The sequence below is a fragment of the Haliotis cracherodii genome, unplaced genomic scaffold, assembly GCF_022045235.1.
Source record: "Haliotis cracherodii isolate W230 unplaced genomic scaffold, xgHalCrac1.p SCAF_4, whole genome shotgun sequence".
NCBI lineage: Eukaryota > Metazoa > Mollusca > Gastropoda > Lepetellida > Haliotidae > Haliotis > Haliotis cracherodii.
The window spans coordinates 25,183,892-25,251,657 of record NW_027266297.1 but is presented as its reverse complement, the minus strand read 5'-3'; the positions used below and the strand labels follow the sequence as shown (position 1 = coordinate 25,251,657).

The 67,766-nt window shown below is 40.7% G+C and overlaps 2 protein-coding genes across 2 annotated transcripts; one reads left to right on the top strand and one right to left on the bottom strand.

The window, feature by feature from the left end:
* Positions 1-7,476: 7,476 nt before the first annotated feature.
* LOC139480108 (uncharacterized) lies at positions 7,477-19,760 on the bottom strand. The gene is made up of 8 exons (XM_071263133.1): positions 19,075-19,760; positions 14,438-15,542; positions 13,006-13,289; positions 12,141-12,338; positions 11,907-11,995; positions 10,864-11,389; positions 9,175-9,261; positions 7,477-8,772 (listed from the first exon to the last, which is right to left on the bottom strand). Exons 1-8 carry the CDS (start codon positions 19,226-19,228, stop codon positions 8,642-8,644), a joined length of 2,574 nt encoding a protein of 857 aa, XP_071119234.1. The 5' UTR covers positions 19,229-19,760; the 3' UTR covers positions 7,477-8,641.
* Positions 19,761-20,080: 320 nt separating this feature from the next.
* Positions 20,081-28,984, top strand: LOC139480057 (uncharacterized). Its single transcript, XM_071263037.1, has 6 exons — positions 20,081-20,491; positions 23,308-24,993; positions 25,203-25,291; positions 25,597-25,756; positions 26,391-26,596; positions 27,503-28,984. Exons 1-6 carry the CDS (start codon positions 20,323-20,325, stop codon positions 28,181-28,183), a joined length of 2,991 nt encoding a protein of 996 aa, XP_071119138.1. The 5' UTR covers positions 20,081-20,322; the 3' UTR covers positions 28,184-28,984.
* Positions 28,985-67,766: the final 38,782 nt, after the last annotated feature.

Genomic DNA, 67,766 nt, shown 5'->3' with positions numbered 1-67,766 from the left:
TCAGAAACCTAATTGAACCAATGATTGAACCTTATTTCTCCTGAATTTAAACAATCCTGCTAAATATTACTGCAGAAAAAAAATCTGCCAGAAATTTCTGCAGTAATGCATTTTCTGAGCCAATTTTTGAGCTTGTAAACATGTGTACACACCGGGACACACATTATTTGGATTCTTCTCCTCGAGATCTTTCCAATGATATAAAACATGTTTTTGTAGCTCGCTTCCTTCTGTGTGGTCAAGTTCGGACTCCTGGCCATTCCTAAATCCAGGTTCGCCCCAATTATGTTTCTAGGTTTGTCAGCACCATACTCATACTCGTGGAGACCTGCATCACTTCGGGCTTTCCTCCCACATTAAGCTGACACGCCGCGATATAACTGGAATACTGTTAAAAGCGGCATTAAACCAACTCACTCACTCTTAAATCACGGCTAACTGCACTATATATTGTACTCAACTTAGTAGGGATATTTTTCTTTCTCAATGATTCACAAAACTGCCTCTCATAATATGTCAAGTGTATAAATAAATTAAATGGCATGTCTGATTATTCCTATCAAAAGTTGACAAGGACATATGAGATCACAGCGGTGAATATTAAATGACAATAAATAAAACAGTCAACCTTCATAGGATCTATGCTGCGCGTGCATTCCATGTGAAGTGTGATATTTTGTTCTTCTTACACTAAATAAGAATTCGTCTACTGACGGGATATAAAGCATCGTTATCGTCGTGGGTGTCCTTGGTCATGCAGTCTCGCGTCCTCTGTCCAGGATAAATTCTGTATTGAGTCAGTAATGAATTATCTGTTGTTATCTACCTCACTCACTCGCCCGATGTGATGCAGACCTAAATTACAAAACTGACGGCAATCTCCATATGGTTGTTCAGACTTTACATCATCACTTTACAACTGATTTACAACTGATTTACAACTGATTTACAACTGATTTGCCTGGCGCAGACCCAGCGAAAATAGCGCTGACAGTCGACAACATTCTCTCAATCACACATGTGAACCCATAAGGCGGAACCAATCAAAGCACATTTACATTTCACTGTCTTGCACCAGGTTTAGTGCTAAGTTCTGGTTGTGCGGTCCGGCCTGGGTTCAAAGACTCAACAAAGCTATGCATGCACTCAACAGGTAGGGTGTTATGAACGTATTGTCCGCCGTCACTAGTTCTATATAGGTTTGAATGAACTTCCCTCTGAGGTCACACGTCCTTTGATGTCCGTGTAGTGTCCACGGCGATTTTACAGGAGTGGTCGACAATACGATACTGACCACTGTGTGGCCGACCTACAAGCACTGGGCACTTCGTTTTCTGCTTAGAGCTATATATGTTATGCTGTGTAGAAAGATACGTTCTTTCGTTTTTCTAACATATGCCCGTAGGACATGCAAGTGAAGTTAGGTTTCCCGGTTTGAAAACGAGCATCTAACAATAATACCTTACATAGATCTTCTGGTAATTGGAGCATGTATTTCAAGACATTTTCGAAAAATGAAAATATAATTTATGTAAGGATCTTAAATAATAGTTTTGACATTTATCAGAAATGTTCAAATGGTTAGTGAGCAGCTAGATTTATTTATTTTCAAGACTTGCATCTCTTGACCTCATAACAACACTAAAGTATAGCTGAACAATTGTCTAAAAAGATAATTAGAAGGTTTTGGGGAGAGTTTTTTTATACTTATATGTCCGATTACATTCATGACAATATTTCAAAATTTCCCGTGCATTTTACACTTACAAAGGTGGAAAAGCCATTACCACCCCTTATCCTTTCGATAAGAACTGGAACATTAACGCTTAAGAAGTGTCCAACTGAGATATGATAAGGTAAGTACATTATGGTTGAAGATGTCAAGATGACGCTTACTGCCCTCGAGCGAGTGAATGTTGTTTTACGCGACAGTCAGAATTATTTCTCTTACACCACGAAAATCTGGATATTTTCAATTACGGTTCTACTGGAAGGGCTGAGATCCGGGACACGCACACGCACACGCACAAGCACGCGCACACACACACGTATGTGGCTGAATGCAACGTTAAACTGATTTCACCATGCCTTCCCCTCTTCACTGCACTGGCGAAACGGTCTCAAAACTGTATATACTATTGAGGTTGCATTGTCAGTTAGACACATCAGGAGTTGCTTCCCTTTGACCAGTAGCCGTGAAACGTAAACTGGCTATTCTGGAGCAGCCCGGTCATTCGACTCTGATGTCAGATTATGTTTAGCTGGAAACCTCTGGGGCGAACAGAGGCTATGATCTTTCATGATTCAAGTAGTTTCTGGCTACCTACATAGTCCATTTGTACAGATTATTGCCGCAGCCACAACGATTGGAATAAAATGTATACTAATAACCATTGTTTTCCTAAAAAACAACACACAGTTTATATGTGTATTCTGTTGACTGGCATAAAAGAAGGTCAAAGGCAATAAAAAAAATGAACCGAAAACAGTTCACCGATTGGAGTGGTCATGATGTCTAGTTTGACCAAGTGGGTAGAACTCTTGACCCAAGCAGTGATCACTCACCGGATACCTATTGTGTAATTCCTATTCTTTGAATGATATTGTTATATACTTGTTACAACTGCTGCTCAATAAACCGTGTTTATGTTTATATTCAAGTTGGTATTTTTGCTATCCAAAGTGTGCAGTGAGGCCATCTTATTGTTCATAGTCATTTTCGAGACATGAATTCAATGTTTCATTAATGCGAACAAAGACCACTCTCATTTTTCGCATTTAATTCACGCTCGCGTTAATTTCAAGATTTACAGTACATGTTAACATCAATAAACCCATATGTAGTCTAGGTAACAAACTAACTGCATGCGTTCCTGTTTATTATAGTTCGATTATTTACTATCATATTGATCAAGTCTATGTATTTCCTTGAAGGTTAAAACTGCACTGGCGTTGGGCTTGAGGTGAGTCTCAATGACCTTGTGTACATTCATATATTTTCTAAATTTACATTTAAACCAGTTTAGTTTTCAAATGAAAATGCTGCTGAACAATTGTGCTTCTCTGCATACACGCAGTTGCCGATTATATAACTGTTTACAATTCATTATTACAGGGGCGACCCGTGAAGATCCGGGGTAGAATAGGTCTTCAGCAACCCATGCTTGACGTAAAAGGCGACTATGCTTGTCTTAAGAGGGGACTAACGGGACTCGCTGACTTGGTTGATACATGTCATCGGTCCCAACTGCGTGGATCGATGCTCATGATGTCAATCACTGGATTGTGTGGCCCAGACTCGATTACTTACAGACCGCCGTCATATAGCTGTAATATTGCTGAGTGCGGCTTTAAACAACAAACAAACAAATTACAGGGGCACATTAGGATGCTGCGCTGTCTGTAGAACTCACTCCCAGTCCCGTCAACCGGCGAACGTGACTCGCGGTGTTATTTGGGTGCCAGTGATACGGTCAGCACTATGGACGAGCTTGCTATAAATGCTGGCATGCCACGTTCTCTGTAAAGATGTAAAACTTGACATGTTTTCATGTGAAGTCCATTGTACAGATATATACCAACACAATCATGTGACGCCCACTGTACAGATCTATTCGGACAGACACAGTCATGTGACGCCCACTGTACAGATATATACCGACAAACAGTCATGTGACGCCCACTGTACAGATCTATTCGGACAGACAGTCATGTGACGCCCACTGAACAGACCTATACCGACAAACAGTCATCTGACGCCCACTGTACAGATTTATTCGGACACACACGGTCATGTAACACCCACTGTACAGATACATACCGACACAGTCATGTGACGCCCACTGTACCGATATATACCGGCACACATAGTCATGTGACGCCCACTGTACAGATCTATTCGGAAACACACGGTCATGTAACACCCACTGTACAGATACATACCGACACAGTCATGTGACGCCCACTGTACAGATCTATACCGACACAGTCATGTGACGCCCACTGTACAGATCTATACCGACAGTCATGTGACGCCCACTGTACAGATCTATTCGGATACATACAGTCATGTGACGCCCACTGTACAGATCTATACCGACAGAGTCATGTGACGCCCACTGTACAGATCTATACCAACACACACAGTCATGTGACGCCCACTGTACAGATCTATACCGACACAGTCATGTGACGCCCACTGTACAGATATAGACTAACAAACGCTGCAATGTGACGCCCACTGTACAGATATAGACTAACAAACGCTGCAATGTGACGCCCACTGTACAGATATAGACTGACAAACGCTACAATGTGACGCCCACTGTACAGATATAGACTGACAAACGCTGCAATGTGACGCCCACTGTACAGATATAGACTAACAAACGTTGCAATGCGACGCCCACTGTACAGATATAGACCGACACACACAGTCATGTGACGCCCACTGTACAGATATAGACTAACAAACGCTGCAATGTGACGCCCACTGTACAGATATAGACTAACAAACGCTGCAATGTGACGCCCACTGTACAGATATAGACTAACAAACGCTACAATGTGGCGCCCACTGTACAGATATAGACTGACAAACGCTGCAATGCGACGCCCACCGTACAGATATAGACTAACAAACGTTGCAATGCGACGCCCACTGTACAGATATAGACTGACAAACGCTGCAATGCGACGCCCACTGTACAGATATAGACTAACAAACGCTGCAATGTGACGCCTACTGTACAGATATATACTGACAAACGCTGCAATGCGACGCCCACTGTACAGAAATAGACTGACAAACGCTGCAATGCGACGCCTACTGTACAGATATAGACTAACAAACGCTGCAATGCGACGCCCACTGTACAGATATATACTGACAAACGCTGCAATGTGACGCCCACTGTACAGATATAAACTGACAAACGCTGCAATGCGACGCCTACTGTACAGATATAGACTGACAAACGCTGCAATGCGACGCCTAAGATGCAGTTTGTGGTTTATGTATGTTAGAATACGAAAGGTTTCTAAAACTACATGTGGACAATTAATAATATTCGAGGTGTCTTATACGAGATCAAAGACAGCTTCCGTCATTTCTTGTTATGTAAACAAACAATAGCCTCACTTCTTCACTTCACGACCTGCAACTGACGGTTTCTTAGGTGTGTTTATTTCCGCTAAAGGTCACGAGTGTTTTGCCGTTGTCCGGACACTGACCGCTGTGACCTACACATAGTGAGCGGTCAGCTGACTGAAGTCTGACCACCAGGGTCATAAAGGAAGTATATTGTTCAAAAGGCGACAGGGAGTAGCTCGAAAACTATAATCTCGGCGGACAAGGAACGATTTGACGATCAAGTTCGTAAGCAATTGACCGACTGAGCACATTTACATCTTGTCATCGAGTCAAATAAAGTATTATCTCGGCAGGTTATTTAACATATATGCAGTGAAATATAGTCGAAGTAAGACAGGTCTTCTTCGTATTACAAAGTAGCTTGCGTTATATACATTATAGATACTGTACCTTAAGAATCTAGCTGTTCATTAATCTACGTACCTATCAACATTTACAACACTCACTCACTCACTCAAATAATAGTTATACTTAAGTCATGGTCGTCAGATGGAACACTAGAGGCATTTCTCAAATTAGTGGCAGTGACAGAGCAAATGTTCTTTTCCTATTTCCAATAAGAAATGTAACCTTTAAAGCAGATCTGGACTTGGTAGTCAACTGCAACGTTAGCAACAATATACGCTATTAGAGAATCACCACACCGGCCATAACCCCATTAGTCCGGAAACCTGGTAAGACCGGAAATCCCACTAGCTCGGAAACCTCGCTAGTCCAGAGATCCCGGTAGTCTGGAAACCCCTTAAGTTCCAAAACCCCGCTCGTCCCGAAACCCTGTTAGTATGGAAACCCAATTAATCATGTGATTGCGGAAACCCTATTAGTTCTGAATAGTTATCCTGGAAACCTCGTTTGTCCGGAAATCCTGTTTGTCCGGAAACCCCTGTCAGTCCGGAAACCCCGTAGACCAGAAATCCCGTTAGTCCAGAAGTCCCAGGATTCCAGAAAGCCCATACGTTCTAAAACCCTATTAGCCTGGAACCCCTTATTCCGGAAACCCTGTTAGCCTGGAAGAGCCCTTTTCCCGGAAACCCTGTAAGCCTGGTAACCACGTTAGTCCGGAAACCTCATTAGTCCTAAATCCGGTTAGTTAGGAAACCTCGTTAGTTTGGAAACCCTTTTGGTCCGATAACCTTGGTAGTCCGGGAATGCCATGATTCTGGAAACCCTGATAGTTCGGAAACCCCATCAGTCCGGAAACCCCCTTATTCCGGAATCCCGTTAGTCTGGAAACCCCATTAGCTTGGTAACCCAATGTCTGGATACCCCATTAGTTTGGAAACCTTGTTGGTCTTGAAACCCAAATAGTCTGGAAACACCGTTAGTGTGGTAACCCTGTTATCCTGGAAACCCTCTTACTCAATAGACTGGAAAACCCATCAGTCCAGAAACCGTTTAGTCCGGAAACCATATTAGCCCAGGAACCCCGTTAGACCGGAAACCCGGTTAGTCCGGAAAACCCGTAAGTCAGACAATTCCGTCAGTCCGGAAACCCCTTTTGTCTGGAAACCCCTTCACTCCGGAATCCACGCTTTTTGGATGTTTGATCTATTAAACTAAGGGAATAAAGTAATATACATATCATCCCATACCCACGCATGGTTACTCTAAATACTCATCCTGACGATATTACTCGGACCAGTACCATGTTGATAAGGGTCTGCAAGCCATTCAGCCTGTTTCGTGGTACACATGTGGAGGACATTTCCCAATTTGACGCATCAGTGACCAAACTGGTGTTCGGTAATCCCCTATTTTGACTTGTGCCAGGTGTTGCCGTGTTTTGTACAGGTGAACAATCGACTAGCCTTTGTGTGTGTTTGTGATGTTTCTCCGGTAGGGCAGGATACGTTTACTTTTTCACGAACTCCTGGTATCATCATTATTTGATAGACCCGTGAAGATCCGAGTTAGAATAGACGCCCACGCTTGCAACCCATGCTTGCCAAAAAAGGCGAGTTTGCTTGTCGTAAGAGGCGACCAACGGGATCGGGTGGTCAGACTCGCTGACTTGGTTGATGCATGTCATCGAATACAATTGCGTGGATCGATGCTCCTGATGTCAATCAATGGATTGTCAGGTCCAGAGTCGATTATTTACAGACGCCGCCATATAGCTGGAATATTGCTGAGTGAGGCGTTAAACAACAAACAACAACAACCATTGGATGGTGATTCAGAACCACACGGTCATGATATGGTCGGAATTGTACAATGGACTTAATTTTAGCAGATAGTTCTTGAAAATGAAAATGGTTTTTTCGCTTTCTTTGTTCAATGACATGAAGATATAGAATTCAAAACATTAATAAATCAGACACGAATTTATTTTCAAAATATAATATGTACAAAGGTAAAAAACAATATACATGTAAACAATAGCAATCAGTTCTAAAAGTATGAAAGTTTGTGAGGGTATAAAGACGAATGTGCAGAATTCTGATGACTGACTCTTCTTCGTAACGTGTTCCACAACATCCTTCATTAACATAAAGCTAAACATACCTGCAGCACGTGCACTCGTACCTATGACGTCATCTACATAACAAACGGCCCTGAACTAGCGTATGAACACAGCTATATAATACATTGGCAGTAGGTATAATATTACATCCGGAATAATCAGTATTTTCATTGATAATGCTGGATAAGAGAAAGTTATATTTTGATATACTTTTGATGAATTTCGTGTATTTTCAAATTCCAGATTTCTTTGCTGAATTCCTCATTATACGTGTGATGAAATACCTATTTCAGCAAGTCAGCCATGAAGGATTGACCCTGAAAGTGAATGAGTGTGGTTTTACGCCGCTTTGAACACTATTTCAGTTATATCACGGCGTGTGAGCTTGAAGTGGGCGAAAGCCCATATTTATGTATGTCTTAGATCCTTATATTTCTCGTGAAACCCTAAAGGACAGGTACGGTGCTGACAAACCAAGAAACATGGTCATAGCGAATCTGGGATTCGAACCCACGATCGTAGGTTTCTGGCACGCTTAAGGCACGCAACTCTGCACAGGTAATTGCAGCTTCTTAGACTAGTGGGCCACCACTGCCCGATACCCTCAAGAATAGCCACGGGGGTAAACATAACTGTTATAATCGGTGTAGGTTTGTACTTTCATAGAACTGACATTCATCAATGATTGAATAAATAAATAATTGAGTGTGGTTGATACAACAGCTTTGCATTATTTGAATACAATATCAGAGGTAAAGTTGAACGACGATGATTTATCACAATGAATATGCATGACTATCACTAACCCTTAACTACTGAATGTTTCATGAGGGTATATTTCCTGTAATGTTGGTGTTGTCCTTGCACCGTGTTCAGGGAACATCAGGATGCATATCCAGGATGCCATTCGCAAATATCGCCAACGACAGTGAGCGTTGATAGAATTCTCATCAACACAAACATCAAACTGTCATCTAGGTGGTTTAAGTTGGTCTATATCACATCCACAAGGGTTAACGCTCTGGTCATTTCTTTAGGTCAGCGGACCCCAAAGTGACCACTGTGTTCTTCTCTGCCATAGCGGCTTTGGCGTCTTCGAAATGTTGGTCCACAATTTCTTTCGGTGTGCACCCGATACGGAAGTAACTGATATCCCCTGCAAACACAACACACAAATGATGTAAGGTGATGGGAAGTTTCGTATTTTATGGTGTAAACTTTTGTTGCACAGGTTGAACGCTAGCTTGAGATATTTTATTCAAACATTCAAGGAAACACTGAGCCGATACTTCCTTTGATAGAGATTTACTAGAGGATTAACTCCATGGCCACTAACAGCAACGGACGGATGTGCTCGGGTAATCTCATAACAGTGACATCCCGTTAGTCTGGAAGCCCCGCTATTCGGGTGATTATTTTAGGACGTGTATTGCATACAGTGACGTTGCTCCGTTACAATGACTCCTTATTCAGGACATTTTAAATCGGATGTTTTCTCTCGAAACGACACTGTCCGGATTAACGGGGTTTCACTGTATACAAATAAATGTGGTTTTACCTTGATCTATTTTCATACAATTGACCACTGTGGACGCCACAAGTTCCCGAGATTCACCATCACATATAACAGCATCTAGTTTCTGGCCTGCAATACAACAAAAAGACATATTCAATCTCTGAAGCACATACATGCAAATTGAGGCTGAAAAACACTAGTTGACATCAGTATCAAATAAATCACCATCGAATAAAAAAATATTTTTTCCCCTTCATTTTAGTCACCATCAAACATGAGTATACTTTCTTTTGTTCCTCAGTTGATTACACGTGTCTACTTGGGATCTAGGGTGTTTAATGGAAAAAATAGTTTAAAATAAATGCACCGCGATTGTCTTGGACAGACAGCGGTTATCACCAATACTCCGCGAATATAACACATTACCTACTGTCGGGTGTATTGAATTCTCTTCACTGAACGATATCAGCCTCCGATAATAACAACTCTAACAAACTTGCCTTGAATTTCGTTGGAGAAGGATCGAACATACAACGTTTGGTTTAACGGCCAAACGCACTCACCCTAACCTTGCCACTGAGTTAATAGAAATACAGTTATCTCGGGTATAGCCAAGTCTGATATATCGACTCACCGCCTGTACCGAACTCAATCCTAACCCCCAACAACCATAACAAATTGTTCATGTGTAATTGTTTGTCTCATTATACAACTGATATAAGATTTGATATTTTATCTGTCAAGGATTTCTTCATTGAAGTAGAATTCAACAATAAAAAAACATTGTAAGTACATTAAGTACTGAATTAAATCTAAACACACGTCATACATAGATAGAGTAGTGCGACGCTAAGGCAAACAACAGTGTGACCTAATTCGTACGTGAGGTTTATTTAAAAATGTTACGGCCATCTAACTCCTTCCGGGGATCAGAATTAACGTCGTAATAAGAATTAAGGTTGAGGTTGGAGTAATGCAAAGTTAAATGGTTTTAAAGCATCCTTTTACCGAGTATGTTCATTCATTAAAAAATGTTTAAGCTCATTATAATGACCATTAGAGTTGCGGTTGGTGGAATACGTGCAGGGTGCGATTGTACACACTGCTTACGTGCTTTTAACGTTTAAAGATATGTAGACCCTAATTCGGTGCAATTACTACAACATAACTTGACGACCTGTTTGTAAACGCCATCACGTGTGAGAATTGTGGAACAAGTATATGTGCGTTAACTTCATATTGCCATAAAAAGCATGTCATAATTCAATGCAAAATCATAAATTATGAAACAATGTATCTCTTTCGTGAATATTCGATGCTAAAATGGGTTTTCATACTGTGAATAATTACCAACATCATTTACACATGTAAGGCAGCTCTATGATGTATACTAGTAAAACAGATACCAAAATATATCAATAATCTACGTTTATAACGAACACGTTTATAACGAACTGACCGTTATAACGAACTTTTCTTTTAGTCCAAGGCATTTGTTACATATATTCTGTATATATGCTTATAACGAACTACGGTTATTACGAACTAAAATAAGTGGTCCCCCTGAGTTCGTTATAACCGTTGTTTACTGTATTAGAAATTATATTTTCCATATCTGTAAATGGAACTAGTATTCGTCAAAATGCATAAAGTAAGTTCAAGATGGGAGTCAAGGTAGATTTGATTGACAATTCTGACTGAATTTATAAAAATATATTAACAATGACCTACCCAAAGACCCAATAAGCATACTGTGATGAGTGCTGTCGGCGCCACCGCTGGGGTTACCGGAAGTGAGAGCTATAGGTCCAGACCAGGATACCAGGTAAGCGAGGACACAGCTGTCAGGTACCCGGATGCAGATGCTGTCCTTGGTACCAACAAGATCATAGGCATCCCCGACCCCAAGATTGTACATCCATTGTCCTTTGGGTACAACACAACTGATACCACCTGGGTAGCATCTTTCCATGAAGTTCCACAGTAGCGGGCTGAAGTCGGGGGTGGCTGCTTTCAACTGATCCAGGTTGGCGAGACAGAGGCAGATGGGCTTCTCTGGGGGGCGTTCCTTGACGGTGTAGATGCGCTGGATGGACTCGGGGTGTTTGCAGGAGGCTGCGATGGCGTAGACGGTGTCTGTGGGGGTGCCGATGACGCCGGCGTTGTCCAAGACCTTGGCTACCTTCCGGAGGGCGGACGACCGACGTGAGGGGAAGAGGGGACACGGGGGATTCTCGTAGGGGTCAACGTACTTCTCCTGTAGTGCAAAAATGAGTCATGATATCATATTTGTTTTGTTTTTTGTTTGTTTGTTTGTTTTTTAACGCCGCATTCCATATTCCAGCTATATGACGGCGGTCTGTAAATAATCGAGTCTGGATCAGACAATCAAGTTATTGACATAATGAGCATCAATCCACGCAATTGGAATACGAAGACCAAGGAGACCAGGTAAGCGAGCCTGACCACCCGATCCCGTTAGTCGCTTCTTACGACAAGCATAATCGCCTTTTACTGCAAGCATGGGTTCTACCCCGGATCTTCACGGGTCTCATGATATTATAACGAACGTCATGTTACATTGCAGACTTTCATCATGAAACCTTCTATTTATGTTGGTTTGCACCATGTTATGATCATTCTTATTATCGTATTAAAATCGTATTACTATGTCATAATATCAGCTCTCCGCGTCTCGAACAACGGATTATTCGACCTTAGTAGATAATTTCCTTATGATTATGGAAATGGTTGCTTGGCTTCTATTTACTTACCTCAAAAACTGGATGACCGACAGGGATGACCACGTCCATCAAAACGCCGTTTACCAACTCAGCAATTGCTCCATAGAGACACACGGCACCTACAACGACAAGCGGAAGTTATCTTATCCACGGGGTTGGAACATAAATTGAGTATGCAATCCTCGTATATTCGGCATAAACGAAGTTGACTTCCGGGGTGGTTGGAATATAATGGAGTATGCTATTGATGATTATTCGACTTACAAGCAAGTACGGCTGTGACGAGGATCATCCAGGTGGGGTTGGTGTTGAAGCAGCGGACGACGAGTGCGATAGCGCACAGCTCCATGAACATGGAAAAGGGGATCCACACCCGGGTGAACACCGGCGTCACAAACATCCCGATTGTATGCAGGACCAGAATCCCCACAGCAGCAGAACGCAGGGGGAGTGCCTGGGTGTCTGAAACAAAAAACAAAACAAAAATTAACTCATTATTCCAATTTCACTTCAATTTGTTGTTTTATAAATAGCCTTGAAAAAGATGATTGAACTAGTATGACATGCATGTCATAGTTTCCGATCTATGAACGAAGTTTCCGTTCTATGTTGCTCCAGTGCGTAGATATTCGCCAAAAAGGAATACATAATTATGTTTAACACCTGGTAGCAGTGTTCGAAAAAGCGCCTGCCCGTGGGCCCGTGGCAAGTAGATTTCGTGTCCGGCCCGTAGTTTCAGCGCTGTATGGGTCCTTATGGCCTGCAGTAAACTTACGAGTTTATATATTTCTCACAAAAAGCTATCTTTTTTAATGAGGGCCTGAAGAGTTTAGTCAGGGCCTGCAGCTTCTAAAGTATGTGAGTTCTGATGGCAGCGAGGGGCGGTCGGGTAGCCTTGTGGTTAAAGCATTCGCTCGTCACGCCGAAGACCCGGGTTCGATTCCCGACATGGGTACAATGTGTGAAGCCCATTTCTGGTGTCCCCCGCCGTGATATTGCTGGAATATTGCTAAAAGCGGCGTAAAACCATACTCACTCACTCTAATGGCAGCGTGGCAGTTTGTTTTATTTCAAACACTGCCTGAGAGCATAACAAAATATTATTTTCAGGAAAGTTGACAGAACTCACTATCAATGAGCAGAGCGCTCCACACAGCCCAGAAGCCTGCCAGAACTAGGATGTAGTAGGCCTTGGCTAGACTCCCCGCGGTGAAGGAGAGTCGGGCTGCGTACAGGTTGAGCAGGATCCCAGACACCACCATCCAGGGCAGGGCCAGGGTCCCCCCTCTCTGGCCCTCAAGGGGGGCCAGGCACGCCAAGGCGACGCTGTTGGCGATGAGCGCGACAGTGTCGACTATCTTCATGTCGACCTTGTCTTCCTCTCTGTACCAGCTGTTGTCGCCCTTGCCGCCACTGAAATAAAGATAGAGAATCGCCATCTTAATGTTGAGATTCTCTGAGGTTCAGAAAGGGGCGTTTCAAAAATTCTTAATGACTTTCTAGTCATTTCATATAATAATCATTGAGGCGGCCTCTTGTGTAGTTAATCGTAGTGAATATGTGAATTAATATATTTTAATATAATATACAATGTAGATGTAGTTTTCTATCTATACATAAAGTCGGAAATTTGATAGCATGAAAATAAACAAATAAATAAATTTATAAAATAAAAGTGAATAAATAAATAATTCAATAAATAAATACATTTAAAAATTAACTAACTAAAAAAATGTTAACATTTATGAATATACTACATTTATTGTTATTAAAGATATTTAGATACTTGAAGACATTTATTTGTAAATGCGCAAAATCATAGATAAGGAAACTACAATTGCAATTCAATCAGCAATAGTTTTTTGACCAAAGTGTGTCTCTTTACACAACACCTCCATGTACCAGGCTGACCCAAGGCGACAAAACAAAGATAGGTCAGTGATTTCAGAAGGGCGGCAATCGTCTTTGATCTTTGCCTGTTGTCTATTTCCGCTAAAGGTGAAACTTACACATTCCACATCACCACATGCCGGCGTCACGCATGCTGATTGTGCAAGATGGTTATTTTCATTACGTATTTTCTGTCAGGCCATGTCCGGTAAAAATTTGAACTATTGAACTCCTGTCACGGGCGGGTTAGATTTTCTTTCATAACGTGGCGTTTGTCATTGTTGTGTAACACGTTTGTCTTGGGTGTGTAAGTGCTTGTATTTGGTTTTTTAATCGGAAACTATTTTGTTTTTTATTATTTTTTACACTAAATCTTAACATTTTGTCAGTGAAATAACGTCTAACCCGAAAGTGAATAAAAATGAAAATGAATTTTGTACATTGCATTCAATGATCGGGAACAATAAACAATTATTTGATCAAAGATTCTCGAAAAGCCTACTGACTACATTCTTCATTGTGTCAACGCAGATCAGTAATATTCAAACCTTTCTAGGTTATCACTCTGGAATGGCCTGAAGAATTTGGAAACGTGATCCCTATACAATGTTGATATCTACTGTATTACATGATCAACAACTCAGAAACTGATGATTCATTTTGATACATACCCCATTCCCTTGAATATTCCGATTAAAGCCTTCTTCAGCTTGTCCGCATGGACAACCTCTTCCCCAATCCACATGACGGACTTCTCCGCGATGGAGTTCTCCAGATGTGCCATGGACACATACAGGGACACGATGGCGAAGATCGCCCCCGAAACCCCGAAGGAGAAGTTGTGGGCCTGATGAGGGATGTGGTCGACGGAGAGAACCACCACGCAGAGAAACAGGAAGTTGTACAAGAAGACGACCTTATTTCGGGCAGCGGACAAGAGGAGGAGGAACAGGGCGATCGCGATGAGACCCCACTGACCGAAAAAGTTCACCCTGAAGTCGTCGATGCCGGGGAAGTTGAGGGAAATGAGAAGCTGGACCGCTCCCCTAGACAACCAGAACAGGAAGTATATGGCGAACTCGACGGCGTGGAAGAAGTCGTGTCTGAGGAACGCGTAGTAGCTGGCGAGGAGGTGGCAGTAGAAGCAGTAGACGAACATAGGCATGGCGGCCCGGAAGTCGGAGAAGTATCCCAGATGATGGAAAACCAACGTCGCCGCAGGCACCACGTTGCCCATGTAGCCGAGGCCGTAGGGTTCACCGTACTTGGTGTTCTTCCTAGCTTCATTGGTAGTGTTGGGGTTTTCCTTGACTCGGATAAGAAGTGGGTCGAAGATGGCGTTGCCAAGGCCGGGCAGGATGTATCTCTGACTCACCCCTTTCAGTGCCATGACAACCGAGGCGTAGACACTGGTGATGACGATGAAGAGTTCGAACGCTGCGGCGACTCTTCTTCCCCAGTCGAAGAAGGCCCCAACACCTTCGAAAATGAGTGTCAACATGATAGCAAAGAGGACAGGGGGCATGATGTAGTTGACGGTGATGGCGCAGAGAGACAGAATGACTGCCACGGTCATGAAGCCTATCATACCGGGGAGGATCCCCACCCTCAGGATCTCGGCCCCCATGACTGGGGCTAGGATGTGGTTGATGCCCATCACTGTCCACAAGGCGGCGAACACGGCGAAAGCTGTTCCGGTCAAATGGTCGTTACGCCGGAAGCAGAGAAGAGATGCTACCAGCTGCAGAAACCCTCCCATCACAATCAGGTGCGCCCCTGTGGAAGAAAATATATACTGTAGCCATGGCAATTAAATAAATAACGTGAAGAAGAATCTACATACTAGTATCTTTGAAAAATTACCTTTCATTTACCGAGCTACTGATATCTGCTATGGCGTATCATGAAGGTACATTTTTCATCAGTTTATGTTTATTAGCAATTTAGAAACTGAAGTTTTTAACTGAAAAAATCATCCTCCATTTCCCTCTTTTCCCGATATACCCGTTTTCTGTTTCCATTTTCATATTGTACAATGCAGTATGTAAATATTGTAAAGCATCATTTTGCGATCTTATAATAGGCAGGGAAGGATTTGATAGAGGTCTGTGGTTATCGCTCAACTTGCCTACGTTTGGTACGCTTTTTCCATGAATATAATTCTTCAAGTCAACTGCAGCATTATTAAAAATCTACACTTTTGATATTTTTATAAATATTATTCTAGCCATTCAACTTCATTTCTTTATTACAAGTCAATGCAACGAGCCCAGCTATACCAGCCCAACAAAGCAACACCCAAAGCTGCCCACAAACTGTGAGGATGTGAGAGGGTCGTCTCCACCATCAACAAACCAAGGCTGTACTTCCTGGCCTCCGCTGCTCGTATACCGTTATACGGGAACCTAAACGTGACTCGCGATTAACCCCGTTAACCAATTACCCGGGAAATCCTGTCATCATCTTAATAGCAGTTGATGCCCTGCGGCCGTGAGACCAGAGTGTTGATGAAGATTAGGAAGTTAGTTTTTCCTGTCTTTAACTTGTTGACATACCATATTTCAATATTCGTTTGATGTGGGTTTTATATGTTTTCATAAACCATATTGGTGTAACAAAAAACATAATACTCTTATAATTGGGTTAAATTTTGAAAAAACTGCAGAATATCTGCAAATTCTTCCGGAAATGTAATATAACTGGAATGTTGAATTTGTTTTTTTGTCACGAAAAACATGTAGTTTAGCTCTGTTTGAGTATAAACATTATCTGTCACGTGCGTAGAGATCATAAAGTGCACTTTTTGTCTGCATTTTTTTCTAAACCCTTTGTTCTAGGGTCTTTGTGTACTTTTCTCGCTTCCAGAAATCAATTTAGAATTTTAACTGTTTCTTGACTCAAAACGTAACTCAAACACATTCATGAATAGAAATGTTGATATATTTAATCATGGTTGTGATCTTTTCGCGTTGTAATAGAACATGTCTTTTTTGCTTTAATGCCCCACCCCGTGCCAGTGCAAACAAGGGACGTAACTCCTATCGGCCTCGCAGTCCACCCGTTTCAGAAACCCCGAACAACACTTGTACTCGGCCATAAACTTGATTTAGCTATTATAATTTGGACAGAATATTGTAATACACTTAATTCATAATATTTGAATAAGTGGATATCTACACGTATGACAAAGAAAACTATTCAAATGCCAATAATTGGACACCCTTTCAGTCGAAGCTGAGAGAGTGAATTTTAAACCATGGACTGGCGTGTGTGTGAGTTTGATTGACAGGTAACGTGTTGACCATGCAGCTGACCGACGTGTCTTGGAAGTTATTTCGCAGGAAACAGTGACCGATGGGAAACAATTGAGAGGAAGAAGAACAAATAAAAGACAAAAGAAGGTCGAATTGTGTCTGTCTGCCTTACATGTTTTAATGGATTCGTGACTACCTGATCTGCCGCGTTTCTAATTAGACACGCACGCGGTATTTTGGAAACTGTTCTCTTCGTTCCTGCTTGTTAGAATGGTTAAAGGAATTACTTCCCTGAAAACATTCTTTGGGCTTGTTGTAGTACGTCAAACGAACCGAAATTTATTTTTTTGAATCACAGTCATATTTGATCGGAGAGTTTTTTCATGGTAATTTGTTTACAACATGTAAGTGATTGCCGCTTTTGGCAGTATTCCAGGAATACCGCGGTTGTTGACCCCAGAAATGGGCTTCACACACTGTACCCATGTGGGGAATCGAAACTGGATTTCGGCGTGACGAGCGAACGCTCAAACCTCTAGGCTACCATGCCGCCCCCTTAACAATATGTAAATATTACATTTGCTGGTAGTCATGGTAACAGCAAAGATATATGATAACCAGGCATAATCACTACGTCATTTTGATGGAGACCTTTTGAAATTAGGAATATGACCTATACCTGCTATGTTGATAGATTAATCATTTATAGTAAATGACGGCGATGGTGCACCAGAAATGGGTTAGACACACTGCACCCATGTGGGGCATCGAACCTGGACCTTTGGAGTGAAGAGCGAACGCTTTAACCACTAGACTACCCCACCGTCCAACACCGCTCAGATACGCCAAAACGACAAATATTCTTGTGACCTTCTTCTACGTTCGTATCCACCCACCCTGTACATTCAATACGCATTGGAATTTATATTCCCGCTTTTTCAGTTGTAAACCTATTTCGTAAAAATATTTAATTTCCGCGCTCATTAGTCCTGGAAGTTTTAGAATTCGACTTTTAAATCCATATTTAGATCTAAACCGCGGGAGCGGGAACAAATAAAGACAGAAAACTGATATTTCCGTTTCATCGTTGTTGTTACATTCTTTTTATCTCATGGTTGTTCTTTAATGTAAACCAGATTACAAGGGGAACATTTCAAAAGGAAACGAGAGCTATATCCTAAGGTTACACAACAGTGGTAATCGGCTTAGCGACAAGCTTAGACTTAAAACAGTAGGCGTCTAACATGTATTTCCTTTTTATACATACCAGCTACACATGTGTGGCTTCGGAAAAACGGAACATTTAGCTACTTGTGCAAACATTTCCAATTTTTAATGCACTTTCAAAGTTGCACTTTGGTAATGAACAAGACATATCTTTTTCTATAGATGAATGTCTGCATTTTTACTTCAACAATGAGATTTTCTCATTTACAATCTTCTTAAATCTCATCAAAGATATATATTATTTTTTTATCAAAAGGATAATATTTCAATGATATGTGAATATGATTTTATTTTGTAGTCATGCCAACAAAAATGATAGTTATCAATAATGGTAATTGAAGAGTATTCTCTGTAATCTCACAAACAGATACATATTGAACAGTTTCAGTTGAATTGAGCATTGTCATTGTATTGAAAATTGAAAAATATCGAAATTTGGAATATATGTTTCAACATTTTTTACCAACTCCTGTTATGTCCCGTTGAAATCTTAAGCCGGTGATTGCTATTTGTTAAGTTACGCAAATAGCGGCGGAACGCAATAGGGAAGTAAACGGCACACGGGGAGACGTTTCCTTGTGTGTGAAAGCATATCTCCAACATAAACAAAATAATGTTCTACCAGAAAGGTTAAGATGAAAGAAATAAAATCCCAAACGAGTTAACGAGAAATATATGAAAATATGAGTGTTAAATCATATTTCAGTTCAGATTGGGGCCAATACAAACGTATGAATAAATATTGATTGATATATTTTGTTTTAAATAATTATTAAATATTAATGGCCAACCATATATTTTAAAATGGAACATATTTTTTTACTTACCTGCGAGAGTCATTGCGGGCTGTGAGAATGGACCGTCAAGCATGTTTTCTACCGCAACGATCAAAGCTGACATAATATTTGCAATCAAACCAAGGGTGCCAGGTTCGGCGTACAATATCGCCGCAAAGGCTTCAACCTTCTCTTCTGGATCCATAATTGTCGTCTGCGATCAGAACGGTCGTCTGTTCCGATCACGTCTGCTTGAAGTGATTCTCACACTCTGGTGGAAAATAGAGTCGACGACCTCGGGAATTTGTAATAATTGTCCGCTTTAGTTCGAGAAGCGATGAGGAAAATATTTTTGAAAATGAGCTGTCCTTTAGATTAAATGTCGCCTGGCTAACTACTGGCCATGGAACTCGCGCGAAAATATTCAGTGTTGCCTTCAAACGAGTTCCAGTGTTTGTGGTGATGAAGTAAGCAGTTTTCCGTTTTGTGTTGTCAACGCGGACACAGGGAAACGCCACACGAAGATTCCCGTGACTCGCAACCCTAATCTCCCGAAATGTCAAATTGCTGCAGTGTCGTCGAGAACCTTGAATATATAACCAATTTTGATACGGGTCTACAACGCCGGATATCTATTTTTATCACTGGGTGGAGTCATGACATGCGTAGGCTTTGATATAATATTTTCCAGAGTGGGTGGCTTTCCTAAAACGCATGTATCGTTCAATCTTAGACGTCATTCTATATTTGAGGCCGGATCTTCCCGGTCCGAACAGTTGTAGCGCCGCCCCCTGCCGTTTCTTACTCACGTCCACTTTTAGCATAACCCTTTGTCTACACTACATCGGGCGCATTGATTCGCGCACTGACTGCTGCTCTCTTTTCCTACTAACCAATCGGTAGGGACAAGTCTGTTCTTGTAGCCAATCCGTAAACCCGGAAGAAACCCCTGCACTGTTATTGTAAGGTACATCAAAAATTAGTAACTTACCTGACACGGAACTAGTCGCGGAATGTTCGTGCGCGCAGGTGACAGATGAAAAAGGCACGGCGTGACAAAAAATATTATCTTCATTGAAATCATATGATTGCATGACGTCGAGGAACATCGCCACGCCTTCATACTGACAAAATCCGCCTTATATTTAAATGAGCTAACCATTTTCACAGTTTCATATACAGTGACGTTTTTTCTACCACCGCAAGGAAAAGAGAGTGCGAGCGGTTTTATTCTCAAAGGCCAGTTGTTTGCCGACACAAGACGAGTGACAATTGAGACGTCAAGACCACATAACGAACATGGGCCTGATACGGCGAACCTCGGCCACTGTAGCTGGTCTATACTGTACATTTGTCACACTGCTCGTAGTGTGTATCTTTAACTTTAGCGTTACAAACAACACCCTCCCCATCAACGTCGCGTATGGAGCGGTCCTCATCGTGCTGTCAATACTCAGCATCATTGTCGGTAAGTCAAGTTTCCTTGATTCAATTTATAAATTATAAATTAACATTTCAAATTTTCTTAATATCGTTTTATAGTTACCAAGCTATATTTGTATGAACGCAGTTTATTTTATTGATGATGTTTATCATAATAATAGTCATATTTATATTAACATACCGTCACATACGCGAAGTGATAGTGATGCGAATTTTTAAATAATTAAGTTATATTGTATTGACTCGATACTCTCCTTGAAGGTCATATCGCTTATAGCTGACACGATGTTAAAAATTAGAACGAATATATATCAATAACAAAACAGTGGTTGACATTATTATATACGATCTCAAATATATATATGTAAATATATATACATACATTGATGTAAATCTATTCACTTTGTATATACTTATGGAAAGAATTAACGGAACAAATATAGAGAACAGTTTCACCTGTCATTTTGCCTTTACCCTGAAATTTGACTGGGATGTTTGAGTTATGAAACAAAATATTAGATATTTGACTATTGATTATTATAAGAAGCTAAACTTAAATTGGTGTTAAATGAAGATGCTTTTTTTCACAAATATATAAATGAGAATTGAGAAATGGGTACATATACATAATCGACAACTATATCAATCCCGGTATCAGGAGTGAGTGAGTGAGTGAGTTGAGTTTAACGCCGCTTTTAACAGTATTTCAGTTATATCGCGGCGTGTCTGCTTAATGTGGGAGGAAATCTCGAAGTGATGCATTTCTTAGACGTTTACCACTTCGATGAAACCCACGAGCACGGGTATGGTGCTGACAAACCTAGAAACATAATCGGGGCGAACCGGGATTGGAACCCAGCGAATCGCGGCGCCCTAGACGACTGGGCCACCCTCCTGGTATCTGGAAGTATTGGACATTTGAAACTGCACCTACATATCCATATTATTTTCATTATATCAAACCTAATATTATCATACAGCATCCCTTCCGTTCCTCTCGCTGATATAGATTTCAATGTAAGTAACGTCATTTACTAGTGTATGTCTTTAGAGGCCAATTCATGTACTTTGTCAAATGCGGTGTATATTTCATCGATTGAATTCTAACCATTCATATTTTCGAAGTCAATTCATGCCTTTTGTTCCATTGATTCGATTGTCTGCTAAACAACACCTTTTGACCTGACGTCATGAGGCATTTCACTGACGCGATAATGCAACATGACGTCATCCATTGTTCATGACGCTCTAAGCGATTCAACAAGAGATTGTAGGTGTGAATGTCCTTTTCATGTGATCACGGGACCTATGTTAGGAACCAACACGCGAGTTAAAACTATACTTGTGATCCAGTAAATTCCAACTGAACGTGTCATTAAGCGACTTTCGATACAGAGGATGTGACTGTTGATTCGCCAGTTTTAATATTTATTTAAGTTACAGCATAACATCAGTTGCAATTAGGCCATATACAGTTTCACCCTCCCGTCGTTTCATATCCCATATATCAACACGAGTCGATAAAAGTTCCAAACTCCCATGCAGGCCAGTTTTTGGACGATAAACATGGAATACCATTACAATTTGCTGATAATATAACAAAAATAAATAAGGCTAATTTCACTGGCTCGCGGATAGCCGTTGAAAAAAAGTAACGGAGGAAGGAAATGAAAAAAGATGTGTACTTCCTTAAGACTGTAGACAAGTGTCCATGGCCTGGACCGTAGCCCGCTGACTTACCGACGTCGTGGACAGGAAGATGACGAACTGAGGGGATGTGTGATGCAGAGCATTTCACATTTATTTCCTTTGGAGGTAACCGCAAACATGTATATAAATAATTCCGCGTCGTGTGGTTACGTTTTTAAATAATGCAAAGCCATGTGCACTCTACTATTATTGCATCTCTGAAATCTCAAACATTCAGTAGCCAATTCGTCATTATATCAAATTTTATCAGTTAGTATTTAAGTTTTAGGCATATAAAGGCTTAACGTCATATACCACTGCGACGTCATACAAACTGAGGTGCAAAATTTATGTAACTGACAATTGAAAGAATTGTTTCATTATGTCATTTGATTATGTCTATTTAAATGTCACTCCTTTCCTGCGACAGTTTGTGAAAAGTATTCTTCTGCACCGTAATTTTGTGTAGAAATATATTGGTATAATGCAGATTGTGGTAAGAAATGAATTTGAAACCACATGACCATATTTGAAATGTTGTTAATTTATGCCGAAAAAAACAAATTTATTGATTTTCAAAGATAAATTATACTAAGGTACCAATGAGTTGTTGTGTACTATGCGAAAATTACAAACATTACAAACGTATATTGATAAAATCATTTAAATAGAATCTGCCCTTATTGATGATTTCACGTTCAGCCCACAACGAAAACATCGACTCAACGTGATACGTGCGAGTCATATCACTACAACTTCATGTCGTTGCTGACCGTCTCCGTGGTCTAGTGGTAGAGCGCCCGCCCGGAGAGCGGAAGGTCCGGTGTTCGATCCCCGGCCGCGTAATACCAAAAAACGTTTAAAGATGGTACTTGTTGTTACCCTGTCTGGCGCTCGGCATAAAGGGGCTAAAACAAGGACTGGTCGGCTCGGAGACAGTATTCTGTGTCTGAGTGGGGTATTCATGTTAAACTGCGGCATGGTATCTCAGTGAGCTAGCACTGTCAATCGGCATCAGTCCGGACTAGTACAATCAGCCACACACATACGTGCATGCACGTCGCTATATAAGTGCAATGATCTTGGGCGCGACGTTAAACCTAAATTCATCTCACCTCATGTCGTTGCTGATGTATTCATTTTGACTTTCAGGTATATCTGCCGAGCACCCTGAAGAAAGCGTCCTCCGATCCTTTCAGCTCTGTCTCGCGGCAATGTGGGGCAGCATTGGCATCTATCACGTGACTGAAGGCACCAACCCCCAGGGTGTGACAGATTCCCAGGCGCTATGGGCGGGGTACGGCGCCTTCCTCCTGATATTCCTCCTCTTCGTCATCGGATCGCTTCAGCACAAGGCGAAGTTTGCAGCGGTTCTCTCCCTTGGTTTCTTTCTCTCCTGCATTTTCGAGATTGCCTCCCTTTGGCGACCCCTCCGCTCCAGTGCCGGTTCCTACTACATCCTCCTCGCCGCTCTGACCCTCTACAGCATCGCCAGCAACCTCATCACCAAGCTGAAGAAACGAGACGACAAAGACAACATTGAACCCCAAAACCACGCTCAAGGTCACTCGAAAGATTACATCCCTCTGGGCCATGCTATGGACACGCTAGCCTTTGCTATATTTGCTGGCCACGTGACAGGTATCTATAACAACCCCAGACAGGAGTTCATGTGGGTCGTATCAGCTGGTATATTCCAATCGGTCGCCGGCGTCGTCGCTGTCCGTCGTTCCGACGCCTACAACGGCTGCCTCTTTTTCCTCCACGGCATGTTCTGGATGGCCAACGCTTACACCCTCACTGTGGAATATGCCACGGGAACCCCAATGCCACCCCTTATAGCTGTGCAAGTCATCTACATCATCACCTTTTTCTGCGTCTCAATTATCTCCCTTACCCGCGAGATCTACCAATTCCTTCAACACCTTTCTCTCTGCATCATGTGCATCGCCTTCTGCGTCAACGGTTTCTCCGGCGTCTTCCTCGGCGCCATGGGGTGGATCAGCTTCATTTTCTCCCTCTACGGCCTCGCCGCCCACATCAGTCGTCTCCAGAACGGCTCCTTCAAGATCCCGCTCGGGGTCCGATGCGTTGAGACGGCAAAACTGAAAAACTTCCTGGTGAACAAATGCCGCTGTTGCGCCGTCTGCATCTACGGTAGGCTGAAGGAGTCGGGAGGACGTCGTAGTAGCAGCCTCTTCTCCTCCAGTGAGATGTTGGGCTTCTCCAAGTATCTGGACCTCGATAGTGTCGGGTTTGCCCTCAATGCTGTATCGGCTCTTGCCGTTGTCTGGGCCCCACTGGGACCAGCAGTCATGCCATGGGTGATTGGGTTCGGCGGTATTCCTCAGATGGTTGTAGCATCCATTGCCTTCGCTAGAGGCCTGACGGTAGAGAGCTGTGCCTTCTTCACCTTCTCCTGTCTCTGGTTGATCTGGGGACCTGCTCGTGGACTTGGCATCCTCGTCCTGGACAACAGTGTTGCTGCTGCTACTGGTTGTATCGCCTTCCTGTGTGTGGGTCTCCTCAACATGGGTTTGGCCGCCCTCATCAACAAGGCATGGTTCGTCGTCTGTGCTGTCTTCGAACTGGTCGTCCTGGCCTTCCTGCTGCGCGTTCTCGCCGTCCCTGCTGTCAGCGTCTACGAGATTGTCATCATCATCATATTCGTCATCGTCTGCGTGTACTGCTTCGCTGCCTCTGCTCTGAAGACTGTGTGGGGTCGGGACGTCCTGCCCATGGGTAAACCTCTTCTCCAGGTTAGCTACATCCACTCTCAAGGGGACAGGGCAATATGGGCAGATGCGAAGAAGCAAAGCGGAGTTAACACAATTGGAGGTATGTATTCAATCCCTTACAAATTCATTGAAAAATACCATGACCATGCACGTTACATGCCTATTTATCTTCATACATTTGTCTTCAAGAGTAATTTAAATTGAATTTATTTTCGTTATTGTTCACAGGCTTTCCAAATACAAAAACATCTTCTCCCGTACTAACATGACTTTTAGTGTCACCATTGTATATACCCTTCTCGATTTCAGAGATAATGAACAAAGGCGGCATCTGTGGTATTCCGACTGATGTGGTGTACGTGCTTGTCGCTGCTGTCAAGTTCCCAAAGTCTGTCGAGGTAAGAAATACCATCATGCAAAACTACCGGGGCAAGTTCAAATATTCATGCATTCTATGACATCCAAATGAAGATGAAACATCCACCAATATACTACTCAAAAACAGTCATGACAAATTAACTATTATAGTAATATGAAAGGATCTGGCTGTCCTTAACTTATTTTGAGTAGTATTTACTATTTACCTTACCAACAACGTTTCTCAGTTGACTGAATCTAATTCTCTCTGAGTTATGCTCTCAGTTATTCATTATAGAGTTTCATGTCGTGTGCTCATGTTTGAACCTGTGTGTGTCTGGTACAGAGAGCCTACAAGTCCAAGAAGGAGGCCGAGGACAGACCTATGTCTATGTGGATCTCCCGGAGAGATCAGATCGCAGCAGGACGTCCTTTGTTTGGGGAGCTCCTGTGGGACTTTATGGAGGAGATCTGGCCAGGAACTGTCAGTCTAGTGCTGCCCAAAGGTACGTTCCACTTTATATAGCCACTCTAGTGCTGCCCAAAGGTACGCCCCACTTTATATAGCCACTCTAGTGCCGTCCAAAGGCACGCCCCACTTTTTATAGCCAGTCCAGTGCTGCCCAAAGGTACGACCCACTTTATATAGCCAGTCTAGTGCTGCCCATAGGTACGCCCCACTTTATATAGCCAGTCTAGTACAGCCCAAAGGTACGCCCCACTTTATATGGCCAGTCTAGTGCCGTCAAAGGTACGCCCCACTTTATATAGTCAGTCTAGTGCCGCCAAAGGCACGCCCCACTTTATATAGCCACTCTGGTGCGGCCCAAAGGCACGCCCCACATTATATAGCCAGTCTAGTGCTACATAAAGGTACGCCCCATTAATGAATACAGAACTGCTATACAATGTATAACGGTTCTCTTTTGGTCTTCATTCAATCATTCCTTCTTTAATGATATGCAGTCTTTCCAAAAATATACATGTAAAACAACTTTACTTTGGAGTACACAATACAACGCATATGCAATGCAATGATTTTTTGTGAATTTGAGTAAAATCTAAAATTACATTTACTGCAAGCCTTTTTCAGTTCAATGTGGAATATTGTGATGATACAACGTGTGTCCGTTCTCCCAGGCCCGTGGTTGGACAGTCTAGGTATTGGATACGCTGAGAAGTACATCGGCCGTCCCGACAGTATCGCCACCCGTATGCCCGACAACACCGTCACGTCCGCCCTCCTCGACATCTGCGGCCCCGTAGCCTCCACCTCCGCGAACCCCACTGGCGAGGCCGACACCACCCATCATCTCCAAGTGCTGGCTAAGCTGGGACTTGAAAACGTAAGCTTTGGCATATTATATGTTTCCAAAACATTAAACTGTGCTCCAGTTTAGAACTTTTTAGTTCCATAATGTATGACGTAATATAGTGAGTGAGTGAGTGAGTGAGTATGGTTTTTTCGCCGCTTTTAGCAATATTCTAGTAATATCATGGCGGCGGACACCAGAAATGGGCTTCACACATTGCACCCATGTCGGGATTCGAACCCGGGTCTTCGGAGTGACGAGCAAAAGCTTTAACCACTAGGCTACCCCACCGCCCCGAAAACGTGATGTAACCCAGTGTTGATGTTGATATAGGGTAATTCATATAGCGAAAGGATGCACATCACACCTGGTCATGCTCAAAACACTTGGCATAATTACTTGGGTCAACGGATCAGTGTGCATCCCAATTTCATTCTCAACTCCATTGGAAGTATACATATCAGAACATTTCTACTATGAAAAGGAATAAGCAACATTCTCCTTAGCAAAAGGGTATATTTGTTGGTCTATGTACGATTTTATATGATAGCATTTGAAATAGCGACAGGCATTGAGATGGCGTGTTTTATAAAGGTTTTCCGTATTATGAGTATGTGTGTTATTATCAGGTTTCTCTATTTTCCCTTTCTCACCGTACCTATATTTCAATTACAGTAGAACATGGATATAACGAACTACAAGGAACCAGAGAAATCAGTTCGTTATATCTGTTGTTCGTTATATGCGTTTTCGCTCGGAAACGTCCGCCATCTTGGACAAAACAAAACACAATACACGTTGCAGCAATGACTTGTATAGGAGATAAATCGGGGATTTCTTAACAGTTCGTTGTATCCGTTTGTTCGCTATATCCGTGTTCGTTATATCCGTGTTCTACTGTAGATGAAAACTGAGTAACGTTGTATTTACATGTTTTAGTGTGACGGAATTCTATGCAGCGGCCCAGCTCCGGAGAACTCCGCATCCACGGTCGTGGATTGTCGGAATATCAACAAAGGGCAGCTCGGGTTTTTCCGTATCGGGATCGTCAAGAGAACCTTTGTTGATTCGGTGTTCGAGGGAGTTCTCAACTCACACAGAGGGAAGAAGATGGGTCTCCCCGCTTCTCCTTCAACCGCCAGCCTCGGCAGCCGAGACAGCGGTATGGGCGGCGGTGACGGTAACAACACTGATTCCCCCAACAAACACGCCGACTCCGACAGCGGAGGCGGCCATGACAACCCCGCATTTGAAGACGACACCGTCTCCATCCCTCTTGACGACGTCACTACGGAAGCACAGGTTTATGAAGAGCAGATAGGCGGTAGAACCAACCCATCTTACGACGAGGAAGAGTTCTCAACCGTTACTGGTTCCGAGACATACTCTAGAGACAACCCATACGACGAGGCTGCTCCCGCTGCTCCCGGCCGAGCCACTCTGAATGTAGACTTCGGGTCGGCAAGGTCCACTGATCAGAATCCTTACGAACCTATAGCTCGATTTTCGGGTGTCCCTGCTCTTCTTAAAGCATCGAGACAGATTGGCGGTAAAAAGTCACACAGTTTTGGCGGCGCTGATGCCCATATTCGGCTGAACCCAGTCTACAAAGATAAATGAAAGTTGGTATGAACTCGTTCAATGAAACTTGCTAGTCTGTGATTTCCTGAGACTCCTTGCCTCAACTTATGTTATTTACTACAAAGAATAAAAATGTTATTCTTGATGAGGCGAACGTACGTTCACACCGTTCACAATGTTCAGATAAGTTCTTGACTGGTACCACTGGTCATGGACTTATATCTTGTTGTAGATGCTCAAAATTCAACAACTTGTCATTGGAGAATGGTTTGGAGAAAGTCTCATATTACTCGAGTTAAACATCTGATACATATTCACAAATACACCACAAAACAGTTTTATCTAATGTTGCCCTCTGAAGGCCTTCCTACAGTACTTACGATTTATTGATGATATTATGATTATACTGATATTTTATTTAAACAAACTTATTATGGTGCTCTCTGAGCTCTCTCCAACTGAACTTACAATAAGTTGATGATTTTATTATTATACTTATGTGTATTCAATGGAATACCTTGTAAATATGTAAATAATAATTTACGACTGGCACAATGGTGCACCATTGTGGAAACTGGCACAATGGTGCAATCGATGTGGAATTATCAGTAACATGACACAAGCTTGAAGAAAATCCTGATATGTCGACGTCGGTTACTGCAAAATGTCATCTATAGCAAACTCTAGTCCACAAAATCTCTGTTCACGTGACCAGCCAGTACGGATATAACGAACTTAAAGTAATGGTTCGCCATATCCGTTGCAAATCGGGAGAATGAATTTGAATATGTGTAGAATGTATATTAGTTTTCTGTTTTTATGTATTTTTATACTGATGCAATGTGCAATGCGTATTTCACAATAAAATATGAACTTAAAATGAGTCATTTGTTTTCCTTACCCTAACGATTTTCATATATGTTAACGACTCGTCGGAGGGGATGAATCGTTTGAGTATCATATCAGATGAATATTGGCGCTATGGCAGCTCAATAACCAGAGAGGCATTTTAATAGACGTGGGGTGGAGTAGACTGTGGGACATCTTTGTATCAGAATCAGTTGTTTAGAAACTACAGTTCTGAATGTGTAAGTCTGACCATAGTTATGTATGTGTAAGTCGAACCATAGGTATGAGTCGAACCATAGTTCTGAATGTTTAAGTCGAACCATAGGTGTGAGTCGAACTATAGCTCTAAATGTGTAAGTCGAACCATAGTTCTGAATGTGTAAGTCGAACCATAAGTGTGAGTCGAACCGTAGTTCTGAATGTGTAAGTCGAACCATAGTTTTGAATGTGTGAGTCGAACCATAGTTCTGAATGTGTAAGTCGAACCATAGTTCTAAATGTGTAAGTCGAACCATAGTTCTGCATGTGTAAGTCGAACCATAGGTGTGAATCGAACCATAGTTCTGAATGTGTAAGTCAAACCTTAGTTTTGAATGTGTGAGTCGAACCATAGATATGAATGTGAAAGTCGAACGGTAGTTTTGAATGTGTAAGTCAAACCATAGATGTTAGTCGAACCATAGTTCTGAATGTGTGAGTCGAACCATAGGTTTGAATCGAACCATAGTTATGAATGTGTAAGTCGAACCGTAGTTCTGAATGTGTAAGTCGAACCATAGTTCTGAATGTTTAAGTCGAACCATAGTTCTGAATGTGTAAGTCGAACCGTAGTTTTGAATGTGTAAGTCGAACCATAGTTCTGAATATGTAAGTCGAACCATAGTTCTGAATGTGTAAGTCGAACCATAGGTTTGAGTCGAACTATAGCTCTGAATGTGTAAGTCGAACCGTAGTTCTGAATGTGTAAGTCGAACCATAGTTCTGAATGTGTAAGTCGAACCGTAGTTCTGAATGTGTAAGTCAAACAATAGATGTTAGTCGAACCATAGTTCTGAATGTGTGAGTCGAATCATAGGTTTGAGTCGAACCATAGTTCTGAATGTGTAAGTCGAACCATAGTTCTGAATTTGTAAGTCGAACCGTAGTTCTGAATGTGTGAGTGGAACCATAGTTCTGAATGTGTAAGTCGAACCATAGTTCTGAATGTGTAAGTCGAACCGTAGTTCTGAATGTGTAAGTCGAACCATAGTTCTGAATGTGTGAGTCGAACCATAGTTCTGAATGTGTAAGTCGAACCGTAGTTTTGAATGTGTAAGTAAAACCATAGGTTTGAGTCGAACCGTAGTTCTGAATATGTAAGTCGATTCGTAGTTCTGCATGTGTAAGTCGAATCATAGGTTTGAGTCGAACCATAGTTCTGAATGTTTAAGGCGAACCATAGTTCTGAATGTGGAAGTCGAACCATAGGTGTGAGTCGAACCATAGTTCTGAATGTGTAAGTCGAACCGTAGTTCTGAATGTGTAAGTCGAACCATAGTTCTGAATGTGTAAGTCGAACCATAGTTCTGAATGTGTAAGTCGAACCATAGTTCTGAATGTGTAAGTCGAACCATAGTTCTGAATATGTGAGTCGAGCGAGTGTTCAGAAAGTGAAGGCGAACCATAGATTTAGATGTGTGATTCGAACCGTAGTGTTGAATGTGTGAGTCGAACTGTAGTTCTGAATAGTGAACATCGCCACGCTCACATCAGGCAGTTTTAATGATCTAGTGTTCCTCGCCATCCTTACATTAGACAGTTTAGATGGTCTAGTGTATCTTGAAACCTATGCATTATGGTCTAGTGTTCCTCGCCATCCTTACATTAGACAGTTAAGATGGTCTAGTGTATCTTGAAACCTATGCATTATGGTCTAGTGTACCTCACCATGCTTACATTAGACCGTTTCAGTGGTCGGGTGCATTTCACCACCACTTAGATCCCCAAGTCATCTGTCCCCTACTGGAATAGGCCTCCAAGGAGCGATGTTTCGTCATGTCTGTTTCCGTGGTCTCCTCGCTGTACTATACACATATATACCACTCCATCCTTGATAGGGATACAGCGCATTGGGATTCATACTTACAATTAAAAATTTAAAAAATAAAAATTAAAAATTTCACTGAGTAATCAAAAATTGATTTATCCATTTGATTTGTATGTGGTAAACTGGAATGGCTATTCGTAAGTACGTGAAACATGATCTTAGCAGAGTGAACTAGAAATAATTAGTTTTAGGATGAGTGCAATCTTGCGAACCACATATAAACTGCCAATGCAGGAGAACAACCAGTCCAGACCATCCTCTGAAATAGATTCCATTTAACACGAAGGGCAAATAGCTGCGAAAAACTATACAAATGAACCACTGAAAATCAGTGACGACACAAAGTGTTCACTGACAGAGAACCCTGAATGACAAGGACGGGGAAAACCTGAAAAGTCAGAAAACACGCGTATTTAATTAACTGAAGTAATCTCCCTTTGCCCAATTCGCTACCTTCTGTCCAAGCTAGTTCTGACATGTCCCATAAGGTGCCGTTGTACATGTTCAGTCGTAAACGTTCTTTACCGAGGACAACCGAACGACTTGCGGTCAGTGCAATAAGTGCGGCTAGGGGAGTGTTTAGCATGGGGTTAAGCGCAAAGGAAAATAACACCTTCATCACGCTCACGTTAAGGGATTAGGGTGGTAATGTCCGTGTCCCGTGGTAAAAGCTGAGGATTGTCACAATGGGGAGGATTAGGCAATAGTTACCAATGTGTAGCTTGTCTGACCTATTTCAGGGGACGGGGAGAGGCGAGTTTATGACATCACACAGGTTATTAAAGCTTGAAAATGGATTTAACGCTTCAACTGTGATGTTTTGTTAAAGGTATTCTTGTAAAGATAAATTTATTTACGCTTACAATGAAATACGAAATGTCTCTTGTTAGTTTTAAGTGCCTTTGATTAGACTTGCCATCTTTGAACATTACCTTCCCAATCATAATGTTAACTGTTATCCCTGGATGATATGATTTCATCCTCGTTGCAACCATGACTACCAATAAATGTCCTATTTCCATCTTGTTGACAACTGATCATGAGAACGCCCTCGCCAATATCAAACTCAACTCATTCACTTTCACAAACCGTAAAAGTGTCTACCGTGTGTAAGTGTTAAATCATAACCATTCAAACTCGATTATCGATTAAATTCGTTACAGAACATTAAATACAAAATATGTGATTGGTGGACACATTTTCAATTGTGCACTATATATGCTCAGTACAGACATGGGTTATCACGGAAAACGTGAAAAAATACCCTGTATATTTCTAACAAGGATCAATCTGTTTAGTAGTGACAGTACATTTGAAATCCCTATTCAGTTCTAAGGGAACGACTACAAGCACTTCAATGATAAATCTCATTATGCAAAATCAATATTTTTAACACTGACAATACACGGAGACCCACTATTGCGTTTTCCGGGAACTATCACTATCACTTCAATGATAATCTTGTTGTGCAAAGGATATATTCTTAACGCTGACAGATGCAGGTTTGATGAAATTCCATATCTCATTCTCGGGAAAGACTACTTCAGTGGAACCTATATAGAAGTATAAAGAATCAACGTAAGCCCTTAATCTTGTCTGGAGAATGAGGAAGTTGTCGAGACGCTCCATTGTAGCAACGCCAATTACGTTTGTTGGAAGGCAAAGAGAGCAGGCAGGACCGATTGTGTAGTGTGGGTAGGTTTGCATGATTAAACATGCAGTATCTGTCTATAAACCGTGTTATGTTGACTCACGGAGACGGCCGGACAGACGGAGCAGTAATTGGTGGATACGACATTGTGGACGGTGCTTCCCCAAATGAATCCCCAAGATGGATATGGAGACGACTTTAGATCTTGAATAAACACGTGTATGTCATATTACGACATGTAATATTATAATTACACATGTCAATATTTTATACCAGCCATTTCGTCTTTGCTTGTGTCACTCCTGGAAAACCTACTAACACGTGGGTGTGGTTTTTTAAAATATATATTTGTGTGTTGTTATTTCTGTTTGTTTTGTGATGAGTTCTTTTGGCTGGGGTTAGGAAGATTTTTTAGTGGGGTTTCATTTCTATTCCATTTAGTTTATATCATTTTAAGTTGTTCTTTTAGCTTAGTAACATTTCGAAGAATGTGAAGACGCCCCCAAACTGCAGCCTTCTGCTTAACCATAACCGAGATTGTCAGAAGGGCTGTGTTAGTAGTAGTAGTAGTAGTAGTAGTAGTTTGGTTTGGTTTGTTTGTTGTTTAACGCCGCACTCAGCATTTTTTACAGCTATAAGACGGCGGTCTGTAAATAATCGAGTATGGACCAGACAATCCAGTGATGATTGACATCATGCGCATTGATCCACCCAATTGGGATACGATGACATGCATCAACCATTAGATTAGATTAGACTTGCCATCTTTTCTCTGAACATTACCTTCCCAATCATAATGTTTACTGTTATCCCTGGATGATATGATTTCATCCTCGTTGCAACCATGACTACCAGTAAATGTCCTATTTCCATCTTGTTGACAACTGACCATGAGAACGCCCTCGCCAATATTAAACTCAACTCATTCACTTTCACATACCGTAAAAGTGTCTACCGTGTGTAAGTGTTAAATCATAACCATTCAAACTCGATTATCGATTAAATTCGTTACAGAACATTAAATACAAAATATGTGATTGGTGGACACATTTTCAATTGTGCACTATATATGCTCAGTACAGACATGGGTTATCACGGAAAACGTGAAAAAAATACCCTGTAAATTTCTAACAAGGATCAATCTGTTTAGTAGTGACAGTACATGTACATTTGAAATCCCTATTCGGTTCTAAGGGAACGACTACAAGCACTTCGATGATAAATCTCATTATGCAAAATCAATATTTTTAACACTGACAATACACGGAGACCCACTATTGCGTTTTCCGGGAACTATCACTATCACTTCAATGATAATCTTGTTGTGCAAAGGATATATTCTTAACGCTGACAGATGCAGGTTTGATGAAATTCCATATCTCATTCTCGGGAAAGACTACTTCAGTGGAACCTATATAGAAGTATAAAGAATCAACGTAAGCCCTTAATCTTGTCTGGAGAATGAGGAAGTTGTCGAGACGCTCCATTGTAGCAACGCCAATTTCGTTTGTTGGAACGCAAAGAGAGCTGGCAGGACCGAGTGTGTAGTGTGGGTAGGTCGGCATGATTAAACATGCAGTATCTGTCTATAAACCGTGTTATGTTGACTCACGGAGACGGCCGGACAGACGGAGCAGTAATTGGTGGATACGACATTGTGGACGGTGCTTCCCCAAATGAATCCCCAAGATGGATATGGAGACGACTTTAGATCTTGAATAAACACGTGTATGTCATATTACGACATGTAATATTTTAATTACACATGTCAATATTTTATACCAGCCATTTCGTCTTTGCTTGTGTCACTCCTGGAAAACCTACTAACACGTGGGTGTGGTTTTTTTAAATATATATTTGTATGTTGTTATTTCTGTTTGTTTTGTGATGAGTTCTTTTGGCTGGGGTTAGGAAGATTTTCGTGGGGTTTTATTTCTATTCCATTTAGTTTATATCATTTTAAGTTGTTCTTTTAGCTTAGTAACATTTCGAAGAATGTGAAGACGCCCCCAATCTGCAGCCTTCTGCTTAACCATAACCGAGATTGTCAGAAGGGCTGTATTAGTAGTAGTAGTAGTAGTAGTAGTTTGTTTTGGTTGGTTTGTTGTTTAACGCCGCACTCAGCAATATTCCAGCTATAAGACGGCGGTCTGTAAATAATCGAGTCTGGACCAGACAATCCAGTGATGATTGACATCATACGCATTCATCCACCCAATTCGGATACGATGACATGCATCAACCAAGTCAGCGAGCTTGACCAACCGATCCCGTTAGTCGCCTCTTACGAGAAGCATAGTCGCCTTTTACGGCAAGCATGGTATCATCACTATTTGATAGTGACACGGGTCAGTAGTAGTAGTAGTAGTAGTAGTAGTGGTAGTGGTGGTGGTGGTAGTAGTAGTGGTGGTAGTAGTAGTAGTAGTAGTAGTAGTAGTAGTAGTAGTAGTAGTAGTAGTATTTGAAGGGCTGTATGCCTGACAAATAACCCGGGTACTCTCCAATTGTGGGTCAACGGATTGGGAGGTACCAAACCTAAGGCACCGAGAACAATGGGGAGTCGGACAACTTGGTACTTGAGATGCAAGCGTGACATTTCGAAAGCGAGGTCCGCATACTTGCAATGTTTTTCAATGTGTTGACAATGTGATAAACAGTAACAAAATGATCGAGCCACTCCATCGTCTCGCTCAAGATACTGTGACCCGTGCTTGTGGGTTTCATCGAAGTGGTAAACGTCTGAGATATGCATCACTTCGGGCTTTCCTCCAACATTAAGCTTACACGCCGTGATATGACTGGAATACCGTTAAAAGCGGCGTTAAACCCAACTCACTCACTCACTCACTCAAGATACTGTGTGTGTGGCAAAGTTGGGCATTCATTGACAATGCGTTGGACAGTCTCATTAAATTCATTACCTAATCTACATATCATATTTGCATTTTGAGTGTTTCGAGTGGGAAGTGACTGGTCCTGAGCATCAAACAGAAAGCCTTCTGTTTCACTTTATTATTATTGTTGTTGTTGTTGTTGTTGCTGCTGTTGTTGTTGCTGTTTTTGTTATTCTTGTTAGTAGTAGTAGTAGTTTTGTTGTCGTTAATGTAGATGCGGATGTTGTAAACAGGTGATGTGTAGATGACTAAATTATCAGGTGATCATGCGACTGGATGATTAGGTGACAGCTGATAGCTAATCTGTTTCTGAAATCCGTTTAGCCATGGATTTTTAACAATACGTTAAGGAGAGGCCGGCAATTGCGAGTATCTTTTTCTAACTTACACATCTCTTCTTGTAGACATTGACTGAACATTCTTTTGAGAAACTGTTTGAAACTACTCCAGGGTGCCGTTGTACAAAGCGTGATCGTAACTCCCATACCTTAACATAGACTTAGACATAGAAAGCCGTAGCGCTGAGGTTGTGTTGAACAACGGCACCCTGAACTCTATTGGGAGTCGCCCTTGCATGACGCACGTTGAAATTTTGTCTAAGCTGTTAATGCATGTGCGCAACGTTCCGTCACGGGTTGATCTTTACGATGCACGGTACAAGGCTCTTTACAGTTACGCAGGGCCCTAAACAGAGATTTAGAGCATGAGAACATAGCCCTGAACAAGGATATAAATGTTGCTCCTGGTTTTTCTATTCGCTTTTCTCATCAAAGGTTTATCTCACTGCTTTAACATGAGTATCGTGTTTGTAACAGTATGTAACACAACATATATATAATTTTCTAAGCCTAAAAGTATAATACAGATATTTGAAAATAATTAATTGTTTGTATAGGCTTCTTGACAGGCGGAGACCGCCTCCGTGGTCTAGAGGGGGACCGTCCGCCCGGAGTGCGGAAGGTCCGGGGTTCGATGCCGGGCCGCGTCATACCAAAAGACGTTAAAAGATGGTACTCTTGTTGTTACCCTGTCTGGCGCTCGGCATTAAGGGGCTGAAACAAGGAGCGGTCGACTCGGAGTCAGGATACTGTGTCAAAGTGGGGTATGCACGTCGCTTTATAAGCGCAATAATCTTGGACGCGACGTTAAACCCCATTTCACCTCACCTCAAATTATAACTGGCTTCATTTGCACGTATACTAGTATGTGTGAGTATGGGTAGATAAACAGACGGACAGATAAATTTCGAATCATGAGATGAATTATCATGTATGATATATGAACATTTTGAAGTAAGTTATGATATACAATGTATATTGATTAAGAGGTTAGACAGGGGTTTCCATAAATACATGAAGAGGTATGCCGTGGTTATCAGTTTGGATATTTCTATGTTTTTTTATCTCCAAGACCAGGAAGAAGATTGATAGAACGTTTGATCTATTCCAAGACGTTTACATAGGCCACACCTTACACTTTGAGTATATTATCCAGATAAGACAAATCGCATATCGTGTTGCTTTTTCCAATATTTGAAGACCTGCTGACTCCAGGTGTCTTAATCAACGCTGGGAAGGAATGTTGGAATGTTCAGCATGATAACCCTTGACTTGGTGACTCCGAACATGACTGTCTACTGTCTCGCAATTAAGTGGATTGATAAAAGCATCCTGTTTGACAAATATTTTAAATTTCAAGAAGAAAAAATAAAACTTAATATCTTGATTATATCGAAGCACTGAGATGTAATTTAAAGTGTTTACTTGCATGAATGAGTAGGGGCCTCATGCAAAGTCAGTTGAGTTGTTGCTACAAATATTACGTATACATTCTTTTATAAGCATTTAGTTGGATGTGAACATGAGAAGGAGTATTACTATGGACAACAACTTCTTTATTATACATAGTTCACCTGTTGTTGGGGCAAAAGTTAGCTCTGGAACGTTGTGTTTGTAAAATAAAGAAGTTGTTATCCATAATAACACTCCTTGACTTTACATATGTACATAGACGCACATGTATAACGACTAATCAAGACTCATCCATCAATCTATTATAGCGAGTACGCAGGATTTCTGCAACGCGCCACATTAGGTTCGTTGAAGCGGATTGTTCCTCTTGCTTTTGCGTTTTGGATTTACATGATCTGTCCTTGTTCATTTATATATTGATGTTACAGTTTGGTGATGTTGCCGTACTTTGAAAACGTTGTACATCTTCTTGTGTTTTTCGAACCTTTCTCCAAAGAGATCGGAATGGTTCAATTGCCTTCTTCGTAAATGTGTTTATCTTGTTATCTGTTTTTGTCATTCTTCTTCAATACGTAATGTATGCATTCAGTGACTGAAAGCGATGCGAAATGTCATAACAACAAGCTCGTCTGTGACAAACGAAGTAGGGGGGGGGGGGGAACACCCAAGACGTTTCGTACATTCCGCATAAGCGGGGAATCGAACCCGGTCCTCGTTTGGATGAACGAACCTTAACCACTGGGCTACCCCTTCGGGAAGCCAGTTGGTCAGACATATCATCTCACATACCACAATCTGCCAATGGCGTAGTTACAAAAATTCTATGTGTCGTTTGATTATCTCAGTTCGCATCGTGAAATATCAAAATGAATTGTTTAAATATGAAATAAAGGTATGAAAGTTAAACAAATGATTAAAATCTAGTATGACAATGACAACAGTTCAATACAACGGGGTAAAGAAACACGTCTATTTGTTTGAAAAAGAAATTATTCATATTATATTATTTGATTTCAGAGATTATTTAGTCTTCAATACAAAACTATTTATGGCAACTTATCATACTAGGTGGATTTGTGGTGGGAAATCCCGATTTGTTGTTGACTCACTGACGCTTGTTGACAATGACAACAGTTCAATACAAGCTATATGCGCAGTAAAGAAACACGTCTATTTGTTTGAAAAGAAATTATTCATATTATATTATTTACTTTCAGAGATTATTAAGTCTTCAATACAAAACTATTTATAGCAACATACTAGGTGGATTTGTGGGGGGAAATCCCGATTTGGGTGCTGATTCATTGAGGCGTGTCGGTGATTCACCGACGCATGTTGGAGACGATTAACACTTTGGTGAACCCAGTATTACGGATGGGTCGATGTCAAACATCGTAAACATGAATTTGGTGACAATCCTTGGGATCCATACGTCACTACTGTTGCACCACTGAACATTTCTGGGGAAAATGTATCTGGAACCAGGAACAAAGCGAACAAACTGATACCATCACACTCGAATACATTAAACCCTGACACTGTCACGCTAGTCGTGTATTGTTCCACCACCCCAGGGGCACGGATACAAAACTACACTCATGAATAGCCTCAGTCACAAACATGCCGGGATGAATGGGGTGTTACTGGGACATATATATTCACTGTATAAACTGTTATTTTTATTTTCGTTTTGGTTGTTTGTATATTCTTTTTTATTTTCAATACATATTTTGATGAGCAGAATGTGATACAGTCTTTCTGAATATATTTTTAAGTTTAGTATCGGTTTAGTAACGAAGGTCGGTAAAAGTAATAATAATACGTACTCTGTTATGTAATAAAAAAGAACATGGCAGGAAAACATGTAACGTGTATTGGATGATCGGGCATAAAAAAAGCTACATGTATTTTAGGGGCATGAAAAAGTGCTACATGTATTTGAGGGGCATGAAAAAGTGCTACATGTATTTCAGGGGCATGAAAAATTGCTACATGTATTTGAGGGGCATGAAAAAGTGCTACATGTATTTTAGGGGCATGAAAAAGTGCTGCATGTATTTGAGGGGCATGAAAAATTGCTACATGTATTTTAGGGGCATGACAAAGTGCTACATGTATTTGAGGGGCATGAAAAAGTGCTACATGTATTTTAGGGGCATGAAAAAGAGCTACATGTATTTGAGGGGCATGAAAAAGTGCTACATGTATTTGAGGGGCATGAAAAAGTGCTACATGTATTTTAGGGGCATGAAAAAGTGCTTCATGTATTTTAGGGGCATGAAAAGGTGCTACATGTATTTGAGGGGCATGAAAAAGTGCTACATGTATTTGAGGGGCATGAAAAAGTGCTACATGTATTTGAGGGGCATGAAAAAGTGCTACATGTATTTTAGGGGCATGAAAAAGTGCAACATGTATTTTAGGGGCATGAAAAAGTGCTACATGTATTTGAGGGGCATGAAAAAGTGCAACATGTATTTGAGGGGCATGAAAAAGTGCTACATGTATTAGAGGGGCATGAATTTTTTTACATGTATGTCGGTGTGAAGATTCCCTTTAAAGGTCATGGTATTGGATAGAATTGCGCAATCATCTTGACAAGCGATGTGATATCTTTCATCAATTCTTCTGAAAGTCTACCATGAAATGACTTAACCAGACATAAGATGCTAAAAACATTCATTTCTGACGGATATAACGAACTTACTTTTTGGTCCCGACTATTTGCTGTAGTTATGCTGTATATATGCTTCTGACGAACTACGGTTATAACAAACTAAATTTAGTAGTCCCTTTGAGTTCATTATAACCGTAGTTTACTGTATTATTAGTAAACACGTATCAAGCGATTGTTCTGTTCAATGAGCACTTCCATGACAAATCTCATTCACAGCCAATATGTTTAATGCTGAAAGATGCAGGTTTAATTAACTTCCCTGATCCATTTTCGGGCAACGAGTGCTTCGGTGGAATCGATGTATGAGTGTAAGCCCCTTAGTCGGGCCTGGAGAATGAGGAAGTTGTCGAGATGCTTTGGTTAGGTAGGACTTAATGTGTACTCTGTGTAGGCCAGTATAAACATGTGAGTATCTAGAAACCGTGCTGTGTTGACGCATGGAGATGGCTGGACTGACAGAGCTGTAACGGGTGGGTACGACATTGTGGACGGTGTCCCCAGATAAACCCCATGGCTACTTAGGATCTTTAATAAACACTTCTATGTCATGTTACGACATGTAATGATTTATAACTTTTTATACCAGTCATTTGTTTGTGCGCATGTCACTCGAGGTAAACCGACTACCCTGTATATTTTTTTTAGACTTTTATATCTGTTTCAGTTGTTGTTCTTGTTTGTTTGGTTATTTTTAATTTTGGGGGTGTTCTTTGTGTGTGTGTTGTTTGTGTTTTGTGTTATTTTGGGGGGGTGGGGGTTGATGGTGTTCCTGGTCCACCGTTTTACGCTTTAATACTTGATATTCCCAGCCATTCACTTATGAATCATTAGAGTCATGAATATATTACGATAGCAAAAACTGAGATCGAATCAGGACGTTGCTCAAGTTAGGAGCACTTTTATTACTTATCAGCCTAAGATATATGTGACACTGACCAACACAGTTAATGCGTTATAAAACTCTTCATTGTAAACAACGTAGTATTTTACAGTGTGCTGAACACTACATTTTTCTTTTCAAATTTCCAATCAACAAGGAAGAAACTAAATTAAAAGCTTCTGAAACAAATCGCTAACTGATAAATTACAATCAGTAGAACAACCAGTATTCGCCACTGTATGGTGATAAAGTTTTTTGGTACAGGACTTGAATAATGAGAGCATCACCTCAAGGAGAGCGCCACGTTTTGACAAGGGATAAAAATAACATTATACAATATGTCAAGAACAATATGGAGAAAGAGTCTACCTGAACAAATCAGATACATATCAGATTGTAAATACTTCTTTATATTTTAAAAGAGATGTTTAAAATATTTTTGTTCAGTCCCTTTGGGATTTTAAATCCATTTTAAGCTCTAAGAGTTCAGAATATTTATGTTAAATAACATGCAGTCATGTTCGTTCGAGGCTGATTATTCTCACGTTAGCGTTTTGGATTCACATGATCTGTTCTGGTTTATTTCTGTAATGGTCTGATTAAAGTTTGACAACGTTTCCATGGATCGTTGGACATTTTCTTGTATCTCAGACCTTTGTCTGAAGAGGTCGGATTGGCGCGTCTGCCTACTTTGTGATTTTGTTTATTTTTATACTTGTTCTTGAAATGATTGTTCAAAATGTAATGTATGTATTACAAAACTGCAAGAGGGGCGGTGGGATAGCCTAGTGGTTAAAGCGTTAAAGACCCGGGTGCGATTCCCCACATGGGTACAATGGTGTTCCCCCGCCGTAATATGGCTGGAATATTGCTGAAAGCGGCTGAAAACCATACTCACTCATTCACTACATACAAAATGCCATGGGAAAAAACGAAATGAGTACCGGTGGTCTGTGACGAACGATGTAAAGACTCGAAACGTAAACAACCAGAATGAGCACGTTGCAAACATGTAGAAAATCGAACCCGGTTCTCGGTAGAATGCGCGAACCTCAACCACCGAATTGCCCCATCGTGAAGCCTAACGCGACGTTAAACCCCTTTCATCTCACCTCACCTCACCTCACCTCACCCGTAAAAAAACACGTTTATTTGTTTGAATAAGAAATTATACATGTCATTTTCTTTACTTTCAGTGAAATATAAAAGTATTTACAGCAACTGGATTGTGTGTGTGTGTGTGTGGGGGGGGGGGGGGGGGGGGGGGGGGGGGATCCCGATTTGGTGTTGATTCATTGACGCTTGTTGACAATGACAACAGTTCTATATAAGCTATATGCGCTGTAAAGAAACACGTTTATTTGTTTGAAAAAGAAAATATTCATATTATATTATTTACTTTGAGAGATTATTAAGTCTTCAATACAAAACTATTTATAGCAGCTTATAGCAGGTGGAAAGGGGGTGGGAATACTGATTTGGTGCTGATTCATTGACGCTTGTTGTTGATTCACTGACGCGTTTTGAAGATGATTAACACTTTGGGGATTCTGGTATCACGGGCGGGTAGATATCAAATATTACAAACATGACTTTGGTGACGATTCTTAGGATCCATACGTCAGTACTGTGGCACCACTCAACATTTCTGGAGAAAATGTATCTGGGGGACCAGGAACAAAGCTCACAGACTGACACCATCACACTCGAATCCATTAAATCCGGATACTGCCCAGTGTATTGTTTCACCATCCCAGTGGCCCGGATACAAAAACTACACCAGTGAATAGCCACAGTCACATGCTGGAATGAATCATGTGCTCACTGAGCTGTAGCCGGGGTATCGACTTCCTTAAGAATCACTGTTATCTTTTTCATTGTGTTTATGGTCATATTTTCAATGCATTCGTATTTTGATGATGGAAATGTTTTCCCAAACATCTTTACGTTTAATGCATCGAAATTAATACCCCGACGATGATCGAAAAATGTTATTAAAATATATCCTCTGTATTGTTATCATAATGTATTTCAAAAGACATACATTGCGCTTCCATACTTCCCATAGCCCGTGAAGATTCGGGTAAGAACAGGTCTTCAGCCACCCATGCTTGCCGTAAAAGGCGACTATCCTTGTTGTAAGAGGCGACTAACGGGATCGGGTGGTCAGACTCGCCGACTTGGTTGATGCATGTCATCGATCCAAATTGCGTGGATTGATGTTCATGTTGTGAATCACTAGATAGCTGGAATATTGCTGAGAGCGGCGTTAAACAAGAAACAAACAAACAAACAAACCACCGGCAGCACATTGGCCCACTGCATCAGCTCAACGTTCCACCCAGCTAGTCTCCACGTGAGATGAGGCATCAGTATAGTTTCGACATGATACAATTTATTTTTCGAAACCTGTGTAAAACCGCTTTGTCATCAGTTTTCATTGTACATGCATATCTTTCTGATCCCTTAGAATTAAATGTACAATCAGAGGTACTCGCATAACACATATTACACCAGGGCATTCAACGAAGTTGTTACAATATTACTAAAATTATGTACAAATAAACCAAGGTAAGATAATGGTGAGTAGAAAATGTGGGTGGTAGCGTGAAGGACATCAAATCAAGAGGTTGTAGATTCATATCTCGCTGTTTTTAAAAGTGTTGTGTTAACGAAAATTAATGATTGAAAGTAAATTATTAAACTCGGACGGAAACGGAACGAAATCGATGACACGTCAATACCCCCATTAAATGCTAAAACACATAAATATATAAGGCACCCCTTTTTCAATAATTACATCCAATCAATTTCAAGGGGTGGGGGAGTTGGGGTGGGCAGGGTACAGGTCTATCCCACGTTAAGCTGTTAAACACAACCCTGAATACCCAAGATGCTTTGAAAGTACGGGACAAGGATCGCGCTTAGGTTTGTGTTTAGGTATAAACACATATCTTTTCCAGTGAGTCTTGCCCTTGCCTTTCATAGATATAATGTTACATTTAACAGAAAACGCCGGGCACGATGACAAAGCAATGTAATCATTATTAGCTATTTCATTTGGTGCACATGACCACGACAGAAACTCTCTGTGCAAATTATAAACTCGAGACTTGCACAACATGACGAGTTTCGTGAAGCCGCAAAGTAGGTTAACCGGATTCATCAAAATTCTTATTCCTCCCGAGGAACAGCTCCGAAATAGGTCGCATTCCGATGTTACCCTGAGAGCCACCCTGGTTACTCAACCCAAGGTCCTGTTTATAAAAAGAGTATTAAGACCACCACCTGTTTGTGCATGTGCTGACAATTTCAACCAATCACGTTACGTTTAGGGTCCAGGAAGATACGTCAAGCATGTCATGTAATGACCCATTAAACTCGTTTTCATGCTAACAATTTTCAGGATAAAGGAGTTATTCATTAACAAGAACTGTAAATTCCCGAAAACTGAATTATGAGCTAAATAATTTTACTCTAAAAATGAACACCTCTTCACTTTCGTAGATAAGACAAGAGAGCTAGACAAATCGGGCCGTTTCAAGCAATTCAAAACACTCAAGCCAGAGAATAATCAGTCTCGACTATCTGCCGATACAGTTTCCATAAGGCGTAAAGGGCAAACTAGTAATGACAATTATGTGAATGTTTCACTGAAAATCATTGATGACACAAGGTGTCACGCTCTATTCCAAGGTAGCTCACCCGCCACTTAGAACATATTATGTGCCAGTGAGTAAAGCGTCGTGAAAGATTATTGTATTGGATAGCACTGCGTATCATCTTGAGAAACGATGTGTCGGTTTTTATCAGTTCCTCTGAAAGAATGCCATAAAGTCTCAGGATGACTTATTCAGGCATTTGTTGCTGAAACCTTGATTGAAAAAAACCCCGCGTTGTAAGCATAAACGCTCTTTCCATGGTATATCATAACATCGCGTATCATCTTGAGAGGTGACGTTTCAGTTTTAAACAATTTCTCTGAAAGTTTACCATAAAATATCTTGAAGATTCAACAGACATTTGGTGCTGAAAACGTCTTGAAAAGTTTAGTTGTAAGCGTTATTGGTCTTTCCATGAAATTTAAAATTACACGCTTTAACGTACCTAAGCGTTTGAGGAATGCAGACACCATAAGCTGGTGACGGTGCATTGCTCAACAGGAAGAGAAATCGGAGTCATCCTTTGTCGTGCTTGTTATTATTACCAAATAAGGTCTAACATACAAAAATCTGTGTCCAAAAAACAAGTCTCAGTTGAAACTTTTGTGCCTGTTGTCACTGTCATTTGACTCAGCACTGGTCTTGTGACGTAATATGTTGATGCGCACGTTAAGGATCATTTGCAGTATTAAGGTACAGTTTGAGAGATGGGAATAGACTTTTCGACGAAATAATTCAAGAATGACATTACAAGGTAAAGAGGTTGTCACGATTGTGGGTTTGGGGATGGTAAATATCCTGTATTGGGATGAAACACAGTGTGCTATGTAATGCAATGTTTGTTAACGTCTATGTAAAGTGATATGAATTATGCACATAAGTATGTATGTACATATGAATGTGTGCTTGTGGTATGTATAAACATATGCATGTGTGCTTGTGGTATGTATATACATATGCATGTGTGCTTGTGGTATGCATTTAGATACGAATGTCTGCTTGTGGTATGCATGTACATGTGTGGTAAGTATTTTCATATGCATGTGTGCTTATGGTATGTATATGCATATGCATGTGTGCTTATGGTATGTATGAACATATGCATGTGTGCGTGTGGTATGTATGTACATATAAATGTGTGCTTGTGGTATGTATGTACATATAAATGTGTGCTTATGGTATGTATGTACATAAGAATGTCTGCTTATGGTATGTATGTGCATACGCATGTCTGCTTGTTGTATGTATATACATATGCATGTGTGCTTATGGTATGTATGTACATATGAATGTGTGCTTATGGTATGTATGTACATATAAATGTGTGCTTATGGTATGTATGTACACATGCATGTGTGCGTGTGGTATGTATGTACATAAGAATGTCTGCTTATGGTATGTATGTGCATACGCATGTCTGCTTGTTGTATGTATATACACATGCATGTGTGCTTATGGTATGTATTTACATACAAATGTCTGCTTGTTGTATGTATGTACACATGCATGTGTGCTTGTGGTATGTATTTACATACAAATGTCTGCTTGTTGTATGTATGTACACATGCATGTGTGCTTGTGGTATGTATTTACATACAAATGTCTGCTTGTTGTATGTATGTACACATGCATGTGTGCTTGTGGTATGTATTTACATACAAATGTCTGCTTGTTGTATGTATGTACATAAGAATGTCTGCTTATGGTATGTATGTGCATATGCATGTCTGCTTGTGGTATGTATATACATATGCATGTGTGCGTGTGGTATGTATGTACATATGCATGTCTGCTTATGGTATGTACAATCAAGTCTCGTTAATCCGACATCGTTGGTTGCACATGATTGTGTCGGATTAACGAGTATGTCGGATTAACGAAATTAAGTGATTTGTGATCGAAAATCGGACGTCTTCACGATAGATAATAACCGTGCGTACCTTGTAATAAAATCATTAAAAACGAAATATTAATATTGTTATGTTGTTTATTCATTCATTCCTTAATTTATAATTAATGAATGTGCAAAAATAATAACAATTTTCCCATTTATACATAACAATAGAGACATTACTCACTGAATTAATCACATCAACGACACACGTTTCCTCGTGTAAATGCAAGTACTACTGTCTACTAATGTCGGATTAACGGGACTAAATAGCACTGAATCAATCGGTTCCCATCATTTGTCGGATTAACGAGTGTCGGATTAACGAGACTTGACTGTATGTACATATGAATGTGTGCTTGTGCTATGTATATACATATGCATGTCTGTTTGTCGTATGTATGTAAATATGCATGTGTGCTTATGGTATATATGTACATACACATTAATGTGTGTTTGTGGTATGTTTGTACATATGAATGTCTGCTAATGGTATGTATGTACATATGAATGTCTGCTAATGGTATGTATGTACATATGAATGTGTACTTGTGCCTATGTCAGTGGTATGTATATGTGTATGATGTGTGAATGTATGTAGTCCTTGCGCTTTTGAATTGCTCAAAGGGTGTTTGATCAGAGTTTCGCGACACCTGTGATTCATAAATACATGCTCGTGATATAGCTGGAATCGTACAGTAAACTCAAATTGTAGCAGAGATTTCTTATAGTGGACATGTGGGGGACATTTGCCAACGTGACGCATCAGTGACAAACATTATGTCCGATTCAATTGCCTATTTCGACTTGTACCATATGTTCCCATGTTTTTGAAGATGAACCATTGACTTTCCTTTGCATGTGTTTGTGACTGGCACCACGTGATACGTTCACCTTTTCAGGAACACCTGGTATCATCAGTATTTCATAAGGATTCATGCTCATAATAAAGTCGGAATTGTGCAGTCGACTCTAAAGCAGAGATTTCTTATGAAAATGGAAAGATTTTTGTCTCGTTTATTTATGATAATGGAAATATTTTGTCGCTATTATTTACACCTGGTACCAGGTCACGATGGCGATCACTAAACACATAATTCTCATAATTATGGACAGGGTTTTGTGGCGTGTATATACTCGTACATTATTTACAACATTTACACCTAGTACCAGGTCATGATAGTGATCACTAAACACATGCTTTTCACAATTATGGACAGGGTTTTGTGGCGTGTATATACTCGTACATTATTTACAACATTCACTACTAGTACCAGGTCACGATGGCGATCACTAAACACATGCTTCTCATAATTATGGACAGGGTTTTGTGGCGTCTATATACTCGTACATTATTTACAACATTCACACCTAGTACCAGGTCATGATAGCGATCACTAAACACATGCTTCTCATAATTATGGACAGGGTTTTGTGGCGCGAATATACTCGTACTTTATTTACAACATTTACACCTAGTACCAAGTCATGATAGCGATCACTAAACACATGCTTTTCACAATTATGGACAGGGTTTTGTGGCGTGTATATACTCGTACATTATTTACAACATTCACACCAAGTACCAGGTCACGATGGCGATCACTAAACACATGCTTTTCACAATTATGGACAGGGTTTTGTGGCTTGTTTTAACATTATTTACAACACGACTTATTAAAAGGCGACTATGCTTGTTGTAAGAGGTGGCTAGCGAGATCGGGTGGTCAGGCTCGCTGACTCTGTTGATACATATCATCGTATCCCAATTGCTTTGTCGATGCTCACGATGTCAATCTCTGGATTGTCTGGTCCAGACTTGATTATTTACAGATCGACGTCATATAGCTGGAATATTGCTGAGTGCGGCGTTAAACAAGAAACCAACCAGCCAACCAACCACACAATTCCCTATAAATTGAGGGACAATTACCCACACCCATGAATATTTTGATGAATGAACATTAATTTATTGTATGGATTACATACAAATCTCACTAAGTATATGTTTTACATTTTGCATGCATGGAGGAGGGGATTAAAGGGGAATGCACATGTTTGTTTTCTGTTTCTAATAACTTGTGGAGGAGATTGGTAAAAATTAAACATGGAGCAAGCATCAAATTAGTGATAGATGTGTCAGATCTCACAGGGTAACATTCAACAGACTCATTACCGTGTGGTCATGTTTACGTTTTAATTAACAGTTTCGAAGAAATGAAAATAAATGAAAATGATTTAAAATGCAAAATGAGTGAAGAAATTAGTAGTCAATGTTTTTTACAGACTGTCGTCATATAGTTGGACTATTGGTGAGTGTGGCGTTAAACAACAAACAAACAAACAAACACTACAACATTAAACGCTTGCTTTGTCATTACCGCTGCCTGGGGCGGTGTGGGTGGGGATCAGCTCAACTCCTTAAACTCTTCGTGATATCCTGGTGACTTATCATTGTCCCTCTGAAACAATTAATTGAATGCTAGCTTACAGCTGTGTTGGAAACACGTACTGAAAAAAGCATAATTATGAATAAGTGTGAGTGAGTGAGTTGGGTTTAACGCCGCTTTTAACAGTATTACAGTTATATCACGGCGTGTCAGCTTAATGTAGGTTGAAAGCCCGACGTTGTGCAGGTCTCGAGCACGAGTATGGTGCAAACCTAGAACCCCCCCCACCCCCCCCCCACCCCCAACACACACACACACACACATGAATCAGAACGGCAAGCAAAGATACGTCACTGCTCTTTATATATGTCAAAATGTCTCTCACAAAGCAATATTACCTGCGTGTTTCAATATCATTCCGTTATTTATTATAGTCGAATTTACAGAATTTCTGAGATAACGTCGTCTCGTTTTATTAATGCGTAAGGTCTAAAAGTGTCGCCCTGGGCAACCCCACACACTAACAATGTTTACATTCGTCGCACGGTACTTGTTGTACGTTGTTTGGGGCTGGTCAACTGTCGTATGATCACCTTTTCGTGACTCACTTGGCCAACATCCTGAATCAGTGAAAGATTTCGTTTCTATGTCAGGGATTGTTTATTTACGTCTCACCTCGTCACAATACACATGGCATAGTATACACATAAAACTATTGAGTTAATTTTGTAACGAGCCGCTCTTCAATGCAAATACAACGCTTTGAAATAACGATAAAATGAATTAATATATAAACATATATACATTTCACAATTTCAAAGAATGATATGGCATTAAAATCACTGTTTGATATGAACATACATTTTCTACATATGAGAATAAAGTGACAGGTTTTGGTAGCAGCATAGCATAAAAGGGGGGCAGGATAACACTTACTTTATCCGTTTCACTATAAAAGTAAAAAACAAAAAAACATTTTCACAGTACGTAAATAGTTGAGTTCTGTCATCGCACAGTTTTACTGAAAGGTATATTTCAATGGGGTAATTACAGGGGTGATTTAATATAGAAATATAAGTAAACTGGTTGGCAAAAGAAAGTATGCACCCATGTTTGTTTGATGGTTATTTGAACGAAACAAACAAAATGATTATTCAATGATGAAGTATGTGAAACGGGTATCATAGTTGTGTTTTGGACCCTCAGTCTGCGGTATATCGGGGACTGTTTGTTTAACCTAGTAACGTCTTCATAACGTTTATACTTTTATACAAATTCTTTCTTTTGCCCGGCTGATTATGTTCCAACTGATTAATCCCAGATTGAACCTGAGTATGTTTCTAGGTTTGTCAACGAAACATCCTTGCTAGTGGGTTTCACCAAAGTGACGTCACCAACGTCGTTAATCAAACTTACTCACTCAAACACACACTTTAAGTACATAACTGTAACAAACATATAATCGAACTGACTTTCTTGTCCGAAAATGAGATGTGACTATAGGGATCTCACACTCTGATCAGATCAAGGGCGGAAGTATGGTCTATACACACAACGACGTGAAAATTCTTGATTCTGTCCAACATTTGTCCAAAAGACATGGGAAACATCATACATGGCGATAGGTGACACACATTTCCTTTTCAACCTTTAAATATGGACTTCGTACATGTACCTTAACTGTCACTGTCAGTAATAGGATATATATTATTTCTGGCATTCGTTTATGTACATGTTACACTCAGAGTGAACACGACCCGTGGTTTTCTTTTCTATCACTACTCTATACATTGTGTACAGAAGAGAAACTCATTCAGTGTTAGCACGCCTATAGTACAACATGGTATTATGTTTGATCGCGGTAATGATCCGGTAAACGTGCGGTAAAAAATGCGGTTTAATTCATGATTGTCAGAAACGTAATTGATAACTTTGCACCATTATTTTGACATAACATTATTCGGAAGGTTTGCGTGAAAAGAAGCAGAAAATATGACTTGGAGTTCAAACAGAATTCTGCTTTCTAGTCAGTCTTCTGTATGGGGAAACAAGGAATGTGAATGACTTGATTTGAAAGTCCTTGATAGAAGTGGCAAACTTCAAATACCAAACACATTAATGCATTGTAACGTTTGAGTCCTTTCTCAAAACTGCAAAGGTTCATGATTGACAGTAATGTTGAAACCGGATTTGTTTTTCTACCCTCGTATTCGCTTTTAAAACTGATATTTGCAATATGTTTGCACATGTTCCTGTCTCTCGTCCCTTTAGTTCCGGAATCAAACAATGTAACAGTATTTCAGTGAGGCAGCGTATCTAGCGTTTCCAATATTTGTCCATATTTGTGTGCAGCCGTTTAGAGGCAGGTACACCTACTCACATTCATCCATGTACCTTAGATATTTTTTCCTTGTTTTGTACTACCTCGATTGATCAGGCACCAAACACAGAGAGACAGACAGCCATTCAGACAGACAGACAGAGAGACAGATACTCATCGCCAAAAGAAACGCGAACCATAGAAATATGTAAAGAAGTATGTACGTTATGAAGGGATGTGTACCACTTAATGACAAAATTAACAATCAGTCTCGTGTTACCACAGAGTGTCTCTATTCTTATCACGATATGCTGCACGTGATTTCCAAACTTTACACGCGAATTCTGCACGAGACAAATGGTACTTCTCGCGTCATGGATCTATGACGTCACGTGTGATGCGTATGTTTGTTTGTGCATCCAACGAATGTAATTTCTTGAATATGAGTAAGGCAACATGTATGGTTTTCGCGATTCTTTTGGCGACGTGTGCACACACACACACACACACACACACACACACACACACACACACACACACACACACACACACACACACTAAGGTCAGTTGTTGAATATGCATACTGCAATAGAATTCGTAGATTTAAGGAAACATAAATATGTTTAAAAGATGAAAAAACTGCAATAAGTTCAAGTCCGGACAGTGACACATCGTCCATATTCATAGAAAAATATCACCCGAAGGACAATCACGATAACCATGTGACACTCTCAAGACACAATGCATTAAGACCTATCTTCAAACAAGCTGTGTTATGTTCCTGGTTTAAAATGCTAACAGCAACTTAAGTTTGTATACATACATAGATACATACATTGTACATCGTGGCAACACAAGCATCCCGGACACAATGCCAGCGTGGTATCAGGTGATGCTGTGGGGTGGGGGCGTGGGGACAAGGAAGACGCGGCCCATGCATGTTGGGGATATAGAGATTTTGAAGATTAACGTGGGATTTCGTGTTGTTATTTCTAATGTTCATTAACATATCGGGTGTTTTCAGTTCCTTTGGAATGGGAATGTTATTTTTCAGTCACGAAGCGAACCACTCTTGTTGCTTCTGGTTGAAATACTTTGTTCAACATGTATTTAATCGTCAACTTACACTACTGCCTAGAGGTTCATTCCTCTTACACGCATGGGCAACCGTGACGCAAATAGTGTGTACCCCGTTGGTCACTCGTGTGGAACCCATCCTCCTCGCGTGACATCTGGGTGCAACGCCTTTAACACGGTTGTGTACCCCGTTCGTCATTAGTGTGCAAACAGTGACACACGCATTTCGGAGGGAACAAACTTTTGGCCAGAAGCAGTGTTCTAATTGCCGTACCGCATAAACTCCAAGCGCTACTGTCAATATTTCTTCTAATCGAATCACTGCATTGTCCGGTCCAGACTCGATTATTTACAGACCGCCGCCATTGTATCTAAATACAATGATAACAGGATATATCTGAATAGATTTATACATAACGCAGGTATTAAGTAAACATTACAGACAGGTACGACACTTGTTGCTAGTTATAGTTTATATATTGTATATTATTTACATATCAAACGGCAAATGGTAAGGTATCAACATGACAAACCGAAATCTTATTTTCACCAGCCAAGAGGCTTGGTCTTCAGCCATAAATCTTCTTTAATTTATAAAATTAACCCACTTGTCAGCATAGGTTCAGGATATGTATGTGCAGGAACGGTGACAAAATGTGGCTCGATGTGTTAAGAGTTACCCCGAACACCCTACCAAAATCTGCCTATTAAAATACTAAAAGTACACATGCTAGCGCTCGTGACATAGTCGGAATTGCACAATTGACTCTTCAGCAGATATTTCTTATGAATATGGAAAAGGTTTTGTCTCGTTTATTTAATAAGATTATGAAAATGTATTTGTCGCGGGTGACAATAAGTGCCGTGAAAGTTGGCATATATTGCTGCAGGCGACAATATATGCCATAACACACCCTCTGCTCCTGCCTATAATGTTTGTGTTCGGTCGATGGCGTATGGGATACAGCAATCAGTGGTTCTCATTGGCGTTTTCTCTTCTTTAGGGTAATTATTTAATCAACGAATGGGTTATTAATTTAGATGTGATCATTAATGTGAAGAATGTATTGCTGCAGTCGTGCATTTATGGCAATAAACAATGTCAAATGTAAGATTAAACACATTAGAGGTGCAGTGCAATACCAATGGATCTTAAGTCAACAAACCTACAGATTGAACATCATAAGTGTGTGTCAGGTTTCTTAATGCTTAATTATGTTTACAATATAATTTGTTTCTTCTACAAGCGCTATACAACATGTCAACATAAAAATATATGAATATTAACACATAAAGCGCCGCGTGTAAAGATACATTTATATACGAATATAAGATTTAATCACCTTTTTACACGGTAACATTTAGATAGTATCATATCAGTCTTTGAATGTAAAACAATACAAAAAGTGTGTTTCGTATAATCGATGATACAGAATGATATTTAGGAAACATGTTTGACAATTCTGTTAAAAAGACCCTATTTCAGTTCAGTTGCCTCACCACAAAAATACCGACATAAATAATTCGTATGACGTCACTCTATTGTCCCAACCGTCTATTATTCCCGACGAACAATTTTAGCCAAACACAAACGGCGTAAACAACAAACCAGCCAACCAACTCCGCGATTCCCTATCAATTGAGGGACAATAACCCACACCTATGAATATTTTGATGAATGAACATTAACGTATTGTATGGATTACATACAAATCTCAATTAGTATATGTTTTCCATGTTGCATGCGTGGGGGAGGGGATTAAAGGAGACTGGGAGCCGTGCCAATTTACACTTGTCAGAGGGGTACTCAAAGTACGTGATCTAGACTACCAGTTGTCGGACTCTCATTTAAGTGGAAGCCTCGGTGGCTGAGTGGGTTAGATCGCTGACTTTCTGTGCTGGCGATTAGGTGCCTCACTCTCGCAAGTGTGAGTTCGAATCCCGCTGCGGGACTCAACCCAAAAAAGAACGAGAATCTGTACTTTACTAAGAAAGTGTTATCCCAAATAAAACAATTGTTACATTTGACCACTTTCTAAATGGTATTGTGTATTCATAGCTTTCGGCCATGGGAGCTGTGCCAATTTATATTTGTGAGAGGGGTACTCAAAGTACGTGATCTAGACTACCAGTTGTCGGACTCTCATTTTAGTGGAAGCCTCGGTGGCTGAGTGGGTTAGATCGCTGACTTTATGTGCTGGCGATTAGGTGCCTCATTCTGGCAAGTGTGAGTTCGAATCCCGGACGGGACTCAACCCCCTCAAAAGTACGAAAATCTGTACTTTACTAAGAAAGTGTTAACCCAAATATAACATTTGTTACATCCCTGTCTCTACGTATTTAGTTGCCAATCGGTAACATTCATTATGCTGCGGTCCACATTTATAAGCTTTCATCTATTGCTGCAAGCTTGACATCTTTGTTTACACAATAAAAATTAACTCCTGAGGCAGTCAATCACCTACATTACCTATTGACATTATTATCAACCAAAGCAGCCATTTAACATGTAGTCCAACAAACTGACTATAATGTCGTCACAATGTAGCTGAAACATTGTTGGCATGACGTCACATTTACAATCATTCAATGACAATAAATATTTTCGCAAGAGTGCAGGACAATTGCCCACTCGCACAATACCACATACTGACATTTCCCCACTTGACTTTTTTTGGATAAAAAACATAATTCATACTATAGTTTTATTTATAATTTGACAAACTGTAATAATGTGAATGTTAAAATTCATCATCACTTGTCAAGTTCACTAAACTGTTACCAGCTTGAAGTATTGGAATCGAACCGCTTGTACCAATACTCCAGCAACATCACGTGTGCTTCACACATTATTCCCAACCCACGCGGCGAACCAAACCCGGATCTTCTGCGAGACGAGTAAACGCTTTAACCACTAGGCTACCCCTCTCTGCTCCAAGATACGAAGATCCAGACACGATTAAGGGATGCAACACTGAAGAGCGTTTTGTGCCTCATTTCACAACCAGATCACCTACGCCCCAGACAATTATAAATTGAGACTCGTTAGGTTTATTCTCACTTATTTACATTTGCACTCAGCTCTATTTTGATTGTAGACATTATAACGTAAAGCACTCATGCAGCTGTGCTCGGTGCAATGTAACCAGGAAGTAGTGTACGAGTTGTCCGCCCATGGTGCTCCCGTGTCCCGGGACGTGACAGCGTGATGATATGAGGTAAATTGAGGACACAGTGGCGAGACTAGAGGAAACATTGCCAACTTGTCACGAACTTTAAATAGGTCGAATACCACATAAAGTAGATTTTCAGCTTGATAACACCACGGACTTTGAAATGGTCTTATTAATGGCTCGACCCGGGAAGATCCGGGTACGAATTGGTCTTCAGCAACCCATGCTTGTCGTAAGAGGCCACTTACGGGATCGGGTGGTCGGGCTCGCTGACTTGGTTCATGCATGTCTTCGTATCCCATTTGTGTAGATAGATGCACGTGATGTTGATCACTGGATTGTCTGGTCCAGACTCGCGTATTTAAAGAACCGTTAAACAACAAACAAATGCCAACTGATTTATTATGAACTTTTAATTGTCTTTGATCTTTTTCCGAATATGATTATTTTTACTTACTTGCCATAGACATGGATGCAACGAAATTTATTGACTTATTAATTTGATCGATTATTTTCCGATAAACGTTGATTGCTTACACAGTTTATATCGTGTCTTCGGTATTTCCGGCAATGACTTAACGTCAGATGTGAATGTAATAAGCCGTCAGACAAAGGCAAGCTTTATAAAAAATCGTCTGTTAATTATTGTTGAAAATTAGCAACCACTTGTGCTGCTTCTCGCAGCACAAAAAACAAATGCTTACAATTTGAAAAGATTACAAAAATAAAAGTACAACATAAAACATAATATAATACAGCTTAACTACAATGTAAATGCATGTTCTTTCAGACTTTTGTTATAGTAACATGATCTTTGCTTGTGAAAATCGTTCATGAATTCGTTCAATAAGTTTGTGGTTTGCTTGTTGCGTTCGAATCGAAGATATCCGAGCTTGATCTTAATGCTGAAGCTGTTCTACACTTTCAATGTGTTATGTCCAGAACAGTGATTGGATAATGTGATTTATCTCTGTTTTAGATGTATTGTACGGACCTGCATGTGTTTAGAATGGGTTTTAATTTATAAGTTTGTAAGAAATATATGTATTGTTTGCTTATATTTAGTTTTCGACTGGTGCGTCCTTGGCAACGACTACGATGCCTCATACTTCGCCCAGTAACACACCGTAACTGTATAAACCTTCATTGGTGAGCTCTTAATTCACTGAAGGGATAATGAGAACCAATACGTGAATCCCCACGGGGTCAACCCGTACACGCAGGCACGTTTCGTGCGTGCTTGCCTGCGTACGTGCGTGCGTTCGTGCGTGCGTGCAACATTTTAATAATTACCATTGATTCTGGATTGACCTTCAGGGTTAAAGTTTAACAGGGCGCGAATTAATACAGGTATATAAGTATGTGTATTCATTCACACTTTTGGCACAGTTGGTGTGTTTTGTTACAGAAATAAGCGTATGAAAGATCGGTAATGGTCCTGATCATAAAGACTGCGATTGCAATATCCGAATAATAATTCTGCTAGAATTATAAAGAATATTAAATGTCCAATATTCTCAAATGGCAAAATTGCAGTATGTTTAGTAAAACATAAGGTGATGTGTCAAAGGATCGATGTCAAAAGGTATCGTTTTTCATTGGCTTCTGTAGGTGTGAGTCAAATGATAGAACTTTTAGTTGTCATAGCAAGAATACATACATTAAGTGATTTCCTTATTGAGCAATGAGAATCAGGTGCGGTCCCCAGGTCCACAGAGAGGTGGCGCTTGTAAATGAGATTGTGGCTCCGGGAAGTCGTTATCATCTGGGATGTTTCGGGCTGTGCGTGGGCTGCACATGACTTATATTGAAGGGTTTTGTCGCTTATATTATCTTATCAACAACATTGCTATGTCCGTCTAACCTATAACATTTCTATTTATATCGCATAGGCATAACCATCGAAGCGAATACAAATTACACCCAATACATCGTACATGCATTCTAAGGGATCGGATTTTCTAAAATATCTTTATCTACGTATTAGCTCCTAGGGAAGGTCAAATGCCAAACGGGAAACTTATTGGAACACAATTTAGGTTGATTTTAGCGCCTGGTGTCGCTGTTATCGTTCATCGATTCGTGTGGTTCCCGCCGCTGTGTTTCTTTTTGAGCCCAATGGAGCCTGTTCCGTCGGATAATCGCGACTGGTTGTCCTCTGGATTTGGCGTTTTGTATTTATAATAAAAAAGGTATATACTATTCTACTCAACCGCTAAATGGTTATTTTAGTGGTGACCCGTGTAAAGCGCACGACAACAGATAACCTCGGTAACGGTATCTCTCTTCTGGTCCAAATAAACGATTTCGATATTTTGATATCGTTTCGCTGGTAAAAAATAACAATTTAGAAGTTGGTTGTTTGTTTGTTTATTTTTTAACGCCACACTCAGCAATTTTCCAACTCTGTGACGGCGATCTGTAAATAATCGAGTCTGTACCAGACAATTCAGTGATTGGCATCATGAGTATCGATCCACGCAATTGGGAAACGATGACATGCATCAAGTCAGCGAGCCTGCCCACCCGATCCCGTTAGTCGCCTCTTACGACAAGCATAGTCGCCTCTTACAGCAAGTATGGGTTTACTGAAGACCTATTCTCTAACCGAATCTTCACGGGTCATATTTTTAGGTCACCGTGGATTAAACGATATGAAGATATAAGATGCATAATATCTCCATGGACCTCTATGGTTGAAACACATCTTAATGAGTGTACATAAACATTCCGACGATTACTGCGTGGTGTTCAAAGAAAGACCTTTCTCACTGATCATAATGAGATACATACTATACTTCAACGTTAAGCCCACTAATGTCCATTGTGTTATTAAAATGTATATTGGACCAAGTACATCTCGAAAACTCACCATGCTGCGTAAAACACTATTCAACTCTTCCTTGCAACATTTCGACTTTAATAACTGATGGACTAAATGAGAGTTTTCTCCGTTGGTGGTGTTGGGCTTTTTTTTCTATAATTTCAATTTTCTTCGGGTTCCGAAATTGAGTGAGACGACCGACCAGAAACATACGGGTAGGGTGCGCAGTGGGGTGTGGTTGCCATTACAAACACATTTATACCCTGTCAAAAAACACCTACGCCAAACTATAAACAAAGAGTCACAGCATTATGGTCCATGATCCCGGATTCATGTCTTTAATTAATGGCTACGTTCAGTGACGGAGTCCGGGTACAAGTCGATCAGACTTCGCATCACCAGACAAGTTGGAGAAAAAACATTCTTGCCAGTCACTATCCGTGACCAAGACGTGACTCCCACCCACGCACTACACCTGGGCAGTTTGAGTGATTATCTAGCGTGATCGAATTCAGCGAAATGCTGTTGCAAGTTTTAGATGGAAATTCTGTTATTATTCGTGTAAAAATATTCTATTTTGAATCTTTGTTGTGTCAAAACAAACTGAATACATAACTAAAGTCCAAAAGAAAGCAACCCATGAGAGATGTTAGAAAAATACAAAGAAAAGGATTTGGTAGAAATATGTTTTTTATTGTAACCACTCATGTGCATTTGATAGGAACACAAAGTTTAAAACCAGTGATTTGAAATTTCATCTATCGCAACTATATATTCGACTTTATTAATTGTAACTCTCAGACCAGATTTTGATTTAGCAGCTAATTATCCACATAAACTAACAGACACAAATGAAAGAATGACAGACACAAATACGTATTGCTGACTGTTGTGACGAGTGTGATCAGGTTTAATCCCGTCTTATCCCAAAGCGCAATGCACACCAAGCTTATTGTTACGGCATTGTACGACGTATCTGGTGATCTGTTGAACGCTGATCTGTGCGCATTCTTCAGGCTCGTATTACTGGAGTATTGCCCTGCCTAGAATTGACATGAAATGACATGCTTAGAGGTGAGGTGAGGTGAAATTGGGTTTAACGTCGCGTCCACGATTATTGCACTTATATAGCGACGTGGATGCACGTGTGTGTGTGTGTGTAGCTGCTTGTACTAGTCCAGACTGATGCCGATTTATAGTGCTAGCCCACTGAGATACCATGCCGCAGTTTAACATGAATACCCCACTCAGACACAGTATACTGACTCCGAGCCGACCAGTCCTTGTTTTAGACCCTTAATGCCGAGCGCCAGACAGGGTAACAACAAGTGCCATCTTTTAACGTCTTTTGGTATGACGCGGCCGGGGATCGAACCCCGGACCTTCCGCTCTCCGGGAGGACGCTCTACCACTAGACCACGGACATGCTTAGACGTGGGAGTGGAATCCAAGAGACTGTATGTCGAACACTGTTCCTTGATATATTTCAAGTTGTATTCAGTAATCCTTGGGGCAACTGCACCGGCAGTTACTCCCCTTACTCAGTCAAGGATACGCTGATATGAGTTTGACACAATTGCCACTGATTATATCCTTGATGTGTCAGCATCATTCACGTGATCTTGTGTTTCAACAAAATCGTGAATGTCTACGTTCAACGTGGCTTTGATCTTTCCTCCAACTTCAAGCTGACACGCCGTGATAGAACTTAAATACTGTTTGAAGCGGCGTTACACTTAACTCAACCATTCACTGCCAATCAGAACATGACCTCCTTGCTTGCATTTAAGAGGACAGCAGGGGGACATAGTGTAGGAGCGCATGTGTTTTCGTTTCGGGGACAGGTTTTTTCATTTGATATAATTATATTCTTAAAGGAACTAGTTTGTATTACTGCATTACCTTTTTCTTCTCCTTCTTCTCCTTCTTCTTCTTCTTCTTCTTCTTCTTCTTCTTGTACTATTTACCCAACAACAATGGCTGACATTGCGCTACTAGTATGGGTCAATTGTCGTTTCTTAGGCCAGGTTTACACAGTGCCGATTATGGCTCCCGTTTGAGATCAGACAGTGCTACGACACGTAAAGTGACAAAGTCGGATTACTATCTTCAATGTTCTGGAATGTCTTATCATTGTCTGAACGCAGTCGTATATGTTCGTAACAGAGTCCTACGGATCGGGAAAGGTCCAGAGAGGTCGGCCAAGCACTCCCGACAGTATGGTGCATTCCGTAACATTCGGGAAACTCAGCCGATTTTGTCTTGTCGGATTACAATCGTGACTATGTCGTTACAGATTCTGCTGTATCGGATCAAAATCGTAACAGTGTCCTCTGTTGTCTGGACGATGTCCTGTGGGTCGGGATGCTGTCGTGATGAACATGCATGAATTGTTCGTTGCCGTTTCTTGTCGATTGAGTCCAGATTGCGTCCAGATCTTGCGGAATGTGAACCGTCTTTGTCGGTTCACTGTCCGGTCACTGTCTGATCTCTGTCGGATTAAGAACGGGAGAATCGTGAAGAATTCGGCTGGAAACGGCTGAATCGGGACGCTTCCTAACCAATATCTGTTTGTTTGTAAATTTCCTGCAACCAATCACAGGATCTTGATCAGACTTTTGACACATTTTAATCGGGAATGGTCCTATCAAGGACGGCAGTAAAACTCCTGAATGTGTGACTGAGCCCTTAAAGTCTACGTTAAATAAACCTGCATGTTCTGGCCATTATGAATTATATATTCTTGAATAAATGTCTTACACATATTCAATTACGGGGCGGTCGTATAGCCTAGTGGTTAAAGCGCTCGCTCGTCACGTCGAAGACCCGGGTTCGAATCCCGACATGGGGACAATCTGTGGAGCCCATTTCTGGTGTCCCCCGCCGTGATATTGCTGGAATATTGCTAAAAGTGGCGTAAAACCATACTCACTCACTCACTCACTCACATTCCATTACACAGCTTATATACATTATACTTTGAAATCAAGTTACAAAGAAAATAAACATTTTGTATCTTGACATCATCGTCACTGGTAGTTAAATAACAATAACAGATACAATGATCAAATAACAGTACAATCTGTGATCAGACAACATCTAATCATTGCAGTGTTATTTGAGATATTTATATTATATGTACTAATATATATATATGTCACATTTCGTTACGTTCCACATACAGTTAAACACCGTTGTGTCGAACCAAGTAAAATCTTTGCCCCTCCGTATTACTTCTTTATTCATCAGTTTTCGAATGTGTCGAACCTCGACTATAAAATTCGAAGTATTTACGTAGGTCCCTTCAACTTCGACACAATGGTATTTGACTGTATTTATTCAAATATGAATAGATGTTATTTGTTACAGTCAGTGCATGGAGGTAACGGTTCCGGAAGCGGTGACATCATATACTGGCTACTGCCTCGGATTCATACTTAAACCATCCATGCTCCCCACTAACGCCAGATGTCATCTTTCTTGAACATAACGCCGAATCGTGGGGTCGTCAAAGCTGGAATAACCCCCTCAGCCTTTGCTTTCCGTTCTATTTCTACCCACACTGTATACCACATGCACATGTAAAAGTAACTGTGGTGACATTCTTATGTTTCATGCTTTGACTTTTCTAGAAGTAAAACTAATACCAAAACTCATGTTCATTAGCGTTAGAGTGAAATCTACATGCATTTAATATGATAGAATGAAACATACTTTCATTTTGTAAATTACAATTTGAAACAAGTTTAAAATTTAAAATTCAGATTCTGCAGTTTCTATGTTTTGTTTTGTTTGTTTGTTGTTTAATGCTACACTCAGCAATATTCCAGCTGTATGACGGCGATCTGTAAATAATCGAGGCTGGACCAGACAATCCAGTGTTTGAGATCATGAGCATCGATCCACGCAATTGAGATACGATGACATGTATCACCCAAGTCAGCGAGCCTGACCACCCAATCCCATTAGTCGCCTCTTAGAAGCATAGTCGCTTTTTACGGCAAGTATGGGTTGCTGAAGACCCATTCTACCCCTGATCTTCACTTGTCTCTATGCTTTCTACATAGTTTATGATGAAATGTCTGGTTATTTCTCTGAGAGGTGTACGGCAATTTGAAATATCATACAGTCAAGCATGTTCTAAATCAAAACCGTACAAAAGTATTTCCTTTAACAATCGAACGATTTAGACTAAACTTTATACCAACTAAACCTATCTTGTGTCTGTTTTTGTTTTCATACATTCGAATTTAGGCCGATGTTTATTCACGAGACTGTCATTTATTTACCTATCAGTATATAAGTGCATGTGTAAATATAAAACCTCAACGCCAGATGATAGCCAGTCTCGATTATCCGCCGAAGTAGAATCGGGCTTTAAAGGCAAAATAGCCGTGAAAAGTATATGAATGGATAAAGGACCATTTTAAACAGGGCTGCGATCTTTGTGTCACATTTGAGCAATAAAAAACTGGCCAGGACGCTGAATGGTCGCCTAAACCCAGGAAATCATGTTTCTATGTAACTGCTGCAGCAGTTGTTCAGCAGTAACTGCTGGAGTTGTTCAACGGCTGCAACCACAGTGAAATACTGCAGATACAAGCCCTCTATTTATAGGCAGACTGAGGAGGCACTGCGGGTAGCAGAAAGGAGGCAGGAAAGAGGCAGAAGCATTGCCATGGTGTCTCAAGGGTTGCCGTGGTCGCCAAATGGAGGCACGGCGGTCGCCACAGTCATCGTTCAATGCACGCTGTTGATCGCCCCAAGGGAGGCAGAAGCATCGCCCAGATTGATGGGAAAATATTTCAGCAGTACGCATCTATTACTGGCGACCATTGGACGACCACTGTGCCTTCATTCTGCAACAACGGCAATGCTTGTGCCTCCCTTCTGCCTCCTTTGAGCAACCAACCTCCTCGGCGACCTTTGTGCGACTGTTTTGAACATGTTCAAAAATTCACGGCGACCATGGCGTCCATGGCCATGTCTGAACCTCCTGTGTACAACCTTGAAACGACCTAAGCAACCACTCTGCCTCCTTTGAGCCTCCAACGACGACCTGACAAATTGTATGGTCGCACGCGGGAGGCACAAAGATCGCAATCCTGTGTAAAGGCCCCATAAAGACCCCATAAGTGCAAGTCAGTGACGGACATAAAGCTGCGCTTCTGCAGCTATCAACAGAGCGAAACTGAAGTTTAAAGTAGCATTCAGGTACATAAAAGTCATTGTTGAATACGGCTGATAATTGTCGTGACGCCTTCATGCCTAAGGCAGAGGTTGACACGGAATTCCGGGAAAACGCAGCTTGTTCGCCCGTATTGGATTATCATGGTACGGTTCGAAACGCTTGATCAACTGCACTGGTGATACGTCTTGCTATTGGCGGAGTTGGTACTGCGTCATGATCACGTGGTACATACAACTGTAAACATCGTGGTGTGATGATACACGTCGTGGGTGCCGTCGTGGTAGATGCTATCTCGGATTTGACTGATTACTACGACATCCCGTTAACCCGGACCGTGCACAGTGAAATCGTCAGTTCGGATTGATAAATGTCCGGATTAACGAATCACTCTTAATGTAAATTCATTTGGATATCTATATTGATCCCAACAATAAACTTTCATTAGTCATTTATGTATACAAATGTATCTTTTTTATGATATCATATGATAGACTAAGTGTTATTTATTACTTATAAGTGAAGTTTGGCACAATTTTGTTTACTCCTCATTTATTTATCAAGTTTTTTTGTAATATACAAGTGTTATACATGTGATTTATGGCACGATATATTTACCTGCTCGGTTTCGAAAAGTCATGTATTTCCCAAGTACATTTGTAACATACAAGTGTCACCGCAGTGATTAATGGCACTAGGTCTTTATCTGCTCGCTTTCGAATTATCGGGATGTTTATGGCCTGAGCGTAATAAAGTTTAGTACAAGTCAGCGTTTGCAACATTGAAGTCCCCCTATGTTAACACAGTTGCCAGGATTTGATTCTTCACAGACGAAGTCTTTTTACGTTTATATCAGGGCACTGCTACTTGAACCAACTTATCACTAATTAACACGAAGTCCCCGTGATGTCACAACGAACCAAAGCATGAGACTCCTGTAGTCAACAGACTCTGTATATATATATATATATATATATATATATATATATATATATATATATATATATATATATATATATATATATAAGGCCTGTAATGTTTGCAGGCTATAAGTACCCAGACGCAACATATATATATATAAAAATCCCAACCCATGTAACGATTCGCGGAACATTCTTAAAACATAACACTGAGTGAGTGAGTGAGTGAGTGAGTGAGTGAGTGAGTGAGTGAGTATGGTTTACGCCGCTTTTAGCAATATTCCAGCAATATCACGGCGGGGAACACCAGAAATGGGCTTCACACATTGTACCCATGTCGGGAATCGAACCCGGGTCTTCGGCGTGACGAGAGAACGCTTTAACCACTAGGCTAGCCGACCGCCCCACATAACACTGTATTCAACGTCAAGCTGCAATCTGAAAATAGTTATAGTAGTAGTAGTGGTAGAAGTAGTAGTAGTTGTAGCAGTAGTTGTTGTAGTAGCTGTTGTAGTAATAGTAGTAAGAGTAGTAGTAGTAGTAGTTGTAGTAGTAGTTGTTTTAGTAATATCAGTAGAAGTTGTAGTAGTAGTAGTAGTGGTAGTAGTAGTAGTAGTTGTAGTAATAGTAGTAGTATTAGTTGTTGTAGTAATATCCGTAGTAGTAGTAGTTGTAGCAGTAGTTGTGGTAGTAGTTGTTGTAGTAATAGTAGTAGTAGTAGTTGTTGTTGTAGTAATATCAGTAGAAGTTGTAGTAGTAGTAGTAGTAGTAGTAGTAGTAGTAGTAGTTGTAGTAATAGTAGTAGTAGTAGTTGTTGTAGTAATATCAGTAGTTAGTAGTTGTAGCAGTAGTTGTAGTAGTAGTGTTCTTGTTTTTGTTGTTATTGTTGTTAGTAGTATTCTATTGCTGTTGTTGTTATCATTATGAGTATCGGTGGATATTAATACATATCTTTCGGGCTTTCAATTTCAGCGCATCTGTTTTATCAAACATTTGCATTCTCGTTGTCCATGTTCCTGAGTTAAGGTACTTTGATATATCCATCATGTCATATATCAACATCAAGAGTGCATGAAGTCCTTTGCGGCTATATTTAACGATATATGATAATCGTCCATTTATATACTCATCTACTTCGCTTGATGTGAAGGATTGTCAATAGCAAACACTATATAGACGACGAATGCACTTTGTGCATATGGAACTGCCTGAAGCATTTATACACCAAGTAATGAAGGAACAGGAACGTCAGTAACGGTAGATAAAGAACTCAAAAGCCCACAGACTGTAACATCGTCAAACTGTAGTCCGTAAGAGTGCAGATTGAGAAGAGATTTTTAATAGGACTCTGTGTTTCTTGTTATGACAGAGGTACTACCTCTAACAACTGACCTTACTGTTTGGGCTGGCATCGTGTGAATTGTGTTAAAATGTCAATATTTTGCACTTTCCCGCTCTGATTCGGATAGTGTTTTCGACTTCAGCAATATTCCAGCTATATAGTGACAGCCCTTGAAAGACAACCATGCTTATCGTAAAAGGCGACAAACGAGATCGGGTGGTCAGGCTTGGTTGATGCATGTCATCGTAACCCCAATTGCTTGGATCGATGTTCATGATGCCAGTCACTGGATTGTGTGGTCCAGACTCGATTATTTACAGACTGCCGTCATATAGCTGGAATATTGCTGAGTGTAGCGTTAAATAACAAACAAACATGTAAATAAACTAGACCAGACAAACCAATGACTGATAGTATGAGCACCGCTCCACGTCGTCGTGGTTGGATGACATGCACAACGAAGTCACTGAGCCTGTTCACCTGATCGAATTAGGCCACCTCTTGCGACCAGCATGCAGTGTGCTGGGGAGCTATGTTAACATGAATCTCCACAGGGGATCATTCGTCACCACTCGCCCCTTTCCGGGACCTGCAGGAAATAACACGAGTTGGTCACGAATGACGTGGGATTTGCTCTTTAGTGAGTGAGTATGGTTTTACGCCGCCTTTAGCAATATTCCAGCAATATCACGGCGGTGGACGCCAGAAATGGGTTTCACACATCGACCCATGTGGGGAATCGAACCCGAGTTTTCGGCGTGACGAGCGAATGCTTTAACCACTAGGCTACCGTTCACCGTCCTGATTGACACGTAAAAACTATAGAGAGGGGTGCATGCGTAGCTTTCAAAACTCTTCACTATCACTACGTCAGTGATAGTAAATTACTATGTGTTTTGTAATAATGCACACCTGTGTTAAAAGTTGTTATAATGAACACATATTTTGTATTAATAAACATGTATGTGTATGTGTTGATTTTATTATGATAACAAAAAAAAATCAAATTGCGGGGTTGCATGTATAGAGATAGTGACGTGCCTTTTCTTGGCGGTGATGTTCTTCTCATATGAAACGGTTGACGTACGTGTACGATCACGTCAGTGTAAGAGCTTTGATTTATTATTCAACATATTCCTGTCGATATGTTGTCATCACACAAAGATTCAGGAAGTGGTCCCCTTGAACTGGCACGTCCCACGATATAACGGAGAAGTCACGTGACGCCGTGGGTGACCTCGGTGCTTTGGTTAGTCATGGTGTACATACAGACACACAAACACTCGAGAATTACAGTTTCTTGGAAGCGGCTGACGATCTACGTTGATCATTAAGAATTGCAGACTCCCTTATTGTTTCTTGGAAGCGCCTGACGACCTACGTTGATCATTATTAATGCACGTGGTATGTTTTTGTCGTGCAAGTTTACCTCCCTGCAGTGTTTTCGGGATAATGCGTTTGTGAGCAATAGTTCTCTGCCAACCGTATTTCCTCTATTAGACGCCCGGGCTTCTATTTATTTCGGACAAGCCTTTGACCCGGCGCCAATTAGAGGCTCGGCGTCTATTGGAGGCTCGGCGTCTATTGGAGGCCCGGCTTCAAATAATACCCCCATTTCACAATGACAACGAATGTCCCGTTGTATCAATTGATCGACCCCCGTCTATTAGAGGCCCGGCTTCTTATAATACCCCCATTTCACTGTGACCACGAATGTCCCGTTGTATCAATTGATCGACCTGGCGTCTATTAGAGGCCCGGCTTCTATTTTTTGCACTGACCCGGCGTCTATTAGAGGCCGGCGCCTAATAGAAGAAATAAGGTATGTATAATTTAATAACCGTGTGTTACGACCTTCATCACTTCATGTTTCCAGCCACATAACGCCGTGATGTAATTGAAATACTCTTTGAGGTGACCTTAAACCCAACTTATTCATTCACTCACTTAAAGTAAGCAAAACAAATATCGTCCTCGAAGTCGATTAAAATGTCCTCTGACGTCCACGACCTATTTTGAGCCAATTCTTAGCGTAAACTAACGACGT

Coding starts and splice junctions, on each gene's coding strand:
- LOC139480108 (XM_071263133.1), bottom strand. CDS start 19,228: ATGGATCCAGAAGAGAAGGTTGAAGCCTTTGCGGCGATATTGTACGCC. Junction 11,996..12,140: donor CGTCACAGCCGTACTTGCTT/GTAAGTCGAATA, acceptor TTGTCGTTGTAG/GTGCCGTGTGTCTCTATGGA. Junction 9,262..10,863: donor TATGCTTATTGGGTCTTTGG/GTAGGTCATTGT, acceptor GTTGTATTGCAG/GCCAGAAACTAGATGCTGTT.
- LOC139480057 (XM_071263037.1), top strand. CDS start 20,323: ATGGGCCTGATACGGCGAACCTCGGCCACTGTAGCTGGTCTATACTGT. Junction 25,757..26,390: donor CAGTCTAGTGCTGCCCAAAG/GTACGTTCCACT, acceptor CCGTTCTCCCAG/GCCCGTGGTTGGACAGTCTA. Junction 26,597..27,502: donor CTAAGCTGGGACTTGAAAAC/GTAAGCTTTGGC, acceptor TACATGTTTTAG/TGTGACGGAATTCTATGCAG.